This window comes from Engraulis encrasicolus, chromosome 24, assembly GCF_034702125.1.
Source record: "Engraulis encrasicolus isolate BLACKSEA-1 chromosome 24, IST_EnEncr_1.0, whole genome shotgun sequence".
Taxonomy (NCBI): Eukaryota; Metazoa; Chordata; class Actinopteri; order Clupeiformes; family Engraulidae; genus Engraulis; species Engraulis encrasicolus.
The window spans coordinates 11613461-11685549 of NC_085880.1; the positions used below are offsets into that span (position 1 = coordinate 11613461).

Below are 72089 nucleotides of genomic sequence, written 5' to 3' on the forward strand. Positions count from 1 at the left end.
GATTAACTCTTGTTGCAAACTATTGTGCTGACTTCTGGGCTAAAAGATAATGAAATCACTTCCACGCAGTAATTCAATACACAATGCAACACTTATCATCCATTCAGGATCCAGGCTCGCCTTAATTACTTTGATGTTTACTGCGTACCTACTGAGTTCCAAATTGGTATTTTACAGAGTTGGTCTTTTTAGGGGTGTGTGGGATATGGCTTTTCCAATCAGTTTAATTCATACCCCCCCCCTCCGTCTATAGCAGAGTAGAGTGCTGAGTAAGCATCTTGAGTGAGCAGAGAGAAGGCCAGTCAACACAGCCGCTACTGTACAGCACTGCTGCTGCTGCTGCTGTTGCTGCTTGGTGCCAACAGCCAATGGAGGAGCCATTAGGAAGATGAAACTGAGTGCACATCAATCACGGATGCAGCTCTCCGTTGAGTTGGTCTGGATAGGAAGAACTTGTTACGAGCCCTTCTGTCCAGACCAACTCAATGGAGAGCTGCATGCATGATTGATCTGCTCTCAATTTATACACAGAGAGCAGATCAATCATGAATGCAGCTCCCCATTGAGTAGGTCTGGATATGAAGAACTTGTACAAATTGAGAGCACATCAATCAGGCACATCAACCAGCTCTCCATTGAATTGGTCTGGATGGAATTGGTGGAGGGCAAGTGGGCTTCAATCTGAAACGCCCACACTTCCTCACAACATAGTGTTAATGTCAAGGGGAACAAAGCGATACACAGAGCACTATGTACTGAACAAATCAATGCATACTGTATGACCATGCAGTGAATAAGTGAACAACACGTCACATGTTCCTGGACTGTTTTGATAACGTTCCGATTATGAACTATTTTCCTTTGGTAGCAGAAGCAACGTCACCGACAAATTACTGGACTTCAGCTCTTATCTACAGATAATTTGCTGGAATGTCGCCTCAGCCTCCTCTGAAATAACCACTCCCAAAACCAACCCCTGACTTGACCATACATTCAATCAGCAAATGTCAGTAGATAGCACTGTCTAATACAGACAAATTGTCCCTTTTGAAGGCAGAGAGTATGCATTTTTTTAATCTTGTTGTTGTTTTGGTTCTTTTGAAGAGATAGGAGGCCTCCTGAGCGTTCTCAAGTGATAAACAAATAGCGCTTGGGGTGCATACACTGTATGTGTCACCATGACTACTGCTTGTGGGGACAATCCCCCACACTCAAAATTGTATTGAACAGTACACGCACAAACTAAAATGTAACATATTATTGGTAAAACTATTGAACTATTGTACTATATATGTACTATTGAAATCATGGAAGAGATTCCAGTACTGTAAGAAGTTATTGGTGTAGCCTCCTTGTTTACAGTACTGTAAGAAGTTATTGGTGTACTGTACGATACGATACGATACGATACGATTATACTTTATTGTCAGTGTTCACCGAAATTCTTTTTGCGTCCCTGAGCAACACTCACTTAAGACAGGACATACACATAACATCACATCACAAGACTATTGCACAACTGACAAAAAACAAAAACAAGACAAAAAAAAAACAGAGGACACAGGCCTATACAGACATACAGCCTCCTTATTTTCAGTACTGTAAGAGGTTATTGGTGTAGTTGCGTTGTTTAGCGTACCGATGAAGGCGGTGACCTTGGGGTTGATGATTCCGCTGGGCAGGAGGTGGAAGTCGTACTCCACTGAGTCCACCACGACTGTGTGGCCGGCGTTGTTCCCGCCCTGTGTGGAGCCAAAAGGAGAAAAAAACAACATGAAAGAGAAGCTGACATCAGAGTGCAGGTGGGAAGGACAAACATGAGGTTAATGTGCATAGGATAGTCGTGGGCAGTCGTGGCCTAGTGTGGGCAGTCGTGGCCTAGTGGTGGAGATTAACCTAGATCAAAGGGTTGCAGGTTCGAATCCCTCCCTTACACGGACTCCTTCCGTGGCTGAAGTGCCCTTGAGCGAGGCATCAAACCCCTGCTGCTCCAGGGACTGTAACCAATACCCTGTACTGCTAATAACTGTAGGTCGCTTTGGATAAAAAAAAAGCGTCAGCTAAGTGTAGTGAAATGTAATGTAAGGATACAGGTACACATGTGCATGGAAGCGCACACACGCACGCAAAGCTCACTGATCCAATGCCCCCCATTCACACACACTTTGCCCCTGCCTCTGTGCCCCCTCCAGGTTGGCTTCCTATGGGGCTTTATCTGTACATTCATGGCCTGCAGAAAGGTCAACTGCGGTGTTCGGACTACCGAGCCTAGGCCACATGACAGCAGGAAGGCCTGCTTTTACGAGCCTGCCTGCGTCCCTCTAAATATAACTTCCAGCCAGCAAGGGACAGGAGTGTGGTTGGTTGGTAACACCTTTTCAGCACCTGTGCAGTGCGGGACAGACGAACTGACGGTCGTCCCAACACGGCTGCATGGGGGCCAGAGGAGGCAATTGGGGGGAAACAGAAAATCTACAGTCAATCCGGAAAGTATTCACAGCGCTTCACTTTTTTTACATTTTATTGCAACTTTGTTGATCTTGGTCTCATCAGACCACACAACATGGTTCCAGTGATCCATATCCTTGGTCTGTTCATCTCTCTTGAGACCAAGATAAACAAATTTGCTTTAGATGGCGTCAAGCATGTGTGGTGGTAAACAAGTGAGTTTTACACAAAAAGTGCATCATCTGGCTAGTCAAGCATGGTAGTGGGACTGACATGGTTTGGCGATGTATGGATGCCTTCAACATTGGAAATCTGAATTAAACCTAAAGAAGCATGCATGTCAACATGCACTGTAACTGGGTGGTTGACGTTTAAGGGCGTAACGCAAAAAAAAAAAAAAGTTTTTCAAATTCCTGAAAAAAATGATGGATAAAAATTGGAAAAAAATAGAAAAAAATAAAGCACTTAGTGGTCTGTGGAATTTCACCTTATTTTTGCCATTTTTGGGAAAATGTGTCCTGCATCAACACATAGCATAGGCATGTCACACCGCAGGAAAATGGAGTCACACCACAGGGAATTCACTGCATTATGGCCATTTTAATCATTTTGTATACATGACTGACATCTGAGCTCATGCTAACTTGATAATGATATTGTGTTTAATCTTAATATGTGTTTTCATTAATAAAAACACTTTTTTTTCCTCCTATAAGAGCAGTCACACCACAGGACACCATAAAATGAACCTAAGCATTGCGTGACAGAAAGATTGCAATATGAAGACATATTAAGAGGTTAAGAGTCACCTTAAACTTCCACAGCACTCTCCAATAACTGAGGTACTGACTGGTTAGGAGCCAGTCTTTAAGACCCTTGTAGTTGGCCTTGCAGCTGCCCATTCACAAACATTGACATACACGTCACCCCACAGGACGCAATTTGTGTTACGAAATTGAACTTGTAGTTAATATTACTGTCTTGAGTTTTTTCCACGTTCACATATCTTAATCTAAAGTTAAGATTTATGCAATCATGCCAAATGCTTCATACATTATTCAAAATGTTGTTGGTTAATTTATATATATATTATTATATATTGTTTCATTAATGTTACAGTCACACCGCAGGAAATTTGACATATAAACCTTTACATAAATCTTAACAAAAATGTTTCTTCTCATCTAAGACTAATATGAAACATAATGTACCACATCTTCTTTCATTAACATTTGTTTTTTAAAGGAAAATAACAGTTTTGTAGGTTTTTAACCAATGTTACGAAAAAACAAGGCGTCACGTCTCCCACCCAACTACAGAAGCAGACCATGATACTCTCCATAGGATTTCATTCAAAACTCACACCCATCTATTTTAGCCAGTTGCAGACTCAAAATGTACAATTTCAATGTACTGAAAGGCTGAAACACACACCGATGACCTCCCTTTTAATCCCTTTTCATTTCGAAATGAAAAAATGAATGTAGTTGCTGCCAAAAGTGGTTCTACAAAGTATTAAGCAAAGGTTGTGAATACTTTTGTAAAAGTGATTTCTTTGTTTTTTATTTTTATAAATTTTCAAAACTGTTAAGACAACTTGTTTTTCACATGGTCATAATGGAATAATTTGTGTAGGATTTTGACAACAGAGATTAATTTGTAGCATTTGGAATAAGGCTGTAAGATAATAAAATGTGAAAAATGTGAAACGCTGTGAATACTTTCCGGATTGACTGTACACACAGCTTACTGCAACATGAACTGGCCACTTGGAGTACCACAGATTTGGCTGAAATTCGTTGATGGTGTTCAGTGTCCACAGACATGCTTTCTGTGATGGGCACACATTCTCTATGCTCCCAAATTCTATGTTCCCACAGACTACAACCGTGTGTTCAGGAGTTCTTTAATTTCAAAGTTTCTTTTCTCAAAAAGCATATTCTTCACTGACAGCCTAAGGTTAGGGGTTGTTTTGGTCTGGGCAGGGCACAGCTTATACTGCTATAGGGTCAAAGACGAAACAGGGTTTTCAGGACTCCAAAAAATAAAACTGTTCCCCGACACCGTTCTTCAACTTTTTTGGGTACATTGGAGTGTAGAGTGATTGAGTTTATTATTTTCTGTTCAGAAAATAGTAAGGAACATGCATTTTTACCCCATTTTTACCCATAAAATGTCATTCAGTGTAATGCGGTGTTAAACAGTTGATGATGCAAAAAACATATAGATGACGTTAAAAAACTGAAATAAGCTACATAACATAGTAAAGGGCTATATTTAAGGTCTTCATCAAACCTAAAAATTTCTAGTAAAAGGCATTTGCAAATAGTTTTTGCAGTGTTTGTAGTCTTTCACCGAGTGCATTTCACCCATTTGGCTTTAAGAAGTTTTTCTACGGAAGAGAAAATCAGTTTAAAATACACAATTATTCATTTTTTTGTATGCCCCCGCATGTGTTGTGCTAAACAAAAAAGATTCGTAAGAATTTGACTTTATTTTCACATAAAAATGTGCATTTCACTGAATGACCACAACTATTACACTGAATGATGCCTTGGCAAAAAAGCCTATATAAACAGCTACTTTTCATTGCTATCATATTGTTACCATCATACTACAGTACTCAACGTCCTGAATGAGTGACAACAGAAATAGATGTTGTCAAATAATTTGTATTTTACTTAATATTGGGGCATTAAAACGTGTTTTGAAGAACTTCAAAGATCACAAGCTTAGAGGTAGGCTACAACTTAGGCCTAAAACAATAAAAAAGAAAATGTTGTCTGTTAACCTGCATATTTCGCGGATCTCGACTAGGGTGTTCTGATAATTCATGTACAACTTCCAAAATCCCAGAATCTACCCAGTAATATGGTTGCTATATGGTAATAACAAGGTTGTAATGGAAATAACAATAAAAGTCATAATTTCAAGTAGTATCATCATATTATTGTATCTTATAGTAATATTGCAACTTATATTGCCGTTTTGATTCTTAATATACAACTATGAACTGATTACACTGAATGAAATGGCCCTTACACTGCATGTCACTGAATGACATCTCTTACACTGAAGGACGACCAAATACTTTTCACCTTATTTTTACCTTTTTACAAACACACAGTTAGTCACCTACATGAAACAATGACTTTGACCCACAATGTGTACTATGTCTATTTAGAAAATATGCTTGTTTGGATGAATATCTGAGTATAAAAGTATTTTTGACATTTCACTGAATGACATCTGTTTTTGTGGACGCTGCTACCACAAGATAAAAATACAGAAGTTTCGACTATTGAAGAACAAGACTCTCCCTTTTCATCATCACTTAAGGGGTCCCTAGGGGTCCTTTTGATGATGTCACAAATTGTTGTGTGACTATCACTTTTTATTTTGATTTAAAAGCACCATGTTGATCTTATTACACTGAATGATATCTTAGGAATTGAAAATCCGGACAAAAGTCCCCAGATGATTTGAATATCAAAACAAAATGGTAATGAAACGTGCTTTTAATACAATAACAAGAACACTTCTAGAATTATGCCCAGAGAGTGAAAAAATAATTTTGTTCGTCATTTTGCACAATTATTCAAGGATGTATTCATGATTTTTAAGTTCGGACCATTACACTGAATGACATTTTTGCACTTTATGAGATTATTTCACGCATACATTGACAATTATTTTTCTTTAAATGTTACTGGAATGAGAAACCAGACTATGCTGTTTATCAGCATAACATTCAAAATTCATTAATTTACTTTTTTGATAGTTAAATGAGTGCGGAACAAAAAAAATGCACGTCTCGTCTTTGACCCCATAGCATTGTTTCGTTTAGTGGCAGCCCAAAAAAATATGCCCTTAGGAGCAAGCACTGCTGCTACCCAGCTCCACAGAACAGATGGATAGGGACACAAAAGCAAGCGTTTTTCAACATTTGCGAAACGCCAGAGGATACAATTGGTTTACAAGAAAAAACAACCACACATCAATTATGAACGTGTATCCAAGTTAAGTCTAAGTCAGTGTGTGTGTGTGTGTGTCTGTGTGTGCGCGCGCACATGCTCATTTATCCCCCTGGAAACACAGGACAATAACTCACATCTGAAAAGACCAACTGTTCTGCTTTTGTATTCTCAAGTGTTCATCCAGGTTAAACCTTAACACCTCATTGTTTAAAAAGAGGCATTGGTTAGCCTGACCGAAACTGAAAACACAGGCCTGCATTACCAAGGCTACCGTTGCTTAGACATTCGGTCATGGTACTCTGCACACTAAATAAACTGAGGAAACGCAATCCCGGAGGGCGTTTCTCAACAGTGTCGTTGCTAACTAATTTAGCAACTTACTCCGGTTACAATGCCATTTGTCACTGGCAGCCTACTTAAGTTACTAACTGGATAGTCATGATGCTTTCGAGAAACGGGGTGCTGATTTCCTTCATTGAAAGAATAGGCAAGCAAGTGCTTTTCATTTATAACATCTGTAAACACATGTTATCAGTCACTGTACTGAACTGACAATCCATGGCCTTACATTTGAAAAATTCAAAATGGTTGTTTTTGTTCTGGCCTTGGCCTGTGTTGTGAAAGTGGAAGTTATTCCAAGAAGGGAGTTTAGTACCAAGCCCAAATAAGTAATCTCCCAGAAAGAGATATCATTGAAAGAACACCTCTTTTGGCTGAAGGCCTTTGCAACTTTTGTGAACATGTTTTGCTATACAGGGAAATACAGGGCACAATGACAAAACGTCTAAGTTTCTTGAAAGTCTCATATGAAAAGCTGTGCTTCTGCAGAAATGTGTTAGTGAAGGTGGTGGGAGAGTCAATTATCATTAGAAAAGCTACATTTTTCCAATGAAATATTATGTGACCACTTTAAAAGATAAACAGCTTACACATTTTTTGTAAAGCAACCTCAGAAATTACGTTCACAGTGCAAAATCTTAATCTTTTCAGGGGACCTCGCCAAGGTGGTAGGTCTTTTCAAGGAAGCTGTCTTAACTGTTAAGTGCTAGGGGACATCTAGAAAAAAAAGACATAGAGCGCTTGGGCCTATATCAGTAGTTCTACCACTCTGTGCCTACTGATATGAAAAAAAAAAACATCTTCTGGAAAATCAGTCTTGAGAAAACAAACATGATGACATAATGCACACATGAACTGTATCCAGCGGATATGTGCTGAGAGCTGGTACATAGCCTGGAGTTCAGTTAGCTGCGTGACCACTTCACAGATACTGCATTCAGCATATAAACTATTTTAAAGCAAGAACCTACAAACACTCTAAACAACCATGAACATCATATAAAGGGGGGTTGGGGGTCCACTGGAGCTGGTTGTAAATAGGGTCCAGATTTTAGTGTTAAAGGCTCACTGTGTAGGATGGTGACCAGAGTAGGTATTGCAACTAGCAACTATGGTTCTCATGAACTGTGCTGCCTACTGCCAAATTGAATCTTTCTTTAAGAGGGATAGAGAAGATCCCTCTTCTCGTGTGTGAAAAGTGCAATTTTCCCAGTCATAATGAATACTTAAAATTTGATGGTGGTAGCAAGTATTCATGGAAAAGGTAACATTTCTGAATGAGGAATTTAATTCCAGAAATTCTGGAAATACAGTACTAAAAATATTACACGGTGCACCTTTAAAGGGGTATGCCACTAAAAGTTAAAAGAGGGAATATGTCGCTAAGCTAGTGAAAGTCAATGTATCCGTGTAGCATTGTAGCATGCTACACGGATACATTGACTTTCACTAGCTTAGCGACATATTCCCTCTTTTAACTTGTCTTAAAGCAAGACAACGCTTAACATGAAAAATAAGACACTTTACCACCTTTATAAACCCCAGCCAACGATTTTAACTGTATTAAGCCCCAAAATAGTGGCATACCCCTTTAAGTCCCTGCCAACAGGCTCTGACGTTAGGCATCCACACTCCCCTGGGTTCCCACACCTCCCCAGTTCAGTGGTCAGTGGTCATGGCGCTATTCTATTCATGGCCTGGACAGAAGGCTGGGACATCCTAGGGGTGATTGCCCATCTATGGATCGATGCCTTACCCCTTCGGTTTGTGTGTATGACGTCCGGATAGTCAAAAGGCCTCATGGCCTGTTTCCACTCACGCAAAAACACAGTCCAGTTTAGTCAAAGAAGGTGGATCTAACAAGAAGCTTAATTTTATTTCTTTTCCGGTATCCACTTTATGTCGGGTGAACGCCCCTTTAGGAGACCTTCGGTTAGGAGACCTTCGGAGTCCTGAGGTTGAGAATAAACCAAGTCCCCTTAGCGCTATAGATGGCGGTAGCGCACATCTTGAGCAAACACCTCAAAAAGAGAAGAAGAAGGAGGGGACAACGCCCCCTTAGGAGACCCAACTTGAGCATACGCTTTTGCATTGAGTGGGCGTGTTCTGCGTTATCTTTCTCTTATCCAGTATTTTTGGTTTAGTTATGGCAATGTGTGAAGTTATTTGTACAGCGAGTGATGGTGTGGCCAAGTGAGATGTGAGTGAGAAGCCGAATATGATTGTGCTGCTGACCTTGAGTGACTTTCAATTCAGTTAGAAGAAAAAATAGCATCACACTTCGAAAAGAGGAACTTAACCGGGGTTAAGCTTAAGTCAACGCCCATCCCACGTTCAAGTACCTCAGGCTAGACCAAATTATGCTGGTCTGGTCTAACCTGGTTCTCACGCAGATGGTTGGCGAAAATGCACGAGGGTCTGCGTGAGAACCAGGTTAGGTCAGGTCATTCAGGAGTTAGACAAAAAAAATATTAGCCCAAATTTCTAAATTATTATTTCCACATTTCCAATATCCATTTCATAAGAGAAGTCAAAACGAAAGAGAACTTTTGTGTTCTTCCTAATGTGCACGGCACTCAAGCTGGGGCTTTCAGGATATTTAAGTCCTCCAACAGGAGGAGTACCGGTATATTCTACTCATTTGTCATCCTTAATAAAACATGTCATGGTTCTCCACTTACCATTTTATAGAAAAAAAGAAATCACTTAACCTCTGAGACACTTAGCCTACAACCTGTCCGGTGAGAAACCAATCCCTGTTCCCCTGAGGGTAGGTGTGGCGGGTCATGCCTTTCTACATACCTTTTTAAATGGCTTCATCAGTCGGTTAACCGATCACTTTAAAGGCTATATCATTGATCTTCTGATAAAAGTATTGTAGTGAATGGTAATACACAGTTGTTTGTCAATGGCTGCATGCCTAGCCACATAGGCCAACTTCTTTATGATGACACACTGCAACACGTGGTTAGGAGGGCACACTAAAACCACCAATTTCCCCCTCACATGCTAACACATAAAACCGAAGAGGAAGCTAAGCTATGTTTAATGCACTGTGACACATTCACAGCCATCGGCTAAGGGTCTGTTCTAGGCTTCCCTGCCAGCAATAACCCGGAACATTTTTCACATCTGATTCAAGTTCTGCTCGGACCGCCATGTGGCTGGGTATCAAGAATGACAGACATTCTTGGACGCCCTCCCAAGTTCCAGGCCCCCCCGTCGTCAACTAAAAGCTACCCGGAGGATGTAGTGGCTGCTGAGGGCACTAGGCTACAACCACTCCAGGGGATGTGGGACAGTCTAGTAGGAAAACTGGGAGGTGGGGGGTGGAATTATTCCCTGTGACGTGTGGTGTCACGATTCCACTTGTAAACAAGAAGGCCAGTGAGTGTCATGCTTGCCAATGCTGTGATGTGATCCACTTCTGTTTAACAGGGGAAATAACAAACATAAAATCGAGCAAAGAGGACAGGACGAGTAAATCTCCCTGAGCAGTCATGGGTACGACAGAGTCCCAAATGAGAAGGGAGCTTTAGCTAGCCTGTTGCAGCCTCACTCTACCTTAGCAGCAATCATAGTTGTGGATGCCCTATCTAGACAGCGACGTACTACAGTATAGCCGATACCAGCAACCAAAACAACAAAGTTCATATTTTCATAACATTTTTCCCACAAAAATGGTGACAATGACAACTTACAAGGCAGCTGTGCAGTCCACCCAAGATAGAATCAGCCAGCCTGCTGCAGCTACCACATAATCCAACCTGGCCTATTTGAAGATTTCAAGAAGTAAATGCTGATATTAGTTGCGATAGTGGCATTAGCTTCAAAAAGTGTGGAACAGCTATTGTAAGTCTGATATTCAAAATACTGCAATTCAGTTCATCTTTTGGTGTGGTTATGCACCACAGGACTCTTTCCCCTAGTCACTGATGATGCAGCTTGATAGCACTCTGAGTTACCAACACAACCCATGACTTTTAAGTCTTTCAGGGGGCAAATAACCATTGCTGACATAGACTATAAGCTATGGTGAACGTATGTTACATGATTGTCTCAGCATTTGTTTTGGTTGTTGTTTCAGCACAAGTTGAGACCTAGCCACTGGTACATTTCGCCTACAAAGTGTCTCCAAGTCTATACACACACCTGACAAATCTGTGAGTGACTTTCTACATACCATGCTTTGCATTTGGACTGAAGTATATATACCATTAACATTGTAAAGACCCTTCACCTATTACCGGTATTACAGGGAGAATACATGGCACACTCTTAAGGAGGAGAGACCGCAACAAATTTGTTACATAATTTCAGTCTTTGCCTAAGGAGTGTTGTGGTGGGTGGGTGTTGTCAAACCAGACGCAAGAAGAGCTTGCCAAACCTGTCTTGAAAAGAGCCCAAAAATGAATTGACTGGGGCTTATATGGCGTCTAGGCCATAGGCTAAAACGAAACAGCTGACGCCTCGAGGAAGGCACACAAACAAGGCATGCTGGGAGTTCAACAGTGATGGTGAGGACACTATGTGCACTGCATCCAGAAATCCTTTTAAATGCATATCAAAATCCATGATTTGATAAGCTTCTGAGGGATTCATCACTATGCTGAAGTAACCAGAGGTTCTACTTCTAGCCTACACACAGTAGTAGTAGGCCATTTACCAGGTGCAAAGCCACAGTGCGGAGAGCTTCAGTAACATGTCCCTCCTCTCATACGTAGTAAGTGTCGTGACAAGTTAGGAAATGCGATGGAGACGCACCACTTGCTGTAGCAGCCGTTTTTATAAAAAGACGACACTATCTCCTTTCACTCCCTTCACTTCTTCTTCTTCTCCTCTCTCTCTCTCTCTCTCTCTCTCTCTCTCTCTCTCTCTCTCTCTCTCTCTCTCACACATACACACGGAGAGTACCCCAGGCCAGTAAGTGGATTTATTTTTACATGGCTATGGCTCGTGTTCAGTGTCCAACAGCAGGAGAATGTATGTTATGCGAACCCTCTATCAATATGGTGTATACATATAGTAACACAGGAGTGGGGTGGGGGTGTGACGGCATGTGGATGGGCCCCACTAACCTCACATATCCCCAACCCCTGGGCCTGGCAGCTGAGCACAGTAAGTCTCAGCAGAGCCGTCTGTGCACCTGTTTCACTGTGGTGCCTAATGTCCGGCCACTTCCTAACAGTGGCCGGTGAAACATTTAAAGGGATGTGTGTGTGTGTGTGTGTGTGTGTGTGTGTGTGTGTGTGTGTGTGAGTGTGAGTGTGAGTGTGAGTGTGAGTGTGAGTGTGAGTGAGAGTGTGTGTGTGTGTGTGTGTGTGTGTGTGTGTGTGTGTGTGTGTGTGTGTGTGTGTGTGTGTGTGTGTGTGTGTGTGCGTGCGACAGAGTGAGATAGTGAGTATGCAAAATAGAATGCAATATTGGCAAGAAAATGGCAGCAGTATTTAAGACCGAATAGTTCTACAGTGCATCAGTCTTGATTCCTCCGACTTTGGCTGCTCAAGTGAGCTTCCCATTCGTGCCACCAGGGAGGTAGGAATTCTAGAGTTTGGTCTTATGATGAACATGTGTTTCTATCCTGTACACCAACAATAGTACGATGGCATTAATTAACAAAAGACCTGACAACTGGCTGTCAACCACTCGTTCAAGAATACCGACACAGTATGAAACCTATTCCATCCCTTGCTTGATAAGTTACTACTTTTGGTCTACAGGGGTCTCCTTACTGACATTAGCTCCGATTAGCTCACATCCACTAAACACAGTCAACATGACGGTTGTTACTTACAGATTTTACCGACGTTATCTCCCACCAAACAAATGCAGCCTAGACTGCTGAATGTATGGATATTATGCAACATAGATGTCAACAACAATATCATCTGCGTAAATTCAAGGTGACATTAGCTAGGAGGCGCGCTAGCAAATGGAAATTGATTGTCGCGCCTCGTTCGGTCCTCACGTTCAGTTCATGGTGGCGAAGCGGAAGGCTTTACTCAGCAGCAACAACAAATGCTGCATCCTAAACGTGCTTACTTATCCGGTGAATATGGCATCGTGAGTGACACTAAACACTGTGTACAGTATACGCTCAATGCAATTAGCCGAAGTCGATAACCGCTAACGCATGCAGATGAGGACAATCCAACTTGGAAAGCCTTTAATGCGGGGAAACGTAGAGCCAAGGAAGAGGCCTTGTGCCGTGAACTTTGTAGTAGCTCTACCTGTTCAGCAAGCTGTTTAAAACATAATTTTCAAGCAATCGGTGGCGCAGTCGTCATGTATAGTCAGTGTCTTCTACAGTTGGCCATTGCAACCTACACTGTTTTACCAACCTTACTATCCACAAATACTATCAGGGCACTGCGTAAAGGGATTTGCACTATCCCAATAACCTGTCAAAGGATGGGTCAGAAGGCAAGACAATGCTGTTTGTTTTTTAACAGTAAGCGTTACAAGCTATAAACGCTTGCCAGTCCAATAACTCAACCCACAGATACAGTAGAGTTCGCTGGATTTGTTGGCAGTCTATTTACCTGACATCTGCAGACTATGTCCGCGTCCTGTGCGAGTAAATCCACCACCTTTCCTTTTCCCTCGTCGCCCCACTGAGCTCCAAGCACGACAGTGACTCTGTTGCCAATACTGGGCGCAGCGACCCGTGAATCCGCGTTTCCACTACCGTCACCGTGGGCACCTCCATTCTGCGCCGCGACCTGTTCACCCTCACTTGCTGACATGACTGTCTCCACCTGCTCCAGCTTTGCGCGAGGGAAGACACAGCGTAGGGAAGCTTGGTAGTCGAGGTAGTGCCCGCTCCGAACATGCGTCGTGTGACCGTCGAACACGCCCCCCGTGAATGTGTGTAGCCACCACTGAAAACGACTCCATGGGGTGTAGAACTAGGTTCAAATCAGGGCTTCTCTTCGCTATGGCCTTCATGACTCTTAGCAGACAAGTGTATACCAAATAAACAACTGAAAAAAAGGAAAATCATTTGATCTAGCTATGACAAGAGTGGGCAGTAAAATGGTAGAACAAATAAGCTACTCCAGTTCCAGGAATGTTGCACTTGGCCCTTGTGCAGTCAAAGCATGCATAATTCATAGCCCTATATAGGCCTACCAATTGTGAAGTTATATGATCTATCTTTCTGAAATTACAAACACATTGATACAATATCAATCATGAAATATCTATTCACAGCTTATTTCTTTTTGAGAAATTTGTGTTTTGATCTATGGGTGGATAGTTAGGGTGTCCCGTGCATAGCGCGCGCACACACACACACACACACACACACACACACACACACACACACACACACACACATACTTTTTAAAATTATGATATTTACATATGGGCTATATGTACGTATATAGGGTGGGGAACCTGTCTCGAGGGCTGTTTACCTTGAGGCCGTCTTATCTGCCCCCCGACATAATTATAATGTTAAGAAGTTTGGCGTAGTATGGCGTATTTTGTAAAGAAATGTTAGAAAGTGCAGGGGCAAGTGGTTTGTGTCCATAGTACAGCCCTTGGAGGACTTTATAAAATCTGAAGTGGCCCCTTGTGAAAACTCACCCCTGATATATTAGAACTCAGTGTTGCTTTGCTGCCCCCTGGTGATCACTCTATAATGGCACTTGAGACAGACTTGATCCCATCCCTGCCTAAGATGGGCAAAATGTATTCATTAGTTACTAATTAGTATTAATTAATTAGTTACTAGTAGCCTATTAATAGTGCCACATATCCCAAATAACTTGATTTTACCTGTGCAATTCCACCAGGTGATTGGCTGGTTGAATGACCACCTGGTTGGTAAAACAAGGTCATTTGGAGTATGTGCTGGACTAGCCTAACTAATGAGTGCATCTTGCCCATCACTGCTAATAACCACTTCTCATGTAAACAAAGATATCCTACTTAGATGTATGGCACCAGCCAAGACTCAGGCAGTGATTTCAGATGAGCGAATTGAGGTCATGAATGTGTCCGATGTATTTGTTGCTTGCAGAGCTTCAAAAGTTGCATTCCAACATCTGTTGCATTAGACCTGCAATCTTGGTTTTAAAAAATGCCATTAATCAATGGAGGTTCTAGACTAGTGTTCCTCAACAGGGGCGGTACAGCCTCCCAGGGGGCGTTGGGGTGCCCTAGGGGGGCGTTGAGAATGATACAGTTGAGAGTGGGCGGTGCTTAGCTGTCATTGGTCCATTGATTTTTTTCTAATAAGGGGGGCGTTGGCAGGCTTGTGATGAGGTCAAGGGGGCATTGGGAGGCTTAGGATGAGGTCCAGGGGGCGTGGGGAGGCTTAGGATGAGGTCCAGGGGGCGTGGGGAGGCTTAGGATGAGGTCCAGGGGGGCTTTGTTCAAAAAGGGTTGAGAACCACTGTTCTAGACCAAAATGACCGGGGGGTGGGGGGGGGGCAGTAGGGCCAGTGATTGTTCAGGGGTGCACATAAATTGGCAAAAGAGATCAATTCTTTAATGTTGAATATATAATTTACATGTCATGCGTTTTAGAACTTCATATTTTAAGTCATTGGCTGTTCAGCACAGGGGCCACAACAAGGGCCAGAAGGAAATCTACAGGAGCACTGGCTCACTCTGCCCCCTGTCTAGAGCCGCCCATGCTATTCATTTATCTTCCGGCCTTGATTTTTTCACCCTCACATAATGCTTTCATTTGCTTCGAAAAAATCAGTAGAAAAGAATTCACAGAGTTTATTCGCCAAAATAGGGTCTACCTATTCCTTAATTAACTGACAGAATGGTTAAAACGTTCAGTTAGGCCTAAATAAAAAGTAATTTTAGAGATAGTTAGGAACACGTTGTGTAAAGTAGAGGTACAAGCAGGACTGCTGACAGTTTTGACTGGGCCCAGGACAGACTAATCTGAAAGGGCCCCCCAACCAATACATTCAATGTAATGAGGATCCAATTATGGGCTCCCCATCTCCCTGGGCCCGGGCATCTCCCTGGGCCCGGGACTAGGCCTGTGTATTGATTGACAATTTTCGGTTCCGGTTCCATTTTCGGTTCCTTCGTTTCGGTTCCGGTACCAGAACGGTTCCATTTTCGGTTCCTAGAAACCCTGAATTACGTGCAGTTACCCAAAGTGGCCAGTAGATGGCGTAACGGGTCTGCAAATCATGAGTTTCCCTGCCTGCAACAAGGCGGCGCTCATCGTGACTTAAAGGGTGTGCCACTATTTTGGGGCTTAATACAGTTAAAGTCGTTGACTGGGATTTATAAAGGTGGTAAAGTGTCTTATTTTTCATGTAAGCCGGTGTCTTGCTTTAAGACAAGTTAAAAGAGGGAATGTGTCGCTAAGCTAGTGAAAGTCAATGTATCCATGTAGCATGCTACAATGCTACACGGATACATTGACTTTCACTAGCTTAGCGACATATTCCCTCTTTTAACTTGACTTAAAGCAAGACAACGCTTAACATGAAAAATAAGACACTTTACCACCTTTATAAACCCCAGCCAACGATTGTAACTGCATTAAGCCCCAAAATAGTGGCATACCCCTTTAAGCAATGGCGGGTTAAAGGCATTTAATTCTATACAGCATTCATGATGATGCATGCTGCAAGTTGTCCTCTCGGCCTGGCTTGGCAAGTATAATACACGGTTTTGATACTGATAAATGTACTCATGTCTGATTAAAATTGTTCTGCTGTACGGTGCAACTTCACTTCTGGTACCAATCCTATGTCAAGCGTGCCTGATGTAGCAGAGTGGAGTTTCCTAAGATTTCTGACCTTTACTTAATTAGGTTTTAAAAGGTGACTACGCCAGTCTCGTTAAGGGGTGAGACAACCCAGGTGTTAATACACAATTTCCCCCCCGACAGGTTCTGGATGAGGAACGAGGACACAGCTGTTAATACATATGATTCTCTTTATTTTCTCCTTGCACATCAAGTCTTTCTCTAAAAAGGGTGCAGGTAGGCAGGTAGGAGGACAAGTACAGTTCACTAGATATTCACACACAAGCTTCCACAAGGTAGTAGACGATGGTTATGTGTAAACCAGAAGGCAGAGGCCTGATGCCACCGAGTAGGCCTAGCCTAATATATATATATATATTTAAATGAACAATCGCAACACTGTGAACTACAAAAACAACCACAGCAAATCAAACACAAAGGAAAATATAGAGGCCTAAATAAAACGCCAAAATGAGAAATAAATCCAAAGTAAATAACTCAAAAAGAGAAAGAAAATCACAGCACACAAGATATTTCACAGTGAAGCAATATTCAGGAATCAAACCACTCCGATGAGAGATTATGCACTAATTCAGGTGGGTCAACCCCGCCACAATAAGTCTACACAATGAAACCGAGCCAACCAACTGGTCTCCGGTGATTCACTCCTGGCCCCAGGAGTGGATGACCGGAGCCAGTCGGGCCAGACAGCACAAAGTGAGAAAACGTACACACCTGCGTAGGCCTAAAACAAGCCACTCACTACCTCCTGCTTACTAAAAGAGCTCGTAGTAAAACAAAACAAAACAAACCAGGGAAAAGACGGCGGTGTCCCCCCGCCCCCAACAGTAACATGCGTCTCTAACCCTAGAAGTCATAAGGGCAGAATTAGTATCAGGGACACATCATACTCCTCACACAATTATCACATCACACATCACATTAAGGCCATCTCCAGTGATGTCTTACCTCAGTGGGTATACGGCAGAGTGGGCTAGGAGTTGAAAGGTCCTTCATCTCCACTGGACCCCACAAGTAGAGCTAAGGCCAAACAGCATCCCATTAGTAATCGTTAACCAAGCTACTAGTATGCACTTTCATCACAAACTATAACCAGTGAAGAGCCTACCTTGCCCAGTGGCTTTAAGTTGACACACACAACCAAATCTCCAACCCCACTGCCACGATAACCAGCAGCGCACAAACGGCAAGCAATTGCCAGGTAGCTCAAACGAGCTCAGGTGCCAAACCTAGCGTCTAATTGTCTAGCTACCTGGGTCAACCCGGAAGTGCAATTTATGCTGCTGAGAGGGATGCATCATTGGCCACTTTTCCCCTGGGTCCTAGCACCCCACCCTGCCAACCCACAGGTAAGACCTGTAAAAAACAAAAAAACAGAAAAGCCAGAAGGCCAATCTCCCAATGTTGTGCACATACTCCTCTGACTACACATCCCACATGCTACACTGACATGATTTTTTAATGTAGCCTACCCTACCCAGTCTGTCGACAGCTGGGGCTTTTCTACTAGGTTCTGCAGAACTGTTCTAACACAACTCGGCTTCATAAATATTCATGGAACTTGATGGGGCTCGGTGCTGTCTCGCACGCATTTCCATACAGGGACTAGAACTGGGCCGTATGATCAGCTGCTGCAAGTAGTCGCGACAACACTGTGCTTTCACGCCATGGTGAATCTAAGCTAAAGAGTCCTAATCTAAACGATAGAAAGGCCTAAATATATATAGGCTATAACAGACATGTGTTAGGGCTTGTTCGAAAGCTGCGAATCTTAGCTTTTTACGGCACGTTTTTATGTTCTTTCATTCAAAAGTTATTGAACTGTAAGCGGCTGCTGTTGCAAGTGAAAAAATAGCGCTTTCCAACCATTTTTTTATCTCGTCATTTTTTTTCCCTAACAGCCAGCGATCTCCTTAACCTAGACCTACAGACATGTGTTAGGGCTTGTTCGAAAGCTGGGATTCTTAGCTTTTTACAGTTTTTTACGGAACGTTTTTATGTTCTTTCATTCATAAGTTATTGAACTGTAAGCGGCCGCTGTTGCAAGTGAAAAAATAGCGCTTTCCAACCATTTTTTTTTATCTCGTCATTTTTTTCCTAACAGCCAGCGATCTCCTTAACCTAGACCTACATACATGTGTTAGGGCTTGTTCGAAAGCTGAGATTCTTAGCTTTTTACAGTTTTTTACGGAACGTTTTTATGTTCTTTCAATCCACAGTTATTTAACCTTAAGCGGCCGCTACTTCAAATAAACAATGGCGTTATTCTCCAGCCGGATAGAGAGGAAATCTTTTTTGTCGCTGTGTTCTTTGTTCCCTCAAATTAAACCGACGGTCTAAATAGGCTACATTTGTACGTCCCCAAAACAAGACCAGTTCTTTCTAAGTTAGCTCTTTTCATGGAAAAACATGTTTCCAAGGAGTCAGAGACATCTTCCTGAAGAGTCGAGGTCATGGTTGAGGTTGACCGTATTGCAGCAGGCATAGTTAAAGTTGACGGTGCCTTTGTAAAGATGCTGCAACTCTCTGCACGCAAGTTAATCGAATAGCCTATTAGTTTATCGCAGATAGGCTATTGCAGCGCGCTCCTTCCTTATCTACTTTCCTGAAATATAGCCACGCTTTCGACGGCATGTTTTTGTTTCTCAATAGTACAATCAGCTGGTTGAAAATCAGCTATTGTTTAAATGAGGTGCGAAACGGGAAGAGGAGGAGCGTGGTCAGTTTGTGACACTTGTGATTGGCTGAAATGGCCGCGTGCTTAAACACATAGCCTATTTGATGGCTCTGACAGTCAGACTTCAGGAACCGAAACGTGGAACAGACAGGCACGTTTCGATGCCAAGTAGAACCTTAGCTTTTAATTCGGTTCCATCAAAGAATTGAATTTCGGTACCCAGTCCTACCCGGGACAGCTGACCCCTTTGTCCCCCCTTGTCGGCTTCCCTGGGTAGAAGTACTCTATTATTGTGATATTATATAGCTGAAACTATGTAGGCCTAATATGATAGGCCTACCTCTGGTGTTGTAATGACATAGGCCTATATAAGAGAACTTCTCTACTTTAAACAACTCTGGTAGGACACTTATTGATGGGACAGACAATCATGGTTATATTGCTGGGTATAGCTTGTATTATAGGCTATTAAGTAGAAGCACTATACATTTGGTCGTCTGACATCCTCTATAAAGCTTTAAAACATTTAAAAAATAATAATAATAATCCCATCTCCCCAGTACATTGCTTCGCCTTGATTCCAAAGGTGACTTTAATGTTATACCACTGAACACCACAAGATGGCACTACCTGTTCTCCTTTCACAGTAGGCTCTGTTCTCCAGTCTGCTGAAAATGCCAATACCAGTTGAATTTTACATGCATGGCTATTGAACATGTTTTTTCCCCTTATCGACAGATTGCATATTTACTTCTGCCCTCTCAAAGCCCAGTACAACAGGCAGCGTACATACGCACAAGTAGGCCAAAGGCCTACCGCCATCTCTTTCTTTCTTAAATGGAATTACTATGATAGTTTGTTGTTGGATACTGCCTATGACTCTTTGCACAAACCTATTGACAGAGTATCTTTGTAATCTCGCAATACAACACAGCCAAAAAAAATGGTTCAGGTTATCGAACACTTACATTGACACTCGATCTGAATAAAACATCTGGAAAGGAGGTCGTGTGGAAAAACCGCTAAACCTTTGATACAGACATTGTCGTATCTCTGATAATTAAATTAGACTTCATCAAACGATCCTTCAGAACTATCTGTGGCTCCTTTGTTGTTCATGTGACGTGTACGCAACCCCGAGGATCTTCTTCGACAACATCATCATCACCAGCAGCAGCAGGAGCGCTTCAGGATGCCGTTCACCCAAGAAACGGACCCTGCACCGTTATGACAAATTACAGAAAGGAATGTTACTCTCGACAGCGGTTTCACTAGTATCCAGTTGCGACATTCGCGGTACTTGTATTGTGTTTCTACTATCGAATGAGTGAAAGAAACTTGAAGAAAACTCGACGACAATTTAGCTTTTTTCGATCAGATATTCGCTACGAGTGGCTAACGCTAGCTGGTATTGTTGAGGTCCATTGAAGTACAGTGTTAGCTAGCTGCTGATTAGTACAGTGGACCCAGTTGACAGCTAGCCAGCTACGAGAAGGCTTGCCAAGTTAGATCGCAGCCTTCTGTCACTGTACTGTACATTCATTCTCACTTTCAGAGCAGGGACTCATTCATGTTTGGTTTGAACGAAAAACGGGAATCGAGTGAACTCAGTAGACCAGTCGGTTTGGAAGAGATGACTAGGTGGTTGTCTTGTAGGTGTTCATAGTATTAGATGTTTTTGATAGAAGAACAGAGAGAACGTTAGCTAGCTAATGTTAGCTGGTTGGTTAGCCATCTTAGCTAGTGAAAGGAAGCGCGGCTAGGTCGCTAGCCCGAGGAAAAGCCGTTCCTGCTGGGCAAGAGTGGAAGGAGCAGCGAGATAATCGACTTGGGACGGAGAAATTGCTGTGTGATGGCAAACGAGACAGTAATTCTCAACGTGTACGACATGGTAAGTTGGTTCTCAAGTTTCAGCGAAGTTGCTCGTGTATTTTTGCAGTGTTGCTGTTGCCTAATAATTCTGGGGTGTTTGGTCGATTAAATGATTGCTGATGCATATTAACAATACATACTTCGTAACGGTAAGGTTATAATCTATAAAACTACTCTTGTGTATGTATGTATGTGCTGCACTTTTTACCATACCATTTGGCAATACGTGATATCCTCAGTCAAAATTGGACGAAGACCGCTCTGTTGTAAGACCTTTCTGTGAATGACAGTCAGCTGTAGCACCAGCTGACTGACCCTCTTCTTTGAAGGAGCGAAGTTGAGTTGGGGTCCTTCTCTTTTCTATTCCTTATCTAACGTCTATTATCGTTTGACGTCACACTTTAATCCTAGCATTTAATTTTCTGCTCAAATCACGATGTGATCAATTGCAAAAATATTTAATCTAGTAACAAGTCACATTATCCTATCCAATGTTACTTCGTGACCAGTGCCCTTTACAATGCAAACAAGTGCCCCATCTCCATAGTGATCTGTCTGTTATGGTAAAATCAGAGATAGAATACCTTATGTCACCCTCTAGACCTTCAAGACTTCTGTCGTGTGTGTGTGTGTGTGTGTATGTGTGTGTGTGTGTGTGTGTGTGACCTTTGCACTTTGAAGTATTGTCCTTCTCTGAGGAGCTGTCATGCTTGACTAGGCGCGAGATGAGCCCCATTTGTTAAGACCGCTGTAGATCTCAACAACACAGAAATTTATACTGCTTTAATTATAGTTACCACCCACCTCCGCCAAATTGGTACTGGGGGATGTGGTGGTATGGTCTCTTGCCGATGAAGAAGGCTTCAGCTGTAAGGCCTGCCTGCATACTGTGATTCCCTGTCTCTTGCCCAGTGATGGGCACCATGATTGATTGCGGTCTGATATGATGCCATGTCACCATGGGCTTTCATCTCTTGTTGTGTTGTGGCTGATAGGTTTGTCCCTTGATGGGCACTTTTGCTCTTCTATTGTGTTTCACTTTGTTGAGAATAGTTATGCTTGCCTGTTCGAGCTAATCATCTAGAAAGAAGTCCTATTAGTGCCTGGTTTTGTTCAGGCGTTTCATCGCTTAAATCAACAACTCCCCCTAACAAGTTCAAAACCTGAACCACCTGCAGTAGTAGTAGTAGTAGAGTAGAATAGAGTACTTTTAGTAATCCCGAGGGAAATTAAGGTGTATGACAGCTTACAAAGATACATACAGTAGATACAAGACATACTCTAGATACAAGACATACACAAAGCCCTAATACACATAATTGCACATTGCAGTAAACTTATAGTAAAAATCGGAGTATACAGTAACTTAGTAGGTAGAGTCTTGCAGTTGTCAGTTGAAACCTACAGATAACATGAACAAGGCACAGGTGATATACTCAGGTACTTTTAACTTTCTGTAGCTTTCTGTATCCTCACTTTCAATCACTACTAGACTACAATATAATTTGCCCTTTACTCAGCCATCAGCGCTGTTTTCTCTTTGTTTAGGCCACCCTTTGTGGTAGTCCCTCTCCAGCTGTTGGGTTGCCCCGGAGCGCAAGGGGGCTCGCGGCTGTCTTTAATCCCGGTTAGGCTCATTACTCCTGCCTCTTGAAGCGCCACTGAGCGCGCGACACCCGAGCGCATTAGCCAGGCAGGAATAATTGGCAATCTGGTGCCACAGATACTTACACTGTTGTGTTGTACCATGTGACGTAATCTCTGTCTGTGCACTGCTGACCAAAGACCACAGACTGCTTGCGTGCACAAGCACACACACACACACACACACACACACACACACACACACACACACACACACACACACACACACACACACACACACACACACACACACACACACACACCAACAACCAGGTCCCTGCGAAGTCCAAAGACCTCCCCACTGATCAACTCTGCATACTGTGTGTGTGTGTGTGTGTGTGTGTGTGTGTGTGTGTGTGTGTGTGTGTGTGTGTGTGTGTGTGTGTGTGTGTGTGTGTGTGTGTGTGTGTGTGTGTGTGTGTGTGTGTGTGTCCTTTCTTCTAATGCATTCAAGTAGGCCCATTGATCTGTGCTGTGTATTCCACTCTGGATTTTTTTTTTCTGATTGCTCAGCTGTTGATGTGGAGCATGGGAGAGGAGAGGAGACGAGTTTCCCCATCATATCCTTGCTGGCTCATCTGTAAACTGATGACTTGCTGTTGTGTGTCCATTCATTTCTGTTGTTCACTTGTAGAAATGTGTTGCCATCGTGTTTTTTTCCCCTTTTCTTTTTGTTGTCAGTGGTCGTTTAGATTGGAGGTTGTTGGAACTGTCCTCCTGACTGATCATCCTTTGGGGGAAAAAAAGACGTTCAATTTCACAATTGAAACAATATGTTACTGTGCAACGTTTGCCGGGCTTTCTTAACGAATGTTGCCTTGCTATTGCTTCCAATCAACTGACAAGAGTGGTCCCAACAGACCATTGAGGTGTCCAAGACGGAATTCATTTGCACTGTACGCTTAATGACTTATTGGATAACTTCAGAGAGATGATTCATTAACCAGGCTCAGAATTGTTGTTTTGTTTGACTTTTTTTATCACACTTTATCTCACACAAACATATCAACAAGGCCAACAGACCCAAGTTGAGGAGAAACAAGCAAACCGGTTTCAGATCAACCAACTGAGTGACATGGTGGCATCTAGGTCTGGGTGTGCAGTCTCTTGACTGCACCTAAAAGCAGTGTTTGTTGTTTTCCTACTGTTCTCCCCCCAGGCCGTCATCCTTTCTCCCCCCCACAGCTACCGTATGCTGGACTCCTTGGATTTCCACAGCAGGCTCTTACTGATTTATTGACCCAGTTGATCATGTGACACACTGCCATGATGACCGACGGGTGGCACATCGTAACACGGCCTTTGTGTTTATGTTTGCTACTCCCCATTGTGTGTGTGCATGTGCGTGTGCGCCTGTGCTTGTGCATGGCGGTGGCGGATTGTGCTGTAAATCTCTCTCGATCACATGTGCTGCATCTTGAGGTGCATCTCTCTACCCCTGTCCTGTCCCTCCTCTCTTGTGACAGCTCGTTTGTCCCCAGAGCCACAGAGCTGTGACAGGCTGCCAGTCATGTGAGGGATGGCCACACAGACAGCCGTGCCCCGTCCCTTTCTCTCCCTGTCTGTTAGCTGATGCTGATTATGTTGTTGCTGACCTTTGGGTTGTCCCCCTCCGTGAATTACATTGCCACAATGTGTCAATAGATATTATTTACAGGAATGGAATGGCATGGCTTTTAAAGGGATTTGACTGTTGTGCTATATTGCTGTATGTTTGACTGGCTAGCTACTACTTTAAGTGCAATGTTAATGGTCCCATTTTGGAAACCATGGATCGTTTGCATATCACATTATGTTGTGGACATTTGCTAGACAATCTTCTTGAGTTAGACTTATGTACGCCCAGTTATTTTACAGGATCAGTATTGCATGAAAATAGGATCTAACTGAAATGTGATCATAATTCAGACATTGTGCAGCGTGATTCCCGGGCACAGTAGCGTCTTTGTAGTGAGCTTGTAGTGTAATCAAACTGCTTGAGGTTAAGTGTGAATGTAGCCAGTGTTTTGAAAGCATTGGATTTGGGCCCAGAGCGTTCAGGCAAGGCAAGGGAGGTAGCCTACAGGTTTTTCTAGCACAGATTCTGATACCTGTGTGTGTGTGTGTGTGTGTGAGTGTGTCTGTGTGCACAATTTTCTCTCGCCTCCAGCTACAATTACATGAGCGGCCGCTGAGTCATGTAATGGAACCTTTAAAGTTGTGTCTATGGCATCAGAACTCTCAGCTCATCACTCTGGAACTGTCAGGGTTGCCAGATGCTAAGGTGATTTCCAGTCCAATAAATGCTCAAAAACTGCCTGGAAGCCCAAAATCATTTCCTATTTGTACTCCATTTTATTGATTTCCAGGGCCACAAAAACGTGCTGAAAACCCCACTCAGTGTGTTCTTTACCTGCACATGGTGATCCTAAAGTGCTCAATGGGACATGAAACAGCCTCATCTGGCAACCCTGGGTACTGTACATCACCTACAGGACGTGATGAGTTACTGTGCCAGACTATCGGTGTTCTAGTATTAATTTGTGTCTTTTCTTCAATATTAGTCACTAGTAGTCCTCTGTTTTTGTTCTCTCCAGTATATGGGCGATGAGGTTTTTCTTCTTCTTGTTACTGTAATTAACCACCCCCTGATCACCCTTTTTGTTCTATATTTAGGTATTACTACTACTGCTACTACTACCACTACTAACTGTCAATAACGTTGACCTCATGCAACCTATCAGTACAGTTCAGGGGTGAATTTCTCAAAACCAAAGTTGCTTACTACATTAGCTACTTAGTTGTTTTCAATGCATTTTCCCATTGGCAACTACCGAAGTTGCTAACAGGCTAACAACTTCTCTTTTGAGAAACTCACCCCAGGTAAGGTGGGAGTAATGGATTGTTGGAGGATCTTGGGTATGGCTCTTGGCTATAATGTATTGATGACTTAGCTATAAAGTATTGGTATGGTGGTCTTGGCTAGGACTCACCGGGGAAACATGAGTCATGCTATTGTCCCTTGAAGGGCCTTTGCGATGAGTACACCTCCCTCCAGGAAGTGAGATCATAGCTTTACTGCCCCTCTGTACCAGCTGTCATTGTACCCTCACTCTCTTAGGGTTCTTTCCATTATCCTAACTCCTGTCCTCCTTTGTGCTTGTGGTCTTGTGATGATGTCATTGACGATAGAAGGCATATTAGTAACACTTGCATATTAGTTTTCAGGATGGAATTGTTACTTTTTTACTTGTTACTTTTTACTTATTAATTGGTTTCCTGTTCTTCTGACTTCCTTTTCTGACTAAATAGTCAGCTTGGGCCTACCTCAAGTTGAAACCCATGCATGTGGTTTTGGTATTGGATCGGAGTAGTATCGGTATCGGCAGATATCCAAATTTAGATATCGGGATCGGATCGGAAGTGAAAAAAATTGTATCGGTGCATCCCTAGTATTAGACACGCTTTCTGTCTCCAGCACCACAGACTCACCAGAAACTGGGAGAACATTAGTGAGATGGGAAAAAGAACAGAGTAATATATTTAACCACACTATTAAAACCAGACGTTCAATAAAGTGTTCTTGTAATTGGAGATGTTTCAAAGTAAGTAAATGAACAGACACCAAATGGCCCTAATGACATTTAAAAAGACATTCATTAAGTTAGTTCCATTGATCATTGTGACTGCACAGGACTTCACAGAACAGAGTGCTGAATGAAATTCAACCAGTCTGTCTTTAATCTGCCGCATCTCTGAGAGCAGAGCTGATGACTAAGATGAACGATGTCACAATAGAAGAAAATTGCCATTGAAGTTCAGTAGATTTTTCGTCTGGCCAAATAGCATAGAAATGAAATGGCCCTATGAATGACGAGATGAAGTGATCAGTAGTAATTCTTGCCTCCCAAGCACACAGAATGAAAAGTGAAGTCAGTAATGTGTGACTAATTTTGGAGTTTTTCCAGTATGCATTGTGTTGAAAGTTACATGTAAGAAGAAGGTAGTCTTATGCTACACCTATAGTATGCTATCCTATCCTATCCTACGCACCTATGACCTGTACCAGTGTTGAAGACATAACCTAATGCATTGCTGGAACGAATCACAATGCAATGTCCACTGTATTGTAGTATGTGACTATGACTTTATAATGGGTGTGGAAATTGCCACCTGCAGTGCACATACTGAATCATAGCCTAGTAATTGTTTATTGTGAGTGGGGGTTAGTGAAGCCTCTGCCTCTGCCTTGGCTCCTCTGAGGTTGGTTTGGGGTCAGAGGCAGAGCTTTCAGCTGGTTCATTGCCAGATGGTCATTTCCGCTGACTTGATCCCTTTTCGTCTGCCGTTGCCAGTGACGCTAAACTGCTTAGTCCGCACAAAGGTGGGACCCAGAGACGTAATTAGAGAACAAGAAACACTAGCCTACCGTTGACAAGCCCTAAGCTCGTTACATCAACAGGTAGAGAAACAACAACAACAAAACTGGAAACTTCACGTTGGGCTTAATAACTTAACCCAAAGCAACCTCAAGCTCTGAGCTTGGAACGCATCATGTAGGCTACTCTTTCATAGGACCCCATAGGAGTTTTAAGTGGTGCCCCTACTCTGTGCCCTTGCTACTACTGTACCAGTAAGCTGAATCTTCCCATCAGCTCTGTTCCTCTCAGGTGCGGCTCTGTAGTCTCAGTGCAGCTACAGTAGGCCACTCTCGAAGCCGCAGAGCACGGCAGCTTTAATGAGATTTCAAGTCAATGGGGCCAAAGAGATAAGAATCTTACTCCTCTACCACGCAGATGGTAGAGGGAGAGAGCGGGAGAGACAGAGGCCGAGAGAGGAGGGAGAAAAGAGAGATGACTTGAGTGATGAATAGTATATTCATCATCGTGGCGTACAAGAGTGTCTTTGTGATTCCCCAGGTCCCCTGTTGTCTGTAATAATAGTGGCAATTTCAGCCTTTCAAGGGGACACGTGAGTGTAAGTGTAAGTCTAATGAGTCGGTAGGGTGAAGCCAGAGATTCTGAGAGTATGTCTTATCCAGTCTCTCTGGTGAAGCTGGACAGGGTGACTTAGCACGATAAGGACTTGTGAAGAGACTGAGCAGTGACCTGACCCAAACTCAGCATTTCATTAAGATTCATGAGGACATTTGATCGGCAGACAGCATGGTCTTGGTCTCCCATATCGAGGTCGGAGGCCACAAGGGCCTACTCTACACTACTCCACACTACTCTACACTATTACTCTACTCTATTTCCTCCAGCACTTTACAGTGAAGGAGGCCACCTTGAACACAAACACCTACCACCTTGATTAGGTCCCCTGAAGAGAATGATTTTGTGTTGCAAGTTTGTAAGTTGGTGTACGAAGTTGGTGTACAGCCATTTGTTTTTTGGGGGATTCGCATCCTATTTCATATACTCCGTACAGTGTGCTACGTAACTGTAAAACATAACCTTTCCAATGATGATTATACTGATGATTATGCTAACCTGACTAACACACTTTCTGGGGGAAACACTGACAAAGTTACTTGACTTTACTTGGTTCTGCTTTACTCTACACCAGTGTTTCCTCTGGTATGTCGGGACCCAGAAGTGGATCGCAGAGGGGTCCTTGGTGGGTCGTGGAGCTGTGGTGTAAAAAAAGTTAATTCCCCCTTTTATTGCCAGTCACACAATTTGGGCAAGATGCAGTAATAAATGAATGGCTGTCATGTCAAGGAGAGCTGGAAACATTGTTATTCCTCCTCCAATAGTCGATAGACATGCTATATGTCAGCATAAAATGCACATGCTGAAACAAAAGTATACTGTATGTGGGTGGTTGACGTTAAAGGGCGTAACGCAAAAAAAAAAAATCCTGAAAAAAATGATGGATAAAAATTGAAAAAAAAGAAAAAAATAAAGCACTTAGTGGTCTGTGGAATTTCACCTTATTTTTGCCATTTTTGAGAAAATGTGTCCTGCATCAACACATAGCATAGGCATGTCACACCGCAGGAAAATGGAGTCACACCACAGGGAATTCACTGCATTATGGCCATTTTAATCCTTTTGTATACATGACTGACATCTGAGCTCATGCTAACTTGATAATGATATTGTGTTTAATCTTAATATGTATTTTCATTTATAAAAAACTTTTTTTCCTCCTATAAGAGCAGTCACACCACAGGACACCATAAAATGAACCTAAGCATTGCGTGACAGAAAGATTGCAATATGAAGACATATTAAGAGGTTAAGAGTCACCTTAAACTTCCACAGCACTCTCCAATAACTGAGGTACTGACTGGTTAGGAGCCAGTCTTTAAAACCCTTGTAGTTGGCCTTGCAGCTGCCCATTCACAAACATTGACATACATGTCACCCCACAGGACGCAATTTGTGTTACGAAATTGAACTTGATTTTTTTCACATTCACATATCTTAATATAAAGTTAATATTTATGCAATCATGCCAAATGCTTCATACATACACAAAATGTTGTTGGTAAATTTATTCATACATTATATTCCAGGTTTCATTAATGTTACAGTCACACCGCAGGATATTTGACATATAAACCTTTACATAAATCTTAACAAAAATGTTTCTTCTCATCTAACACTAATATGAAACATAATGTACCACATCTTCTTTCATTGTCATGTTTTGTAGGTTTTTAACCAATGTTACGAAAAAACAAGGCGTCACGTCTCCCACCCATGTATGCTGTGCAATTCATGGTTATATTTTTGATAATTAGAATAAATTGACCGGTTTCCGACGCCGTTGCAAAATATTGGGTCATTACGTACGTCAGGGCTATTCAAATGGAAGCCCTGGGGCCAGATGCTGCCCTTGCCCGCCATAAGGTCAGAACAAAATGAAAACAAATATGTGTGCTATCTGTGGCCGTGCATAAGTTGCGATAACAAACACTTCAGGTTGGGGATGTCTACTATGCATTCACGTGAGAGTGAAATCTTATCTAAAACAGTGTCATAGTAAATAGACCATTCGAGGAAACTAAGAAACTACTACTAAGAAATAGAAAAGCGAATATCTGTTCTGTTTGGAAAGCTCAGACACCGTGCTGCTCGCAGTGATACAGATTCTCGGCCCTCTGTGACTTTTAATTGAATACCCCTGACGTACATAATGTCAGTTGAAAATAGTGGATCCCAAGATTATTCCAGTTAAGAACCAAGTCTGTTCTACATTATTATACACGACTGTACTTTGTAAGCCTCGTCATTGGCCCATTGGCCGGATGCTTCTGAGCTGTTGCTTCACCAGGAACAAATTCAATACCTTGCTGCTAATCATGCAGGAAGGCTTAAACACACTCATGTTTGTTCACGTCTGACCACAAGTCCATTCAATTTTTAAAGCAGAGTGTGCGTGCGTGCGGGTGTGTGGTGGGAAGGTCTACTGTAGATTACTACACTGTAGCAGACTCGTGTCACACAGCCAAAGAAGGTGCTGTATTTTATGTGTTCTTATTTTGGAAATAAGCTGAAGTGAACAAATGGCACTGTCAGAGGGTTTTAAAGCATTGCGGTGTCTGCTGAACCTGTGAAGCCTGCTCACCTTCTGCACGGCACAGAGACATGGACCACTAGATGTTGACCTTGCGCGGCACAGGGACGCTGTATGCAAGCTGTTACCAATAGATGTTGACCTCGTGCCAGCTAGCCCCACTGGTGAAGAGGCACTTTGCAATGTAGATGCATTTTAGAGTGGCCTGCCTGCTGGGCATTTGCATGAGAAAAGGCAGAGGATGGCACAGGAGTGTGCCACATGTGCCTGCTGACGCACACGAGTGGGCACACACTTGGACTGCACGATACTAGAAAAATATAAGTTACAATACTGACGATAACATGACTGTATACCACGATATCGATATTACTTGCGATATTTAATATATATTTTTTCCCCTCGCAACTTGCTATTCTGCACTTTATCATGTATAAAACAACTGAGAGCAATGTTTTATTTCCAACATTATTTAATTATTAGCAAAATACATGGCTAATATACAGCATTAACTTAAAATGTCAAACTTTTTAATACCTTTTTTAAACCTTTTCCCCAAATTTGCTGTTATTAAAATGTAAAAACTATGCATCGTAATTTAACCAGTTTTTGCGACGCAAGCCTTGATATCGTGATAACGATAGATTTTCTATGTATTGTGCAGCCCACACACACACACACACACACACACACACACACACACACACACACAGACACACACTATCCAGGCAGGGTATCTTTTGTTGTAGCTGTCCCACACTTGTCAGTCTTTTGTTGACGTTGAGATTCAGATTAACATGTGTTTTCCCGTCTTTGAACATTGATTCTGTTTTTTTCTTTCAAGTCTGTTGACAAGGCCTTTATGTAGAAGTGAACCACTCTATCTGTCATGTTGACAAGTTAGTAGAAATCTACAAGATTTCATTCAACAAGACACAAGTCTCACCATCTACTCAAAGTTCCATGTTTACTGTTGCAAAATACATAGCCTGGACAGCAACAAGGTAGACATACCGTACAAATTGTTTCATTTTGGAGGCCAAGAAAGATTAAGATGAGGTATAACGGACAAGTTTTAAGTCTAATTTTTGTGACCAATCACAAAACGACTGGAGATGGTCTTGGTGAGATGGAGATGGTTACAGTAGTTGCTCGTGCTGGGATTGGTGGGCTGTTGGCCAGCCACTGCTGCTCACCCACTACTTGTTTCACCTCTCCCTCCCTCCCTGCCCCCCTGCCTTACTCCCACGATATAATGGACTGCCCAAATGCCAATGCGAAACAGGTCAACCGTCTTTGGCTGTTCTTTCTGAGTGGTTGACCAATGAGGTCAGCAATGCTCTCTCTCTCTCTCTCTCTCTCTCTCTCTCTCTCTCTCTCTCTCTCTCCGTCTGTGCCCATTGCAGGCATCGCTTGCCAAGGCAGGCACTGACTGTGGTGGCAGTATGAAGCAGCGGTGTACAGTGGAAAGTGACTGCCATTGGTCACTCTGTGATCACACAGTACAGTGAGTGATCGCAGTGAAATTCGACCCCTGCATTTCACTCACCATACAGTGGTCTTATGAAACAAAGTCGACAGGCCTACGCTGCATCACTTGCAAACCCTCAAAAAACAAACAAACAAACAAACTGTTTTTTGAGGGAAGCACTGATTGACCGATTGACCGGACAAAGGGCTGATCGGCATGGTGGTGTGTGGAATCACAGCATGTGACTAAAAACCTATTTGCAAATGATGTACAGGGGGTATAGTAAGAATATGGTTAATTGATAAACCAAGCTTAGTTAACCTACAGGAAGTGGGAAACCTGCTAATAGATGGAATGGAGGACTCTGGGCTCTTCTATTAGATGATTTACCACTGCCACAAGATTAACTTAACCTGGTGTACTACTGGAGAACTGCTTAGTAAACCCCCGTACACTTTGGGCAGACATGAAAAGGAAATCAGTGAGCATGTTGTAAGAGGCTGGTTTCTGGTTTCATGGAGGAAGGTCTCCCATGTCAGCAGGGCATGTCAATAACAGGAATGAAGGGATAGGCAGGCCAATAGACGATTGATGGATTGATCTGTTAATTGATTGATCCCAATCTGCCAAAGTGAAGGAGCAGTGAGTGGGGATGGTACCATTCTCAAGATTGACTAGCTCTTTGGTTACAGGTTAAGTGTTCAGGGTGTTTTATGGCAGCCAGATTAATTAATTGTAAACTCGCCTACTCTCTCTCTCTCTCTCCCCCTCTCTCTCTCTCGTTCAAAATAAACAAAATGTTCTTGACCTGACCACAAAGTATGATTTGATTCTGGATATTTGCATCCTATCTTGCCTGATGCTGGCTATATCGGGAAATCGTGGCCTGAGTTTGTCTGACTCGTCCACTGCCTATCAGTCATACTCAGTAATCCCTGTTTATCAGCCTAACTTACTACTCATTATCCTGTTTCATGTGTTGGCATGTCAGGTCTCAATGTATAGTTCAGATAGTGAATCACTGTGAGTGCAAGAATAACCAGGCCATCCCTACCCTTGCGGTGCAACCGTGAAGTCATCCATCTTCAGTATCTGTCCATTCATACATTTATTTGGCACGGTAGCGTTTTCGGTTTGAGCTCTGATTTGGTGCCCAATTCTGACCTGTCTCGACTTGTGAAGAGGAAGCTGAGGTGTGCTAAATCATTCACATCACTAGGCCTGCGTAACATGCATGCAAGATCTGAAGCATCCCAGTGACAATGGCTTGTACAAGCCCATAGTATCCTCTCAGTTCAGCAGCAGGCCACAGAGAGGAGCCTACAGTAGTTCTGCCATGTCATTCACTGCACATTGCGGAAACCTCCCACTGGTTTCCAGTTGAGCCTTAATGGATGCTCTCTTTTAAAGTGTTTGACTCAGCTAATGGCTCACAATGCCTGATGATGAGCTTACTGCAGTATGAAGATGGAAACCAAAGAAGAGACTGGCGCATACGCTTAGATGTGAGAGAGGCAAAGGCAAAGCGCATTGCGTTTTGATCTCCTCTCTTTCATGTTATAGTCGTTTTTCTTCTGTGGATGAGTGGGTAGATAATCCCCATCTCGTAATGCAGCGTAGAATGAATTTTACTGCACTGATCATACCACAGCCGTGTGGCCATGGAGGAGATGAAGGAGAACACTGGCAGGGTTTTCTCAGTCGAGATGGCTGGGGGGTTTAGCCGATATCAGAAATCATGACTGGAAAGGCTACGTTGTGCAGTTTCATATGGCTTGACGTGAAGCAAACCCCCTCCTCGCCAATAAATAAACAACAAAGGCGTTGCACAATTTTTGTAGTGCAACTGTAGAAATCACACTGGCAATAGAAAATGTTAATCTTTGTAGGGGACCTAGTGAAGGTGACTGCCTTTACTATGAGTTGCAGGAGGAAACACTGGCTGGTTATTCATTCCCTATGCACATCTTCTTTAATTGCTATGGTAATCAACTCAGTTACCCTCTGCTTCCAATGCTGACCTCCTCCTTAACCATTAACCCACAGCTCCCCAGCTTCCTGGAACAAAAGAGAGTTCCACTGCACTTTTGGGAACATGGAAAAGGAACTGTCCATGTTCTAAGCGTAGAAATCCACCCTCGCAAACTCATTATGTATGCAATCACCATGTCCACATTGACCAAACGTGTTTTGGTCATCATTAGTGTGTCTTTTTCATTCACTGTGCAGGTTAAAAATGTAATTGTGTCTTAGTCAAGCTATAAAGAGCATCCTTTTGAGAGATGTGTGAGGTCCTCTGCCAATCTTTACCCTCACTGACTCTGTTGCCATTTCCTGTCACACTCTCTCACTGTCCTGTCCTAAATAGAGGCATAAAAACCCAAAAGTTACAGTGATACAGTTAAAAAAAAGAGCACAGTTGTAAGCTTAATATTTGCATGCAATATGCTCCTCTCCAAAAAGCACTACTGTAAAGATTCTGTGGTGTCTGCTGTGTTTTAAACCTCAGTGATGGTGAGAAAATAGCTTTGTAGTGTTCTGTAGTGTAGTGTGCCATCTCTGGCGCTCACTTACTGCTCTGTGTTCTGGCATGCGTGTAGTGTAGGCTACTGTGCTTTCGCAGACATTTAGAAACCTTGGAGCCAGCCAGCCAGCCAGCCAGCGGTGACGAGCCAAGTTTTCCTTTACCGCTCTGCCAAAGCATGACTCTCTCTCTCACACACACACACACACACACACACACACACACACAGACAGACACACACACACACACAGACACACACACACACACACACACACACACACACACACACACACACACACACACACACACACACACACACACACACACACACACACACACACACACACACACACACACACACACACACACACACACACAGTGGAAAGTCATATCATAAGATTTCATTTTAGTCATCTTCAACGCCATTTTAAGTGATTGTCCCTTACATGGCTGATTGGTTTCATGGGAGCTCTGAGAAGTTGCTGGTTGTGCTTGCTTGCACGTGAGCGTGTGCACAAATGCATTTGCCAGGTTAATCTTTTCTCGCTTTCTTATGTTGTGCCCCAGGTCAGTATATTGGATACTTTTCAACCACTTGTAATGAACCCAGTAAGACTGTGTTACACTTTCACCAGATAGCATTTAGGTCTTACCTCATCTAAGTAATGGTCTTTTTCTTTTTTTTGTCCACTCTGCACTCTCCAGAGTGGTTCTTAATCATTTTAAATAGAGATTGCACCAATAAATTAGTCCTTAGGTTCAATTCATAGTTTTCTAAACTATATCATGTTGTTATTATTATATTAAGTTTATTAGTTTCGCTAGGGTATTTCAAGTCTGTGGTTTTATTTTGTTTCAAACATAGAAGCGTTTTGTTCTTCATCTCCCATGTTTCGATGGTGTAACTCCTGACTTCATCAGAGGCTGATGTTGTTATTACTAAGTTAACTAAGTAGTTGAAAAAAACTATTTTAATAGCTAAGTAGTTGACTAAAACAGAAATTTGAAGAGAAAGAAAGAAAAAAACCTGACAAATGATCATCAAGTCATCGAAATGGTGCAGTTGGATTTCAGCTGCAGTCAGTAGTGTTTTAGCAAGCGACTGCGAGAGATATTATCGGCCATACTGGTGCTCTGCAGTCTATGACAAGAAAGATGCCTTGACATGTCTTGCTACTAAAGCCTGTTTCGACACTCTTAAATTGGCAATTAGGTTGTGAATGAAGGACCCCCTTCACACTTGTACGAGCACGCATGTAGTGTCTGACACACACACACACACACACACACACACACACACACACACACACACACACACACACACCCTTGAGTACTGTCATACACTGATGTTGCTCTCACACACACACACACACACACACACACACACACACACACACACACACACACACACACACACACACACACACACACACACACACACACACGAGTCAGAGAGGGAGGGTGAGAAGGGGCTGCCTGAAGAGTGAGTGAAGTAGAGACGGCGTGTCTGACATTTCTGCGTGATGTGATGTGTGCTGTCATGTGGGAGAGTGAGTCTGCCGCAGTGATACTGTAAGATGGATGACATTGGAAGGTCAAACATGGGCCATCATGCACATACAGATGAAGAGGCTGCGCACTCTTTTCCGATACCAGGTTGACAAAGACTTGAGAGAGGCCAGGTCACACCTAGGCCAAATCATTGTTTGTTAAATAGTGCACACAGTCTCTTCATCAGAATGCATCCCACGACCTGTACCTGGCGAAGAAGCTCTAGTTTCCAGTACGGAAAAACACAGCTGACGCACACACCCATGTTTGGGTTTCCCAATAACGTTCCGTGGTGTATGGGGGTACGTTCCGTGGTGAGTGTAGGCTGTGTTTTTCTGCACCGGAAAACAGTTCCCAAACTGAAATGACCAAGTCAAACCTGTGTTGATTCGCACAGTCATTTGCTGTCGATGTGAATGTACAGTACACTACTACTAAAATAATTGGTGAAAAAAAAACGGTGAATTCATTCACAAATTCATGAATTCACTGGTGACGACAGACTGCAGCTACTTTGTGAAACCAAGGTCAGTGCTGATAGATTCGAACAATGGCTGGTTCGCAAGGAAACCGCGTCCGCCCACTTATTTAAGTCCCTGGACTGTGGGGAGACCCTCGATTTTACCAGGGGGTGGCATATCCCTTTAATTCTGAGAAAATGGCGTTGTAGTATAGTGTGCCATCTCTGATCCTCAGTTACCAAACGCTAGGCCTTTTCTGACTATAAAGCTAGTCGTGATTTGCATAAAAGATGAGTGTGCCGTTTTAGATATTCTGTGTATGGGGTTATGGTGTAGATGCACATGCTTGGTGGGACATCTGTCTCTCGCTGTCTTATTGCAGCATGGGGTTGATTGGATAATTGGTTCTAGGAGTTTATTGCATTTTTGCTTAATCCATCCATGGATGTCGTTAAAGTATAATTTTATCTCTCCCCCTCTCTTTCTCTCTTTGTCTCTCTCTCCCTCTGCTTTCCTCTGTAGTATTGGATCAACGGATACACATCCGCTCTGGGAGTCGGCGTCTTTCACTCAGGGATCGAGGTCTACGGCAGAGGTGAGGCAGGACTGTTTTGATACTGATGCCCAGCCGTGGCTCAAACGGCTGGGCACTGGACCCGGGGTTCGAATCCGGCCTGGGTCATTTGCTGATTCCTCCCCGACTCTCTCTTTCCCCACTCGTTTTCTGTCTGTCTGCACTGTCCTGTCTTAAAAAAAAAAAATAAAGACAGAAATATTAAAACACACTAAATGAGGAACACAAATATTGCATTTCGGCAAGAAATGGCACTAAATGAAATAGGACATCGGTATTTTTGGATTTGTCTTCTTTCTTCATTCCGGATGACTTGCTGTACTTTATGGTAATCATTAACCCCACAGTTGATTTCACTTAGCGGTAGGTAAGATGAGAAACGAGGGAAACATAATGGAACCGTTACTTTGGGAAAGTTGAACTTGACGTAGATGGAAGAGGGACTATTGAAATGCACAAAATACGGCTTTTTCAAAACGAATGGTGTGGTAAAGTCATGCAGTAGAGAGAGAGAGAGCAGTCAAAGTCATCCCTGTCACGTACTGCATCTCTGCTGTTCCTAATGTAATCAAACGGCCATTGGAGATGGTTTAGGAGACGAGGATGAAAGCAGGCCTCACAGCACCACAGCTCCCCTCCCCCAAACACTACATGACGGCTTCTCCATCGCACTTTTCTGGACAGTACGTGTCAGGGCTGTTTTTGTTTCATCACCATTTCACCAATTCACCCCCACATGTACTTGATGTATTTTTCTATAAGTCTGTCTCCCTAGTGTTAAATTTCCCCAGTGTTACATTTTCCCTGACAATATTTTAAACTCAATTCCGTGCTCAAGGTAATATGTTAAAGTGTGCACTGTGCAGGTTCTGTTGAGATAATTCCTCTCAGCTGATACTTGTTCATGGGATGTTGCATGTCTTGGTATGTACTACGTGAATTACATTCCAATGTGTTTCAAATTAGGACCACTTACCGTTTATGACTGGTTCCCATGTTTTAAACTGGGAATTCAGGCAGGTATTCAGAACTATCCTAATGATGAGCCAACTGACTTAAAATTGTATTCAGACCGAGCGTGATAACAGCCAAAGAGGCCTGGAGTACTTCACTAGCCATGCAGTACAGCGTTGAAAAAGGGCAAAGTACAGGAAAAGAAGACTGAAATTATACCATTTTGTTTTTCATGCATTTGCTGATAGTACAGTGTTAAAGAATGACAGGAATGTAGTAGGACAGATGTAGAAAGATCGGGTAAAGACTTCGGGTCGAACTCGAACCAGGGTCGCTGGGCTTAAGGAATTGGTGCCTTATACCCTGGCCTATACCTTAGCCCACACTAAGTCTCATAATATCAAAGTAATTTTCTCAAAAGTTTTATCTGATCCCTTGTCTTTGAATATGACTATTGTAATTGTGTGTCTCAACACCATGGTTGCTAGCCAATTAGCAGCTTAGTTGATTTGGCAATGGCCAATTGCATTGCTCTCAGAATTGAGCAGGACCAATTAGAGAGGAGAAGGAAGGCATGCTGTGATCTGCATGGCTGAGACGTTTACCGACGGCCCCGGGAGACAGACACCTACCCCGCCTGTTCTCTTTTTCTCAATCCAAGAGGGCCTCCTTCACCAGGGGGAATGGGGAACTTTTTTGTTGCGCAAAGCACCTTCTTAAAAGCCCAGGAAACCACAAGATTGACTTAAGTTGCAGAAGAAGAGTCGTAATGTCTATGAAGCCAAGGCTCTCATTCTTCAAGCTCATGCTAGTCAAATGACCTAAGTTGTGAGCTACCACACTTGTTTATACTTGTTTACTTTACTTTGTATAAGTTACTAATTATATATTTTTTTATTTTTGTATATCGATTTCTCTATATAGAGATGCTTCTATAGATGCATTTTTTTATTCAGATAGGAGGACAGTGAGAAAGACAGGAAATGAGTGTTGACAGAGATGGGGAAGGATCAGGAAATGACCTTGGGCCAGAATGGAACCCGGGTCGCCGACACGATGGCACAGCGTACTAGCCCACTGAGCCATGCCACCCCCAAGTTACTACTCACTTATTTTTTTAACCCTTCCAAAAAGAAAGAAAAAAAGAACTCCTAAAGATTGTACTTTATAGTGCGCCTGACACCCACATGAGCTTGCACCACACCGTTCCTGCTCAGGTAGCACCTACTTACTGTAAGTGGGATGCCTTGACATGCCGTTACTGCTGCTCATTTTCACATCAGGATTATGCTTCCAGACTAATCTTTTGAGCTTTAACTTAGCGTTGCTGTTGGGGGTGACTATTACGTGGTGCCAGTTGGTCCTCTTCAGTCATAGAGTGGCATTAGATTGGATTATATTACATTGCTAGTAGAAATCTACTGTGTAGTAGAAATCTCTTGTTCTTGTTGAGTGAGTTACAGCCAGCCTTTGTGGATCAGAGCACCAAAACATGCCAAATCTTTCTTAAAGTAAATTGTAGTTAAAAATGTTCAACTGAAGTTAACGTTCATCTCTTGACAGTAGTGCTTGATGCTACAGTACATTCAATTGAAGGTGAAGATTGTGCAAAAGTTCTGACGGTAGGTTTAGAGTGAGAAGTCTGCACATTTCAAATCCTTTTTCCCCTTTGTTTTTATATTCCATGGCAGGATAGGATAACATTTCGAGCATTGTCTTCCATCAGATTCTCTTCATCAGATTCTCTACTTGAGGCACCTGCAGAATGTGAAACATTTGTGTGCATGTGCGTGTGCGTGTCTGCGTGTGTGCATGTGTGTGTGTGGGCTGGTTTCACAGCGCTGTGTGAAGAGTGAAAGTGAAAGAGCTTTAAAAAGGCCCAGAGGCCAGCCCTCATCAGGTTTAGTCTTGACTGCACTTTTGAAAAGAACAGTGTGAATGTTTGACAGAATAACTTATGCCCAGTTTAAGAATAAAATGATAAAAGTACTGGCTTTAGTTGCAGCATGTGTGCTCCCTGAGGGCTGTTAAAGAAAGGAAGCTGATGACTGTTGTTTTCATGTGAATCATAGAATTGTGTGTGTGTGTGTGTGTGTGTGTGTGTGTGTGTGTGTGTGTGTGTGTGTGTGTGTGTGTGTGTGTGTGTGTGTGTGTGTGTGTGTGTGTGTGTGTGTGTGTGTGTGTGTGTGTGTGTGTGTGTGTGTGTGTGTGTGTGTGTGTGTGTGTGTGTGAGAGAGAGAGAGAGAGGATCTGTGTAAATACAGTATGGGTAAGAAGCAGATAGGGAGTGGGGATTTGAGAGAGAGACAGACAATATAGTGTGTGCGTGTGTGCACGCGCACGTTTGACAGTAAGTCTGAATACAGTATGGGTGAGCAGCAGAGAGGGCTGTGTGTGTGCGTGCGTGCGTGCGCGGGTGCGTGCGCGCCCACACTTAATCTCGTATCCCCTTTGAAAGGGCGAGTTGGAAATAGTGTGGCGTCAGAGAAGGAGAGGCTTGGTGTGAAGGTTTGCTGCAAGAGCTGTGGGCTGGCTGTCTGACTGCCCTGAACACTCATTGTGTCGTCAGCACAGTGCTTCACACATGCAAGCACACACTTACACAGGTACACTGCTGCGCGCACACACACACACTCATGGTGCTAGGGTGCGTGTATGAGTCACAATGACTACCGATTGTGGTAACACTCCCCAATACAAAATTGCATTGAACCTTGTGTGCACACACACACACACACACACACACACACACACACACACACACACACACACACACACACACACACACACACACACACACACACACACACACACACACACACACACACACACACACACACGTATGCTGCTCCCTTTCTCAAACACACACTAGTTCTGCACCTGTACTACCGCATAGAGCTGTGTGATCTGAATGGGATGCCTCTCTGTTGCTCTGTGCAGATGTACCTCCGCGTGGCAGCAGGAGTAGAAGGAGGAAGTGTGTCATCAACATGGCAATGGATTTCATGATAAGCACATCTATAGGATGAAAGAAATACTCCGCCTTACCCTGGCGAGTAGGGGTGTAAATAATAATCGATATGTATCGATTAGGGCTGTAACAATATTGTATCGAACCGAGAAATCGCGATACACAGTGTCATGATACTGTATCGTGATACAAAGAGGCAATATCGTGATACACCCTTTCAAAGTTTTGTTACCCATCAGTCCAGAAAACAACCACATGATATGATGTGATAATGCTTCCAAGCTTCAAATCATCATCATTATTATATTTAAACTTCTTAAAATTATTAGTAGCCTCTTGTAACCTGTTCTACTTATAAAGTATTATAGTTTTTATTCATCATTTTATTTCATAACGTTGGCAATTCTGAAATCGCGGGGTGTATCGAACCGTAGGTCAAAAATCATGATACGAACGGAATTGTGAGTTGAGTGTATCGTTACAGCCCTAGTATCGATGCATCGATCCTACGTCCGATGATCTCATAATATAATATCGTATCGTATCGTATCGCATCGTGGGGTATTAAGTATAGATAAAAATTGCATCACTGGCCCCTGCCCATTGTCCTAGCTGTTAGTTGTGCAACATAATAGAAGTTGAAAAGCAAGTGGGAAAAACCCCTGAATCGAATCGAATCGTATCGTGGGCCGTTCTTAAGTATCGAAAATAATCGAATCGCTGCCTTAAGAAATCGATATAGAATCGTATCATCATGGAGGTTGTGACTTACACCCCTACTGGCGAGACAGACTAAATGGGAAAACTTTAGTCTTAAAAAATGTTTCAATTCAGTTTTGTCAGAGCTTCAATTCATTTCAATTCAAGCATGATACCATGTCCCTCTTTTATGTAACAAGCACTGAGCTGAAGAAAAAGAAATAGTTGCCAGATGCTATTTGTATGTTGTGGGTGGTCAACCGATAAAGAATTGCCATTGCATTATAATCGATTCATGGTCTACCACTGAAATCACTATTAATTGTTCATCATTATTAATTGTCTGTGTCTGCTTCACCATGCACGGAGTAGTAGATGATTACATTTCAGCACCATCCTCCAGACCCGTTTCCGCAAAAGCATCAAGGCGATAAGGGAACAGAAATCAGTTAGTTTCATGGTTGCCTTTTTTGGTCACTGTGGGGCCAGAAAGCTGACCACAGATGAGAGATTCTCAGTCCCTCAGACAGATGGTGCGGAGTAACCAGATTTTTTATTACATTTGTCATTAATTAGCCCACCACAGACACACTGGCATCTACTTAGAAATGGGGGATGGAGAGGGAGAGAAGGGGAAAGACTGAGAGAGGAAGAATTGGATTGAGAGAGGTTTGTGATAGCATTCATGAATGCAGAAGATGGCCAGGAGCTAATTGTGTGTGTGCGTGTGTGTGTGTGTGTGTGTGTGTGTGTGTGTGTGTGTGTGTGTGTGTGAAAAAGTGAAGTGAAAAGAGAAAGACCCAAAGCCTGTCTGGATTTTTTTTTTAGATCTTAACAAGCCAACTGTACAGAAATTAAACCTCTATTTGTATCATGGTGGTCAGTGGCTTCCTGTTACTGAAACACCTACAGTGAGTGAGTGAGTGAGTGAGTGAGTGAGTGAGTGAGTGAGTGAGTGAGTGAGTGAGTGAGTGAGTGAGTGAGTGAGTGAGTGAGTGAGTGAGTGAGTGAGTGAGTGAGTGAGTGAGTGAGTGAGTGAGTGAGTGAGTGAGTGAGTGAGTGAGTGAGTGAGCGAGCGACTGAGAAAACATGTAGTGTGCGTGTGAATATGTTTATGAGGGAGAGGGAGAGAGTGTGTGTTTGGATGTTGTGCACATGACAGGCTACACTCTTCCAATCACATTTCCACTTCCTTAGCGACCGTGTGGGCTGGCTGATGGCTGTCAATCAAAGCTTTTTCCCGCCGCTGGCCCCTTGTCCTCCTCATGAACCCAGCCCATGGAGTGGATGTGGACACCACACACACACACACACACACACACACACACACACACACACACACACACACACACACACACACACACACACACACACACACACACACACACACAGATGTCCTATGCCATTCATCATCCATCAATCTATGTGTGTGTGCGTCTGTGTGTACGTGTGCGTGCGCGTGCATGTGTGTGTGCGCGTGTGTTTGTGCGTGTGTAGATGAAAGGATTGTTTTCTTTTATGATGGCGTTGAAAAATCTTTACTTGACCTTGCTCCCCTCCAAGCATCATCTCAATCAATGACCTTCTCCTCTCTCTTCTCACCAAGGTGACCCTAAACCATGTGTCTGAAATACACTGGCAGCTGGTGCAGGTTGCAGGCAGTCTGATATGGTTTATGATGCTATTAATGACTGTATTTTTTAGACTTATCATATCCATGTTACTAGCCATCACATTGTAAGGCTTAATTAAGCTCTTTATCACCAAAGTAGTTTATTATTAAACTTTTGAGAGCACGTCAAGTTGGATTCAGATCCTAGACAGTTCCACATATTTGTCTACTGTGTTTTATTATCAAATTAAATACAGACCAGTGACAAAGTAAGAGATGATGTGACACCTGTGATTTTGTGCGTGCCACTTTGTGTGTGAAGTCCGTCTTTTGTGTGCTCGAAGGCAGGGTCTGTCGTCCAGCATCACCAAAACCTTGATCCAGGATCAAGTCGGCCATGTCTGCTTTTCCTTACTGTATAATCATACCTGCAAACTCATCACCTTTTGGTGACAGTCACCTTTTTCCCGGCCAATTAGGTCATTCACGTGAATCATGTAGAACCAGAGAGGTTTTTCTTTGGGCGGGGGGGATGTCACCATAAAGAACACTAGAAGATTGGAAAAATGTTGCTTGCTCTGATGAGTCTTGATATCTACTGCAACAACCAGGTGGAATGGTCAGAATTTGGCGTCAGCAACATGAAAACATGGGTCAACCCTGCCTTATATCAATGTTTCAGACTGGAGAAATGGGGGGGGGGTCAGCTGGAGACTGTCACCTTTTTTTCTTTGACGAGTTTGCAGGTCTGTATAATCCACGTCCTAGCTTGACTCCTCCAATGTCAGTTACAGATTGGCAATGTTGAATTGTTTTTCTCTCTGTCTTGTCTTCTCATTGCAGAGTTTGCCTATGGAGGCCACCCGTACCCATTCTCAGGGATCTTTGAGATCACCCCCGGCGATGCCACAGAGCTGGGAGACACCTTTAAGTTCAAGTGAGTAGCATCAAGTATATCAATTTTTTACAAGTTTTTACACCTTTATCATTTTTTTCAGTTGGCGTGGAAGGACCCAATACCAATCTCTTGGGGCAGTTGTGTCGGCTTCCATAACTTTTTAGTCATTTCATTCCCGAAAATTGTACTGAAATGTTGACCTAGTATATGCAGTACTGTAGCCTACTGTATAACCTACGACCCCCCTAGCTTGAGTAGTATTCATTTAGCCTGAGCATCACTTTGTATTTAAAGGGACACTGTGTGATATTTTAAGTTGTTTATTTCCAGAATTCATGCTGCCCATTCACTAATGTTACCTTTTTCATGAATACTTACCACCACCATCAAATTCTAAGTATTCATTATGACTGGAAAATGTGCACTTTTCATACATGAAAAGAGGGATCTTCTCCATGGTCCGCCATTTAGAATTTCCAAAAATAGCCATTTTTAGCTGCAAAAATGACTCTACTTGAACCATACTAGAAAATATTTGTTTATTACTCGGTAAACTTTAATGTAAAGATCAAATTTGGCAATAGGTAGCCCAGTTTCAATGAGCAGCATAGTTGCAATACCTTTTTTGACCATTTCCTGCACAGTGTCCCTTTAAAAGTTGTCTGTCTTGTAAAGGCTCTGCGGGCCACATGAAATGGCGCTGTGGGCCGTATGTGGCCCCCGAGCCTGAGCTTGCCCACCATGTGATCGTCCCATCAGCACTTACTCTCCTCCCATTGTCTCTATCTCTATCCGTCTCTCATCTTCCTTTGTCTTTCTTTCTTTCTTTCTTTCTTTCTTTCTTTCTTTCTTTCTTTCTTTCTTTCTTTCTTTCTTTCTTTCTTTCTTTCTTTCTTTCTCTCTCTCTCTCCCTCTCTCTCGTCTCCCATACACACCTTCACATCTCACACACCCACACAGACAAAATACTCCTTGTCATTATGTTTTGAGATGAGTGTCAGGACAGGAGTGGGATCCTCTCCATGAGTCTGGCAGTGGCTGGCTAATCCCCAGGCTTTAGAGAGCCTCAGCAGCCAGCAGCAAACGTGCAAGCAATCAGGCGTGATGATCCAAGCAGTCTGCAGCTTACATCATTACAGCTGGAGCAGAGCAGAGCGGAGCGGAGCGGAGGAGGAGACATGGCAGACACACACACACACACACACACACACACACACACACACACACAGACACACACATAGACAGACACACAGACACACACACAGACACACACACACACACACACACTCACTCTCTCTCTCTCTCTCCCCCTCCTCCCTCTCTCTCTCTCTCTCTCTCTCTCTCTCTCTCTCTCTCTCTCTCTCACACACACACACAGACCCACAGACGCTGTCTTATGCAGAAAATACACACACACACACAGCAGACACTAAAATACGCACACTGATGCAGGCGCACACACACATGCACACGAACACACACAGCAGACACTAACACACACAAACATACACACACACAGAGACACACACACACAGGCTGTCTTGTGAAGCTGTTTTGAGCTGTGTCAGGCAGGCGTATCATTAAAGGCAGCACAAACAACCCCGCGTGTGGGGTGGATGTGGTCATGGGTTTGCCATTTTCAGAGATGAGTTCTAATCCGTCGCCAGCTGTGCGTACCGATCTGCCTGTCTCTCTATACACACTTACTTACTTGTCACTCTCACACACCACACAACATTGGAGAAAGAGATCTTCAAATTGAGGCAGTGTTGTGTAGTCACAATGTAGCCTGAATATCATCGACTCTCAAATCTTCTCGAGACTTGGTCTGACCAAGAGCACAACATTTGACATATTGCATGGTTGACCCGTCTCCCTTGGTTTGCTACTGGTTGTTTGCTTCCTGACAAAGTGGGAGGAGTTCCCGATTTTTCATGAGCTCAGAAATGATATTTGTATTGCTCCGAAGGTGTTGCGTCACTAGGACTTGTGCACACCACTTGAGGTGTGCTGGTGCGTGCGTGTGTGAGTGAATGTGTGTGTGAGTAGTACAAACCCCTGCATACAGTGCCGCTGACAGCTTTGGCAGGGCCCAGGATAAGCTCATCTGAATGGACCCTACCACTTGATGCATACAATGCAAAGAGTAACCAATTTTGGGCCCCCTCTCTCCCTCGGTCAGGGACAACTGACCCATTTGCCCACCCGCCCCTTGTCGGCTTCCTGGCCCAATGTGTGTGAGCTGTGGTGCCCTTTGTGGTTGTGCCACAGGCACTTGGCTATGTAAATGTGCTACAGCTGTGAGGGCCAGCTCGTGTTCGAAGTGGCCCAGGTCAGTGTGCCACTCTCCCTGCTCTCCTCTCCTCTCCTCTCCTCTCTTCTCTTCTCTTCTCTTCTCTTCTCTTCTCTTCTCCTCTCTTCTCCTCTCCTCTCCTCTCCTCTCCTCTCCTCTCCTCTCCTCTCCTCTCCTCTCTTCTCTTCTCTTCTCTTCTCTTCTCTTCTCTTCTCTTCTCTTCTCTTCTCTTCTCTTCTCTTCTCTTCTCTTCTCCTCTCCTCTCCTCTCCTCTCCTCTCCTCTCCTCTCCGGTCCTTTGTCTCTGGGCACAGCCAGGCCAGGTTTCCTGGATAGGCAAATCAGGTGAAACTACAGACGGTGGGGCGCTGTGGAACATTGGTATCAGATAAAGAGAGCGTGTGTGTTTGCGTGTGTGTGCGTGTGTTAAAGATGAAACTGAATTTCTAGATTCTCCCAAAGCTGTTGCTGCATTTTTCACTCACCGGTTTATGACACCATCTCTGTCTCTCTGTCTCTGTCTCTGTCTCTTTCTCTGTCTCTCTCTCTATCTCTCTCTCTCTCTCTCTCTCTCTCTCTCTCTCTCTCTCTCTCTCTCTCTCTCTCTCTCTCTCTCTCTCTCTCTCTCTCCCCTTCTCCTCTTCTCTCTCTCTCTCTCTCTCTTTCTCTCTCACTCTCTCTGTATCCTTCTCTCTTGCTCTCTCTCTTTCTCTCTCTCTCCCTCCCTCTCTCACTCTCTCTCTCTCTCTCTCTCTCCCCTCTTCTTCTCCTCTTTGCAGAGAGGCCATTATTCTGGGCTCCACTGACTTCACGGAGGAGGACGTGGAGCGGATAGTGGACGAGCTGGGCAAGGAGTACAGGGGCAACGCCTACCACCTCATGCACAAGAACTGCAACCACTTCTCCTCAGCGCTCTCCGAGGTAAGACACACACACACACACACACACACACACACACACACACACACACACACACACACACACACACACACCAGAGGAACATGGCCCAGGGAGCTACACTTCATATTACATTACCGTACATCACATTTAGATGATGCTTTTATCTAAAGTGACTTACAAGGAGGACACTCATAGCAAGTGTAGAGTGTGAGGTGAATATAGAGTACAGTGAGATACAGATAAAGAAGTGCAAAACAAAGTGCAACAATAAACTAACTAAACACCAAGACCCGGTTTACTGTATATGGATGTTTTTGAGTTGTAGCTCCTTCAAAATGGATATTATTTCTGGAGGACTGTGTGGAAATTTCTGAATTAAACCTGTCACAATGGTATTTATTTTACCCACATGCCATGTATCTAGATATTTAATGATAAACCAAACCAAAAAAGAAAACAGGTTTTTTTTAATATCTGCGTCATTCTAACCAAGGCCTAAGCTATCTTGGATGAGCATTGCTCAGGGGTATCAATCCCTGTGTTTGAAGAAGACTGGAGTCAAACAAGTCCTCTGCATCTCCTGGCACGCCTCTTGAATCAAGCAGTCAGGAAAGGGTTGCTAAGACACCTGTCCAGCCATGCGTGAGGTAATCTATAGCCCCTCCCACTGGCCACAGGTGGTACAGCAGGTACTGCCTATCAGATCCCAGGGTGCATTCCAATATGCGACCTTGGGTCCTCCACTTGTGCTTGTGGTCTCGCCCCGCCTCCTGGCCCCTCCTCCGTGGAGAAAACAATTAAGTTTCCCAGTTGTCAGCCGAGCCAAAACAATTTTTGGGGGACTATTCTTCATTCACCATCCCAATTGCAAATGAGAAAATGACATTACAATTGAGCTTTTGCGAGATATTGAAATATAATGCTGTTGTCAGTGATGTCATCATGACATTACTTCCTGGTACAAGGCCACAAGCACAAGTGGAGGACGCAAGGTCGCATATTGGAATGCACCCCCAGACAGCTCCATCAATGGGAACCAGAGGCGTAGCAGCAAATTGTGGGCCCGATGTATAATCGACTCCAATGGACCCCCCCCCATCCGCAGCGCTATGACATAAATCAGACAGTGTGTGGGGCCTCTATATCCATGGGGCCCTGGTAATTTAATCACACTTTACCCTCCTGTACAACGCCCCTGATGGGAACACACCCTGCATGGTGCATCAGGTGTTCATTCACATTCAGGTTGTTCAGACAAGCACTTGCAGGAATTAGTCCTCGTCTTGAGAATGACATTTGCACGACTTTGTGTAACAAAAACATGAAGGCTGTTGAAGTGTTCAAGTGTTCCAAGATGCAAACCTTTCTCCCCACATTTAGTAGTAACTTCAGCCAAATACTTACATGCATGCATACTTGTACACACTCTTTACAGGTGCAATTCTCAAGTGTAGATGTAGCGATATCGTGTCCCTCCTCTCCTATTGTCATGCCAACTGTCACACGGATGCTCACAGTGTGGGTTTGTAGATGGCCTAGATCTTAAACCTCCTGAGAAAGCAGGATTTTTGCACAGCTGGATCATTGCAGGTTGCTCTAGTAATCTGTCATCAACAGATGTTTGAAATAGTTACTTTAGTATGTCTACATGTGAATGCAGTGCAAATGCCGTGTTTGGAAGGTGCTGTTGTGCTGTCCCAAAGGCATCTGCTCTGTGTCACTCCTTTAGGGAGCACTGCACATTGTACTGAGGAAATCAGCCTGACGTTCGTGTGTGTGTGTGTGTGTGTGTGTGTGTGTGTGTGTGTGTGTGTGTGTGTGTGTGTGTGTGTGTGTGTGTGTGCGTGCGTGCGTGTGTGCGTGCGTGTGTGCGTGCGTGCGTGCGTGCGTGCGTGCGTGCGTTTCTGTTTGAGAGAGATATGAAGGAAAAAGCGATGGTGTTATTGCACATGCCCACCAGCCATCCATCCACTTACGCCTCCCACATACACACACTCTCCCTGTCTCTGTTGTGAAAGGATTAGCGGAACCCCAAAAAACTATATCCAGTACATGTCTTGGAGCACAGTACTGCTGTGCCTATCCTACAGCTCTGACAGTGGCAGGGCAGTCCTACAATGATTTGTGCCCTGCTCAACATCTCCCACTGCGGCCCTGACCCCAACAAAAACAAAACACCAACATAACAGAAAAACACTTGAAAATGCTGATAAAAGATGCTAATACCATGTTATTGGTGCAGTATTGTAGTACTTGTGTGAAAATAATGTGTTAAAAATGTGTTAATTTGCTATTTTCGCTATGCTGTCATTGGCAGAGTTTCAGAGTTCCCTTGAGGGGGCCACCCTGGTCAATTACCCGGTTGGTCCGCCCCTGATACCCCCACACATCCATAGCACTGCTGGTGGAGCGGCGTTGTTGCACCGCAGACTTCCCGGCATGATGCTCCAGGGCCAGGGGGTGAAAGGATTAGCACAACCCAAAAAAAACCCACAGTGTATGTTACCAGTGATGTTTATATTCAAATCACATCTCTCTGGACAGCTGGAATTATATTGTTTCTTTTTTTATATAGATATATTTTTTAAGGCGTTTGCCTCTATCTTTGACAGGACAGTTAAAGAGAGACAGGAGATGAGGGTAGAGAGAGATCGGCAAATGACCTGGGCTAGAATCGAACCCAGGTCGACGGGGTAGTCAGGGCAGGGCCCTGGAATGATAGTTTCTTAACTGAGTCAGGTCACAAGATGATACTAAAGGAAAGAGGGAAACGAACACTGATGACAAAACTGTAGGCACCGGGTTAAAAAACCAAAACCAAATGTGTCTGCCATTTAGCCTGGGTGGCATCCAGCTCTTCAGTTCTGCCATGCCGTCTTGCTGATACTTGTTTCGGACACAGCAGGAGGACTAATGAAAACCTGTGGTAATAGCAGAAGCAAGAATCGTGTGTGTGTGTGTGTGTGTGTGCGTGTGTGTGTGCGTGTGCGTGTGTGTCTGCGGTGTGTTTGTTTGTGTGTACGTGCCCGTGCGTGCGAGCGCGAGTGAATGTGTGTGCATGCGAGTGAGTTGTGTGTGCATGCACACGATTGTGTGTGCGTGTGTGTGCGCGCATATGTGTATTTTTGAAAAGCACACTAGCCCTGTCCTCATCTACTCTCCTCTTGCGTCATCCTGTTACTCATCCCTGCTATGCCGTGAGTGGGCCTCATTGGGGAACCTGATGAGTAACGTAGTAGCATAATGATTTTTTTTTAAAACACCTGGATGGATTTAGTCATAGTTGTGTTATTCTATTGGATAAGTTCCTCACTGAATGTTGCCCATTGTATGTCAATGCGATGGTGAAATATTGACACATTGGGGTGTGCTGTGGCGCAATGCACTAATGACCTGGGTCACATCTCAACTCGTATACTGTATGTCATTATGAAGGCTCAAAACCAGATGATGTACAGTATAGTATAAAGCAAAACAGAAAGAAATATTGACCCATCTTGCCATGGTTAAGTTTCGACCATTGCCTGTCCGATGCTGCATGTGACAATATCCCATGATGGTGATGCAAGTAAGGAGGTTTGGAAGATTTTGCATCAAAGATCAGATCAGACCTAATCAACACTCGAATTCATGTCACAACATGCCCTGCACAGATGCTGGCGGAACCATTATGGATGTGCTGAATGTGGTATGACAAGTGTTTAAGAAGCTGGTTACACGTATGCAGATATTTTTAAATGCAGGTGTTTTTTTTTATCCAGGGTGGCCGCGGGTCCTTAAAAAGTCTTAAAAAGTCTTAAATTTCATTTTTGCCAAATAAGGCCTTGAAAAGTCTTATTTTGTCTTAAATTTTCAACCCAAATGTCTTAAATTTGTGGAGCTTAATTTAGGGAGGAATAATTATGTCAGCCATGTGATGAACTTCGCGACGGAAATCGGGAGTTGTAGCCATGTAGTGTAATTTAGAACACATTATTGAATTTTATTTAGTGTAAAGTTTAATTGTGTATAGTTTTGTGTTTTCAATCGGCTACATTAATGTAAATAACCAATTGGTTTTTGTGCTTCATTTGAACCTGTGTATGATCTTGCGAGTTGGTCCTAATTTCATTTGGAAAATGGTATTGAAAAGTCTTAAAATGTCTTAATTTTGACTTGCTAAAACTTGTAAACGCCGCGAGTTGGTCTTAATTTTATTTGGAAAATGGTATTGAAAAGTCTTAAAATGTCTTAATTTTGACTTGGTCAAACCTGTAGACACCCTGTTATCCCTTTAATGTTTAAACGATATGTGAATAAAAATAAAATCTCCATTGTGACATGTGTTTTAGCCCCCTATATGGAATGTTTTTAAAACAGAAGTTCTGAAATGCACATTCTAAAACTCTGTTTACTTGTAAATGAGAAGCCAAAATCAATGTGTTTTCAAAAATATACGTATACACGCAAACAGCTTATAAGCAAAAATACTGAATCAGAGCAAGATATCGCAAAACACGCCCACTCAATGCAAAAGCGTGTGCTCAAGTTGGGTCTCCTAAGGGGGCGTTGTCCCCTACTTCTTCTTCTCTTTTTGAGCTGTTTGCGCAAGACGTGCGCTACCGCCATCTACAGCGCCAAGGGGACTTCATTGATTCTCAACCTCAGGACTCCGAAGGTCTCCTAACCGAAGGTCTCCTAAAGGGGCGTTTACCCGACATAAAGTGGATAGCGGAAAAGAAACAAAATGACGCGTCTTGTTAGATCCACCTTCTTTGTTATAAGGCTTCTAAGGAGACCAGCTAAATTGTGAAAATGGGGGGAACAGACTGTGTAGTATGCAGTTATGTTATAAGCGTTTATAACATACCACACCGTCTGCTCCCCCCGTTTTTCACAATTTAGCAGGTCTCCTAACAGGAGTTGCCAAAGATAGCCGAGCTCACTACCCTGCTGTGTTTGTAATACAGTGTGAATCAGAGGTGTTTGCTTTTTCCTCCTCTCTTCTCTCCTCCGTCCTCTGTAGCAAGTTAATGTGCCCAGTCAGCATTGAGGCAGGAGTAGCCATTGAGTGGTAATATAACTCCTGCGCTGTGGCCTATAGCCCACTGAATGCTTCTGCAGGACTCAGCTTTCCATTAGCCCCTACTGGATTTCTCTGATGGTTCGCTCGTGCACACTCTTCTCCTCCCATAACCTGTCTGCTACACTGACTTGTGTGTGTGTGTGTGTGTGCGTGTGCGTGTGCGTGTGCGTGCGTGTGCGCACGTTTTTGTATGTTTGCATGTGTGCGTTTCTTTCAAGCTTCTCAGTCAAAAATCTCAAGTCTCTCTATCTATCTATCTATCTATCTATCTATCTATCTATCTATCTATCTATCTATCTATCTGTGTGTGTGTCAAACTGCTATCGTGTCTGATTTACGCGGCATGTTATTCCTCCTTTCCTCGCAGCTCTTGTTTCTTTGGCCCGTTTCCCATCTTTCCATTTTTGTTCTCTCTTATTTTTACTCACTCACTCTATCCATCTTGTGTATTCTTCTCTTCCCCCTCCAGCTCTCTCTATTCACTCACAACATCTCTCCCCAGTGTGTATCATTCTTTAATGCTTTGCTTTTTTTCGGTTTGAGTGCAGTAGTTTGTCTGATTTTATTGTCCTGGATTTTTACTTGTCTTTTGTTTTCACTCACTCTCCCTATATCATCCTTTCTCTCTTTCCCGCTAACTCACTGATTCTCTTCTCAGCTCCCATGTCCCTCTCATTTTCTTTACAATGTCTCTTGCTCTCTTCTTTCCCCGTTACTCTTCGTCTTATTCTTCTGTCATCTTTACCCTTTGGCAAAGAGGCAGCGCTCCCGCCTCAGCTGAGCAGAGCATGTCTCCACTCCTCCCTCTCTCTCGCTCTCTCTCTCTCTTGCTCTCTCTCTCTCTCTCTCTTTCTCTGTGTGTGTGTGTGTGTAATTGGTCCTCTCTTCAACGCTCACCGCACTAATCCTGTTTGCAGTCATGTGGAGCACATTGCGGCCGGAGGCAGGTGATGGAGAGAGAGAGAGAGAGAGAGAGAGAGAGAGAGAGAGGTGGGTGTGGAGGAGAAAGAGAGCAAGCAAGCGTCGATCGTGTTCTCATCATGCCCTCTGCTGGCCACATTGTGTCAGTGCATTGCCTCAGCACAGCTGTATCAGGCTGCCACTAACAGTCCTTCCCATGCTCCTCCAGTCTAGCTGAATCAATTGACTTGTGGACTATGCTGAACTGCATTTGGGCTACATTAGTTCTACTCCCAACGTTTTATTTGCACCAAATATGCTACAACTCAAGCCCCCTTCACACTCACACTCACACACACACACACGCGCACACACACGCGCACGCACACACACACACACACACACACACACACACACACACACACACACACACACACACACACACACACACACACACACACACAGAGAGACTCTTCTTCGTGTTGTGTGTTCGTTGTTCGTTGTGTTCCTGTTGCTCATGACGACATTGTCATAACCACTTCCCATTTCCACTTTATCTTTTAAGAACAGCATGACACACTCGGTTGCAGGCCTCTGCAGGTTGGTTACCATAGCAGTAGTCAAAGTGGACTGTCCCTTGTGTGCTGTGGTAGACCGTATTAGATGAAGTAGACGTGGTGACCTTCATAATAACTATGTTGAACTTTGAATGTAAATGACAGAGTGAGTGACGTGGCTATTTTGTGAGTGTATAGTCAAACTACTGTACATAATCTACAGTATGATGCATACTGCTGTCCACGGCTCTGAGCTGCTTTGTTGAGGGCTATGGACATTTCTGAGAAGTACAAAGAACCTTAGGTCACACTGGGGTGGATTTCAAAGTAGTCCTTTCCTGTTACTTGCTGCTTCTTGCCTCAATGTTGTTCTCTGTGACGAAAACAAATAATTTCCCTCACTGTCAACTTAAGCAGAGCAACTTTTCGGAGGGTATTTCTATTTTCCCCATTCAATATCCCGATTGCACATAAGATAATGACATTTGAATTGGGCCTTTTACGAGATACTGAATATAACTTTGATCATCAGTGGTGTCGAGTCTCACATCACAAGGTCACAACCCTCAGGAAAGGCTGTGAGGATCTATAATGACTTGTACCCATTGTTAGGCTCTCATGACTCCTGGTACTTTCATACTGATGGGATCCTTTTCACTATTTGCTGAAAAGTCTACATCATAACACCAATCCTATGGCATTGCCAAGAGCCTGAGGTAATAGATTAAGACATGCTCATCACCATTTTGGTGACAGTAAGGTTATAACAGAGGCTCTGTAAACAAGAATTAAAGGAGCACTTCTGCCAATTTCAATATGCTGTTGTATCGCTCACGCCACCCTTGACTTGTCAGCACCCGGTGAAGCTGCATTTTTTGGCTCTGCCCTTTCCGAGATCTGATCAAGATGTTTGTCAAGATTTTTTTTTTAAATGTAAACAAACTCTGCCCCCATTACTTTTGCTTTTGTATCAAAATGTGCTATACAAATAAATTTGCCTTGCCTTGCCATTACAATGACCAGGATCTCGGAAAAGGCTGAAGAAAAAAAAAAAGAAGAAATATTCTCGGGTACTGAGAAGTCCAGGGTAGTGTGAGCATTACAACTGCTTGTTGAACTTGGCAGAAGTTATCCTTTAACTCCTCCGGCTTGAAAGTGGTCTGGTAATGCATCTGTTGACATGCGGCCCTTGTCACTTGGGCTGTGGAAACTGTGGGGACAGCCGAGGTGGACATGCCGGTTGGAGAAATGAAAAGTGCTGCTGACACATATTTGTTCTAGCCGGTTAACTAGCTAGTCCTGATTATGACTACACCTTCTCAGCCAGGTAAGAAGAGATAAATAAATTAACTCACAAATGTAAATGGGCAGACCTTGCAGGACAACTACTTTTTGAAGTAGTTGTCTTCAGTCTTATTACAGGATAGGTGCTGAGTTGTCCTTTTTTTCGAAATACAGAAAGACAGTCTTCCCCAAACTTGCCTAGTATGGTTACACATGTTATGATTGGTAAAAGTTTGAAAACAACGTTGCATACGCCTAATTGGTAATAAGGCTTATTATAAGCAATTTTCATATTAGGTACTTATTACATTATTGGGTTCTGCAGGTGTAGTGTACAGGTATTCTCTATATGTTTTGTTTTCACTGTAGATCAATAGTTAAGCGTACTTAATCATTTGAGTCTGTGATTGTTGTAGCGATACAACCCCCCACCCCTCAAGGAAGGATATTTATTCTGATTTTCAAATCTTTCAAATCTTTGTTAAAGTTTTTTCTTTATGACCATTGATAACTTTTAATAACTTTGTGTCATTATTTCTCACTCTCCTCTTCTCTCACTTTCTTTTCCCCTTTTTCTCTCTCTCTAATCCTCCATCCCCTTCCTCCTCCTCCTCCTCCTCCTCCTACCTCTTCCCCCCTCTCCTCTCCTCATCCCCCCCTCTCCTCTCCTCATCCCCCCCTCTCCTCTCCTCCATCCCCCCTCCTCCTCCTCCTCTTCCAACCTCTCCCTCCTCTCCTCTCCTCTCCTCTCCTCTCCTCTGCTCTGTTCTCCTCTGCTCCACTCCATCCTCCTCCATTGCCGACCCCTAGATCCTGTGTGGGCGCGAGATCCCGCGCTGGGTGAACCGGCTGGCCTACTTCAGCTCCTGCGTGCCCTTCCTGCAGAGCTGCCTGCCCAAGGAGTGGCTGACGCCGGCGGCGCTGCAGTCCAGCGTGAGCCAGGAGCTGCACCACGGCGAGCTGGAGGAGGCCGAGGACGCCGCCGCCACCGCCTCCACGCCCAACTCCCCCACCCCCAACCCCCTCTCCGCTGCCGCTGCCTCCCACTCGGCTGCCGCCGTCGCCCCCTTCCCCCGGCCCCTCTCCAGCCGGCACCACCACCACCACAATCACCACAACCACCATCACCACCACCACAAACCCCACCAGCCCCGGCGGTAGACCACAACCCCACACTCATATCCACTGACAGACCAAACAGACCAACCCTGACCCCCAGGTAATGACTCAATATCCAACCTATGTCCACTTACCCAACCCCAGCCCTAGGTAGTCCCAGCCCATATCCCCCTCTCATCAGCCCACATGACCCATCAGTCCTGTGGGGAGCTGCCACTGCACTCTTGCTGGCTAAGTCCCGCTGCCCTGCTCTGCCTTGCTCTGACAGACGGGGCTGTCTTCCAGTCCAGTGAGTGCTGCCCTGTATCCTGGGGAAACACTAGGAGTTGGATGGAGCGACAGGCAGGCGCCTCTCAGATACACCACAGCGACCTCTGGTGGCTATTAAATGCAACAGCAGGCGCAGCCTCTGGAGAACCTCTAGTTACGTGGAGGAGCTTGCTGGAAGTGACTATGGACCTGATTTTCTGTGTTTATGTTTCAATCTTTTTTCGTTTGCTGATCTGTCAGAGAAGATGAAATCCAAGCTGATGTCAAAGTTTCGTTTATTGCCTTCCTTTTTATTTTTTTCTTAGACACTCAGGACTCTCATGGTGTCACCGAAGAGAAAGACAGACGGTTCTGTTCTGAGATTTCCAAAACACATGCTTTTGTTTTATTTGTTCTTCTGTTGTGTTTACCTTTTTTTGTTGTTTCCAGAGATTTTGCTTTGAGATTGTGGTTTTCATGTAGATTTCATGGATCGGTATGTTGGACATTTTCTGGAACTGTGTTTTTGTTTACACACTTTAAGTATGTGTGAGTGTGTGCATGAGTGTATGTCTGTAAGTATGTATGTATTATGTATGTGTATGTACAAAGTGTCTGTTACGCTGACATTAAGCCATCTGAAGCGAACCCTGAACCACCTTTTTCGTTATTATTTACTATTTGTTTTCATGTTTTTTTTTCTTGTGAAAAAAGAAAACTACACACAACAAGCAGCTGATGTCTCCCCACTTTGGTGGTTGTGCCTCAAAATATTTTTACCGTCGGCCGGTCGAGCTGGAGCTGTGGTTTTCTCACTCTAGTCTTTATATTGTATTCTATTATTATTATCTTTCTGTATTGCTGCAGCTCCAGCTGACTGGATCCGTGTTAACCCTGCAGTTACTGTACATCAGGTGTTTTACACTGCTGGCTTTCTAGTCTTCTATCTCTCAGACAATATTTGTATTCTGTTTAACAATAAAAACAAAGATTATTAATTAAAAAGAAGATATTGGACTTATATATACACCCTGGTCTGTTGTCTTACATTCTTTTTTGATATTTCCACAATAAGTATGTGCGAATGTTTTTTTCTGACATTCTTGATTTAATCATTAGTCCTGACCTTTTTTTTGTATTTTAAATTCAGTTTCACTAATTTGCTCTCTGAGTGCTTAGATGAAATGAATGTGAAAAAAGAATGATTGTACCGATATGTCCTAACCAAATTATGTTGGTATGGATCTCCTTTAGAATTAACATGTCAACTGACAAATATCAGACCAGTCTTGCCCTTGCATACATCCATAGTACTATAATATATGTTCAAACCCTTTTATGTCTATGGTTCTAAACATTTTCTGATGGTGAGCAGTGGGAATTTCAACACAAATCATCCTTTCACGACATGGACACTTCAAAATGGCACAAATATCCCAACGTTTTGCTTTTAATTCACCAGTTTAGAGGATAATATCACAATCTACTCCGTCTAAATCACAAATGGCCAGCATGAGTGGTTAAAAGGAGAGATATTCTCATAGCAAGGAGTTTAGCTGTAAGCAACTTAATGACTTTTGTGCTTGAAAAAAGTCTGTTTATTTAGAGGCAAGCTGGTAGTTCAATAGTTCTTTATAGTCCTGCTTTGGCTGCATTTTGCCACTAAGCAGGTCGTCTATGCCCTTGTCCAATAGCTTTTCAATGCTTTTAATCCATCAAGCCAATAGTCCAGTTGCCCAAAGCTTAACTTGTTGGAGTGGCCAAGTGACATGGACATGACAAATGCATGCAGAATGCAGTCCACAGATATCAGTCCCAGATATCTGGCCCTACCTTTACCTTGTCACCAGTCACAGCCTTGTGCTGACTTCAGTCTCTGTGGAGGTTGTATCTGGGTCCTCAGATATGCGTCCCAGCGCCATTGGATTCCCAAAAATCATTGCATCCTGCCCATGACTTGTTGCTGTGCCCACATTTGGCACTGCACCCAATCCTCCAGAAACAGGGGGAGCCTGAGGGAACATTGAAGACATGCCACCAGGATTCGACGCGTTGCAGTTCCCAAAGATAGCTGAGATGCCATTAGAAACTGCTGTGCCCATGCCTTCAACTGAGAACACAGAGGTGTTCCCAGATGTGTTCCCACAGTTCCCTGTGTTTGACAAGGGGAGAGTAATCCCAATGTCTGGGTCCTTAGGTATACTGGGTAGTGTCATTGGATTCCCAGACGCCATCGCACTCTGGCCATGAGTTTCTGCGCCCGCATTTGGTACTGCATCCACCAATCCTCCAGAACCTGAAGGAACCTGAGGAAACGGTGAAGACATACCTCCAGGACTTGTCAAGTTCCCAAAGATGGTTGAGATGCCATTCGGAGATGTCCCCATGCCTTGTGCTGAGAACATAGAGGGGCCAGCGGCGGATATAAGGGGGTTCCCACCACCACAGTTCCCCGTGTTTGAGAAGGGGAGGGCGACCCCAAAGTTCTCAAACACAACAGGGGAGGAGGAGGTGGTGGTGGTCTCCATGGTGGCGTCAAAGGTTCCCCCTCTCCTCCTGCAGCAGGGAAACGTGTCCAGGAGCTCCCGCAGGCTCCTGGTGAGCAGCAAGGAGAGGAAAGGGTTAACGACGGGGCTCAGGTACAACAGCATGTTGGCCACCAGGCCGAAGTAGACGAAGCCGGCCACCGGCACCTCCAGCACCGCCAGCAGCGTGGTCAGCGCAAACGGCAGGAAGAGCAGCGTGTAGTTCCCGAAGAGGGCCACGAGCATGGCCAGGACACGCCGCCTCTCCGCTCGCGACGGCGCCACCAAGCTGCCGGAGGAAGATAGATTAGATTCTTTATAGTCCCATAAGGATAATCACATCAGACAGTCAGCTCCATCAGATTCGGCATCAGTTAGATCTTTGTGGTACACATGTAGACACCATTTACACACATAAACATCGTCGTCCATATACAATACAATACACACATCTGTCCATATACACTCCAATAAATATACACTTCATTACATACATTACACACCTCTCCTCCACATACATACAACCCATACTTTTTACCCCCCCTCATTTACCCAGCAGAGGGGGAGGAGCAGCACAGCACAGCCCTGCAGGCGTCCAGGAGGAAGAGGAGCAGGAGAGGGAAGGGCAGCAGCAGGCAGAGCAGGAACGCCGCGCGGTAGCCGAAGTAGAGCAGCAGCACCATGCCCAGCGGCGCCGCCCAGATGGCCAGGGAGATGGCCGACGACTGCTTGGCCCGCCGGCAGCAGCCGTGGCAGCGCTGGCTGACCACCCGCAGGTGGCGCTCCTGAGCCACGCCCACCATGAACACCACGTTGCTGGCCACGCCGAAGTAGAAGATGAGCGAGGGGATGTCGGTGTCCAGCGACAGGGTTATCACGCCGCTGTCCTCACTCAGGGTGGTGCTGGTGCTGGTGGTGTGTGGCCTCGTGATGAGGTTGAAGATGTCCGAGACGAGCAGGTTGATGGCCTGCGCCGGGGTGCCGTTGCCGGCCCGGACCAGCTGGCTCAGCATGTAGATGGAGAGCAGGATGGGGGGCAGGCCCACGGCGAAGGTCACCCAGCCCAGGATCTGCTGCACCCGGGCCAGGTCGGCCGCAGTACTGCTGTTGCTCAAGCTGATGTTATGCTGCTCCATTTTGTTTATTGTAATATACGATAATATAATCAGGGCAGCCAACAGGGGGGACAAACGAGTATGTTGTCCCGGGCTTAAGGAGAGAGGGGGCCCAGAATTGGGTATGTATTGTTTTGCATGTATTGTGTGGTGGGCCCTTTCAGATGACTTTGTCCCGGGCCCGACCAATGCTGTCAGCGGCCCTGAATACAATACAATATAATATAATATAATATAATATAATATAATATAATATAATATAATATTGTCACATCACAGAGATATCTAAATGCAATAATACATTTACAGTACTAACAGTGGGCTAAACAGCTACATAGGTCAGAGGAAAGCTGGCTTACTCATAGGTGAGTCTTGCTCACGTTCAGCAAAACTAATTATGTAGTGTTTTCAACCTTCAAATCATGTTTAAGAATTGTGAAGAAGAGCACATTATAAAATAAGTCCACAGTAAGAAACATATTAGAAGAAGCATAGAAGCAAAATTATTCTTGTAATAATGGGCATGTTTCGTCTGTGAGTTTCAGTCTGCATTTCTAGTATGCCATACAAACCAACTTAGCTGTTATTCCCAAGATGACTTCTACACACCAACCATGAGGCTGGTACATGGTAACTGATATTTCCAAGCTCGGATCCCATGCTCCCTGACTCCTGAACAGCCAGGAACCAAATCATCAAGGTTTTTCTCACGGTGGAGACATCTGAACTTTAACCCCCCCAATTTTTCTCTCTGTGTTTTTCTGTCTCCGTCTCTGTCCCAGCTTTAGCAACCAAGAGCCTGAATTTTGTTTATGTCCAGAGAGAGCGAGCAGCTTATCTGCGTATCCTCAGTGAGGCCCAGGCCATGTCAGCGATGTGTATGCCACTTGAAGAAGCCTCCATTCCTGAAGGAAGTGTACAAAAGAAGCCCCCTATTCCAAAGACCAGTCCAGACCAAACCAGGGACGCTTAGTGTATGATGTCAATTAAAAAATGGCCACCTACCTACAGCATGCGTCCTCCCAGTTTAAAGACACACTGTTGTCCTAGCACCAGGCTCCGGCTCTGCTATCTTTATTGGGCTGTTTATCAAGAGCAGCCGGACAGCAGTCAATTCATCCTATTCATTGCGCAAACACCAATGCAAATACTGTGGTTGAATTATCTGGTATTATTGCGCTTAAGGTATATTTGTCTACATGCGGGTGTCCCATGCTGTTTGCATTGCAGTAAACGCATCACCGACCGCTATGTGGATTGTAGCATACTTTGTAATACTACAAAACATTGGGAATAAATAATTACAATTCAACAGAATTATGGATTGCGGCTTGAGTAGCCTATGATGAGGTCTAGGTGGGATTTTATGTGCGTGTTTTCCTCTTGTTCAAACAATCAAAAGATATTCCCATCCGTCCTTTGAGTGCCTGTTCTGTCATTTGGGTTGTGCCATTCACTCACACACACACACACACACACACACACACACACACACACACACACACACACACACACACACACACACACACACACACACACACACACACACACACAACTCTGTCTCTCGGATTCTTTCTCTCTCTCAATCACTCCTTTTCTCTCTCAGACACATACACAAACACATGATGGGCAGGTTTAAAGGACATGTTCCTCACAATCAACTGTATGTAGAAGGTTTTTGTTACTTAAGGTCAGGTGAACTTACTCAATGAATACATCCTAATGTATTTACATCATAACATCATAATTCTAATGTGTAAAAGCAAAATCCATGTTCTACCCTTTTGGTAGAACCCTCTACCCTCTAGAAGCATTTGATTTTAATCGTCATATTAAATATTTATACTGAGTTTAATATCTAATGTTGAGTTATAGAAACTGTAAATAATATTGGTGTCACATGTTTCTATGCTGTAGTTGCATTGTTGGCTAATGATGACACCAGATTTATGAATCTAATTTCCAAGTTTTTTAACGACTCAACAATCTGTCTTGATTCCCAATGCTGCAGCGCAAACAAGATTATGAGGCTTTCAATGAAACCCGAGGATAATAAATGAGCGTTTGGTTTGTTCAGCAAACAAAGCGTTACAACCCCCTTTGAAAGCATGAGAGCATCTTTCCCTTGCGTTGGTACGGTCTCATTTCCATTCACCCTCTCAAGCAATTGGTGAGTTCTTTCCTCCTCTTTTCTTGATTTTACTCGATCAGAACTCATTTTGGGGTTGGCAGATTTGATTTGAAGTACTACATTAATGCAATATTGAAGACAGCGTGTCCAATTTAGCCAGCAAATGCATGAGACGACTGAGCATGAGTGGATATAAAAAAGCGCTGACAATATTATCTTAACGTGCCGTAAAATAAGAGACAAGGTAAAGAATTACTGCTAATATTGCTCAGAGTATGAGGCAGAGAGTTCCCACTGTCAGGATTGAGTGTAGGCCTACATCAGGAAATGTGCAATTTTGTGTGTAAACAGAAAGGTGCGCGCGAACTGCGAACGCGCACACACACACACACACACACACACACACACACACACACACACATACAAACACACACACACACACACACACACACACACACCTTTGTAGTACCCAATACTAACAGTCAGTGCATTTGAGCTTGCGTTGGCTTCTTTCCAGTGATGTACTGACCCAATCTCCCCTCTCTCCTCATCCTCCCTCCAGTTGCCTCAGGGTTGGACTGCCGAAGGGAAGACCGAAAAGAAACTAATGGAGAGATTTCACGACAGTGCTTTGAGATTCTTCAACGTGACAGTGACAGATATGAAAGACTTGCACTTCTTCATGTCAATTCAGACCTGGGTGATCATGCCCATCGCTCTACCTGTGGTTTGCTTGGCCATTCGGGGGCTTCTGTCCCTGATCAAGAGCGACCATGTGGTGCCGGTGTACGTCATCAACCTGCTGATCTCTGATGTGCTTCAGATGTTTGGCAGACCAATCTACCTCAGCATGACGCCTTCGGGTGTTGTTTATGAACTGATATCTTTCTTCTACTGCTCTGGGATGTTTGCAAGCATCTTGTTCATGTTGTGCATTGCTGGGGAGAGATACGCCATGATCGTCCATCCCCTGTGGTACAGGATTCACCGGACTATCAAAAAGTCACTCCTCTGCTCTTTGATTGTCTGGGCAGCCAGTTTTGTCTCTGTAGGTGCGGTTATGTTAACATCCTACGTAGATGTGATTGGGGTGGACAAAGTATTCATGTTCTGGTCTGTTTTTTGCCTTCTTCCCTATCCGTTCGTCATATTCTTCATTGTGGAGACCTGGAGGGCTCTCTCCAAGTCCATCTCGATCTCTCCACGTGAGCAGAGGAGGATCATGGGAATGCTGGCTCTCGTCCTGGTCATCTACACTGCTTTCTTCTTGCCATACATCATCGCAGTGCTGCTAATGTCCTCATGTCCTTGGGTGTTCACAGACTATTTCTTTCAAGGCCTGGCGGTGACGTCCATGGCGCTTCTGTCCATTAACTTGCTGCTTGATCCCATGCTTTACGTGTTCATGGGGAAAAGGAGTTGCCCCTGCTTGCCATGTTTTCGATGTAGCAGACACAGTCACCAGGAAGAGCAGGAAAGCACTGTGATTAATCCTCCACTGATGAACACCACGACCAGCACCAGCGATGTGAGACACTGAAGCTCGTAACACTTAAAGGTGTACTGTGTAATATAGTAGATATTTAGTAGATAATTCGTAGTTTATTTAGTAGTATGCCCAAAGTACAGTATGTTTTGCTGTTAAAAATGTCTATTTGTGGAAATTCAAAATAGTGGACATGGAGAAGATTCACCTTTTCATGTATGAAAACTGCAATTTTCCGTCATAATGAATACTAGAATTTGGTGGTGGTGGTAAGTTTTTGTGAAAAAAGGTAACATTTGTGAATGGGTAGCATGAATTCTGGAAGGAAATGGCTAAAAAAACAAAACAAAACTATAACACAGTACACATTTAAAGAATTTGTTTATAGTTACTTTTGGATAATTTTCCATTTATAACAAGATACTCCAAATATCCTCCCAAACTGTGTTGTAGCCTAAGGTTTCTATTGATGTTGATGTTACATGCAGCTTTTGGGATTATCTAAAGATGTTTTTTTTTTTTTTTTAAATGTGAAGCCCTATAATGCAATGTTGCGCTGTAGCCTAATAGTCATTGAAAAAAATTAACTACCATATCTAAACCAATGAGAAATTACGCCTGGCCATTAGTAATAAATGACAACTTGGTTATTGCCATTTTGGTCTCAGTAAGTTTATAACAGGAGTTATGTCTTAATGTTAATGGCCAGGATCTCGGAAAGGACTGAACAAAACAAAAAAAAGCAGTTTTGTCAGGTACAGACAAGTGAAGGGTAGTGTTACGATCTGAGCTAAATGACAACATCAGCATCTCAAGGTGTCCTGTTTGAGGCGAGTTAGGGCATATGTGAATATGGTGTCGAGACAAGAGCAAGAACAGAGCCAAAAGCAAAATGAAACATCACTTCCTGGTTGATGCTGACCTGTTGAGCAGTCCAACTCTATGTACCAAAATACTCACATTTCTTTCTACAACTGTGTAAAATGCACAAGCCACATTATCATTTTTGTAATCATATGATTTTGATTATTCATAAATAAACTACAACAGAATTGTGGAATGCTTGAGATCTGTGTTTTATATAGTGTGGAGTGCTACTAGGACCTTCACACACTTTTCATTCATTGTGTGCTGTGCATCTTTTCCTCCACTTAACTGTGTTAAAATGTCAGAGAATGACTTTTCTCTCTCTCTCTCTCTCTCTCTCTCTCTCTCTCTCTCTCTCTCTCTCTCTGGCACATACCAGATGAGCTCTTCTAAAGGAAATGTTCATAAGCAAGTGGATGTTTTAATCAGCTTCTATGATACTTAAACACTGAGAAATGTTTTAAATTAGGCTACCTTAACTGCCCGAGTTATTGAAACTGTACCCCAAGCAATTGGTGGCACACATTTTTAATTGTAGTGTTAATGAAGTGGTCTTTCCCAAAATGTTAAACTGCTTTATTACAGTTTTCTATTTTTATGTGACTTAATGGTAACATTTTGGGAAATGGGACTGGATTAATATTATTTATTTCATGTGTGCTTGACAAATTCAACAACAAAAATGTGATAGGCTGCTGTTATTAACTGAGAAGCATAATTAAATTAATTGATTAATTTTGGATTTGCTCCTCAATTATTGTCTAAAGGTAATACTGCACTAGTTTAAATATTTTTTTGTTTTAATGAATTGAATTAACAATCTGTTTCAACTTCCAGTGCTGCTGTGCTAATAAGGTTATGAGGCTTTCAACCGAGTCAGACTATAATAAATTGGTGTTTGGCTTGTTCAGCAAACAAAGGGTTTCAGCCCCTTCTAGAGAACATCTTCCACTCCGGCTGGTACGGTCTCACTTCCCTCCAGTCTTCCAAACAGTTGGTGAGTTCGCTATATTCCTCTTTTCTTGGTTTTGCTTGATCAGAACTTGTGTTGTATCTGTCCATTTTGATAGTATACGCATTATTCGCTGACACTGTGTCAAATTTAGCCAGCAAATTCATGAGAAACTGAGATTGAGAGGATATAAGAAATTACTGACAAACGTGACAAACGTACTGACAAACGTACGTGCTTCTTCATGTGGAGTAAACGACAAAATTGCAGAATTATGTACTAATATATCTAAGAACAGTATTATAAAGTTCTCGCGCACACACACACACACACACACACACACACACACACACACACACACACACACACACACACACATCAGATAAAAAAACTTCAGCTCATATGGTTGAGTCGGTATTGGTCCCTTTTGTGTGATTCTTTTTTAACTGACCCCATCTCCCCTTTCCCCCCACTCTCTCTTCTCACTGCGCTATAGTGCTGGACTGATGCTGCAAAAGACACTCTGATGGAAAAACCAATGGAAGGATTTCACATCAAGACTTTGGAGTTCTTCAACGTGACAGATATCAATGACATGAACTTCTTCATGTCAATTCACAGCTGGGTGATCTTGCCCATCGCTCTACCTGTGGTGTGCTTGGCCATTCGGGGACTCCTGCCTGTGATCAAGAGTGACCATGTGGTGCCGGTGTACGTTATAAACCTGCTCATCTCTGATGTGCTTCAGATGTTTGGCAGACCAATCTACCTCAGCATGAGGCCTTCGGGTGTTGTTTATGAACTGATTGCTTTCCTGTATTGCTCTGGGATGAATGCGAGCATCTTCTTCATGTTGTGCATTGCTGGGGAGAGATACGCCATGATCGTCCATCCCCTGTGGTACAGGTTTCACCGGACTATCAAAAAGTCAATTGTCTTCTCTATTACTGTGTGGATGTTCACTTTTATTTCGCTCGGTGTGGTTGTGTTAGCAGCTGTGAAAGACCTCATTGGGGTGGACACAGTGTTTGCGCTCTGGTGCGTTCTGAGTCTTCTTCCCTATCCATTTGCGTTATTCTTCATTGTTGAGACCTGGAGGGCTCTCTCCAAGTCCATCTCCATCTCTCCACGTGAACAGAGGAGGATCATGGGAATGCTGGCCCTCGTCCTGGTCATCTACACTGCTTTCTTCTTGCCACACATAATAGTGATGTTGTTAATATCCTCATGTCCCTGGATGTTCACATACTACACATTTCAAAGCCTGCCTGTGGTGACCACTGCACTTCTCTCCCTTAACCTTGTAGCAGATCCTGTGCTTTATGTATTCATGGGGAAAAGGTGTTCACCCTGCCTGCCATGTTGTCGATGTAGCAGACGCAGTCAGCAGGAAGAGCAGGAGAGTACTGTCATAAGTCCTCCACACTGATGAACAACACTATTAGTCAAGTGCATTTATGAAAGTAATACACCAAACCCTAAAAAAAAATCTAACTAACAAAAGGTTTCTAAGTGGTTTACAGTAGTATCAGATGCGCTTAATAACATACTAAAAGTCTACCAAAATCCGACTTCAGGAAAGGCCTGATTTTCAAGATGGCCGCCACTGGGCCCTTACAGTAAAATGACTCTGAGTGTGTCTTAATATGCGACCTTGCCTCCTCCACTTGCGCTTGTCTCCTCGTCCCGCCTCCTGGCCCCTCCTCCGTGGAGAAAACGATAAAGTTTCCCAGCTGTCAGCCTAGCCACAACTTTTGAGGGACTGTTTTTCATTCACCATCCCTATAGAGCTCTTCAGCGTTGACGTCAACTTGTATGCGGCGTTTGGACTTCCGGTTCCATGGCGATTTTTTACATTGCAAAACGCCATAGAGATTCAGGTTTGGCAAAAATATAAGTTGCACGGCAACAACGAACATTAGCGTGTCCCCGCATCCCTTTCTCATTAGTGGAACGGATCGTATCATCATGTTGGTGTATTCATATGTTAAATCATGACGATTTTAATTCAATATTGCTAACCCCTTTCTGATCATTAAAACTTCCGAACTACATACTTTCCTTTGGTTGCCATGGGTACAACCCTCCGCACGTACATGCCGGCGCCGCTTCTGTAGTCGCCAAAAGTTTCCGGGTTTAGCATATGGACGCAACATCGTATTTATGTCGAAGTTTGACACAAAATGATCAACCATGTCATACCTACAGCCTATTTTTAACGCCCTCGACAGTTTGCGGGAGTTCGCTAAGCGCGTGCTTGCACTCGGAGCTTATTTGAAACTGGCCCCTATTCATTCCCAATGGAGGCCGGAAGCCGATACGAACCAGGAAGTCCTTAAATGCTAACATGAAAGACTACAATCTACTACATGCTTCCGCGTTACTGAAGAACTCTATTGCAAACGAGAAAAAGACTCTACAATTGAGCTTTTGCAAGATATTGAAATATAATGCTGTTGTCAGTGATGTCATCATGACGAGAAGCAAGTGGAGGAGGCAAGTGGAGGAAGCAAGGTTGCATATTAAGACGCACTCTCTGCCCGTAAAATGACACTGAAATGACCAGGAATAGAGGTGTTTGATGTTTGTTTTGACCATTTAACACCGAAAGGGCGTCAAACTAGTGGGTCGCTAGGCAGCAGTCGGGCAATTCAAATGAATAGGCAGCGGAAGCGTTGCCCAACCACGAAAAACGGGCAATAACGTGAATGCACCACGTTTACCAAGTTTAAAGTTAATTTCCCCATTTTTTTCCAGTGAAAACTTCACGAAATGACCAAGATACGGTTGAGTGGAGTGGCCTTGCAAGATGTCCAGCCAATTTGTGACATCATGGATGGTGTCCTCCCACCAGGTCCATGCTCCTTGCTTGTCCTGGGATACAGCTTTGACAAAGTAGTCCTCCTGCTCTGCCCAAGCCACTTCTTCCACAATCATGCTCAGCCTTCCAATACCCTACTTATAATGACTGCACAACAACCTACCACTCCAATCATCTTGTTAAGTTCAGAGATAATCAAGAGGAACGAGACTCACTAGAGGAAAGAGGTAGACCTTTTGGGCAGCACAATGATGAGAGATGTGAGTTTGTACATCAATAAGGACTTTTAGTAGAGAGTGAAGAAAGCAAATGGTTAATAGCATTTTGAAAATGACCATGAACAACAAAACAGAAAAACATAGCCTACAAAGAAGAGGATAGCAGGAGGCCTACCTAGTCTACACATGGTAGCCCAAATTTGACTAATATTACAGTACAGTTGTAATGGATTGTTTAAACATAAAACCTCATTTCTGTCAGAACCATTTCAGTCAAGAAACACAAGAGAAGAATATAAATGACATTTCTTTTATTGAAATTATGAATTACATTTGGCGGTATAGCTCTGTTCGGAGGAACCCCCCTATTTCCATGAGCAGCATGGAAAAGCATTTAGTCAGGGGGCAGCAGCAGTTTAGGGAATTCTCACCCCAGCAGGACAGGGCGAGAGATAACCCCCCATGAACAGAGCCAAGCGACGTGACAAGAGAACATGTCACATCATACACGACAAGGTGGAGCAGGGGCGGTGGTGGGTAGCAAAAACCGAGCAGCATGCAGTTGAGAGGAAGTGGATAGAATTTAAAAGGCGTGCCGAAGCCGTGTGGCCAATCGCTAGGGAAGAAAGATTATCAGCTGAGGGAATGCACCTGGATCAATTAGGAATTAATTAGATGAAGGGGAGGGCGGCAAGCTTCTTGACTACCATGGCCTGTCCAGAACTGACGTTAGTACTTTAATTTATAACCATTCAATATCAAGAAATTATTCTAATTACAACATTATATGGTCAAAACATACATCATAAATAACTATTCCTAGTCATTTCAATGCAAGTTTAAGGTAATAGTGAATTTAAGGCCCCAGTGGCGGCCATCTTGAAAATGAGGCCTTTCCTGAGGTCACATTTTGGTACACTTTTATTATGTTGTTAACTACATCTGATACTACTGTAAACCACTGAGAAACCTTTTGTTAGATTTTTTTGGGGTTAAGTCATAAATGCACTTGACTATATCAGGATTGGAGTAAACTGATCGCACAGAATTTTGTGACATGAACACATCCTTTCGGGACACATTTGTGGCAGTTGCCAAGATTCCATGATGGGGTCTATGTTCACTGTAGCATGTTAAGTCTATCATCAAAAAAGTACCTCAAGGTGGTGGAAGGTCTTCCCCTAAACCCAAACTGTCAGCCAATAAATCTTTTAGGTAAGAAAAATGTTCGAAATGAGAAAAATCTTGTCAGTACATAAGTTAGAACAAGATTGCGGGAAAATCTTCTGTGGGCCCATCACAGAACTTCCATGATTCCCATCTCAGAGTTTTGTCTCAGAAACTGTCACAGATTTTAGATGTATGACGTTCATTATGTCTAACTGTTAAATCAATTCTTAAAGTTTTATCTTCTACCTGACATGTTTCGATGGTGAAACTTCTGTCTTCATCACCCTCTAATGAAGACAGATGTTTCACTATCGAAACATGTCAGGTAAAAAATAAAAAACGTTTACATGTCTGAAGCAAAAGAAAGTTTAAGAATTGCCACAGATTTTGTGTTCCAAAGGGCAGTGTTCATTTCACGGAATTCTGTGAGTTCATGTTGACTGCAGAGACACTTGTGATACTGACACACTAAAGGTCAGATTAGACTTCTGCAACTGCGCTCGTCAAAACTTGCGTGGGAGTGGCCACGAACCAACATTGTATTCATGCATCTGCGAGTTCTGCGAGGTCCGAGGTCTCGTCGCGAGACACATTTGAAATTGCGCGATTAGGCTACTTTCACTACGTTGTAAGCACTGCGGTCATTATTAAGCAATGTTGCTTTCTATCCAGGTTAGCTAGGTATTTTCACACAAATTGCAAAGGCAATGCACTGGTATCATTATTTGACATACCCAGTCTGTTTTCACGAGCAGAAAATGCAAGCATGTAAAGACAGTTGATTCTGCCGATGTGTGTTTACATTCGGTGGAGGAACGGTAGTAAAACCGCAGGCATTGTGCCACGAGTGTTCAACTGATGCATTGTTTGTTACTTAGCTTGTAGCTTCGTGTATTTACACACATTTACACACAAGGCATTAATAAAGTTTTAAACAGAATACAGCTCTGCTCTCGCAAACTACTGGCATTGCGCTGCCTGCCACAAGAACAGAACAAGGAAGTAGCGAGACGACCAATCATAGCGCCTTTTTGTCTGCGTACTCCGCGTCCGTCCGACGGATAGTTAGAATTTTTTCGAGGCACTCGACGACGGGCGCAGAGCCTCTGAGAGGGGGGCGTGGACTCGCATAGACAGAAAACGGACGGACGCAGAGGTTATGCGTCCGAAGCATAAATCTAGCTTAAAGGAGGCTCTGCGCCCGTCGTCGAGCGCATCGGAAAAATCCTGACTATCCGTCAGACAGACGCGGAGGACACAGACAAAAAGGCGCTACTATTGGTCGTCTCGCTACTTCCTTGTTCTTGTGGCAGCACAATGCCGGTAGTTTGCGAGAGCAAAGCTGTATTCTGTTAAAAACTATAGCCTATTAATGCTTTGTGTGTAAATGTGTGTAAATACACAAAGCTACAAGGTAAGTAACAAACAATGCATCAGTTGAACACTCCTGGCACAATGCTTGCAGTTTTATTACCGTAGCCTGTTCCTCCACCGAATGTAAACACACATCGGCAGAGTCAACTGTTTACATGCTTGCATATTCGGCACGTGAAAACAGACTGGGTCGAATAATGATACCAGTACATTGCCTTTGCAGTTTGTGTGAAAATACTTAGCTAACTGGGCTAGAAAGCAACATTGCTTAATAATGACCGCAGTGCTTGCAACTTAGTGAAGGTAATCACGCTATTTCAAATGTGGCTCGCGACGAGACCTCGGGCGCAGATGCATGAAGGCAAAGTTGATTCGTGGCCACTCCCAAGCAACTTTTAACGCGCACAGTTGCTGAAGTCTAATCTGACCTTAAGGCTCTTAACAGTTGGCCTAATGCCGTGTCCACACCAAGAGCGAACTACGCTGCCTGGTAGCGTGGGTAGCAGAAGAAGTTTCGCCTTGAATTCGCTCCAAACGCAGCATTGACATGTTTAATTTAGCTAATAACGTAACAGCTCTAGCTTGACAGCCTGGGACATTCAGAGATATGAACGTTCCATCGTTAAAATTCGCTTTGGTTCGTTTCGCTCATGGCAAATTCGCTTTGGTAGCGCTGGTCGCGTGGCCTCCATAGTGAAATAAGGACTTCCGACGCTTCGTTCACACGGCAAAATCCATTTTAGCCCGATGCTGTGTGTGATGCCATGGGGAATATATTTTGATGATGAATTTTATTTCGACATAGTAATTTCTCAGATTGGGGTATGATGTCACTTCCTGTTCCTGTAAGTAGTCAATTTTCAGTTATTCAAGGTGAAGGACACGTCAGCTCAGCTTTTCTGAACTTTATCTCTCCATTTTGGTGTGGCATAGTCAGTAAGTACATTTATGCTGGTTTACCTGTAGAAAGAAGAAGTTTATGAGTAAATTAATAGTTTAGTCAACCTTTTCATGAGAAAATAAGTTTATTCATGTGGTAACAGTAATGCAGTTATTGTACTGGAAATGATGTGTACTCAGCAAATGTTAGCAATTCCTTTGTGTCAGGTGCCTAATTATCATCGAAGCTAAGCTA

The 72089-nt window shown here is 43.5% G+C and overlaps 2 protein-coding genes across 2 annotated transcripts in view; one reads left to right on the forward strand and one right to left on the reverse strand.

The window, feature by feature from the left end:
- adss2 (adenylosuccinate synthase 2) overlaps window positions 1-13634 on the reverse strand; it is a 43178-nt gene extending 29544 nt beyond the window's left edge. Inside the window, exons 1-2 of the mRNA XM_063191482.1 lie at window positions 13307-13634; window positions 1640-1742 (exon numbers count right to left, since the gene is read on the reverse strand). Coding sequence (XP_063047552.1) covers window positions 1640-1742; window positions 13307-13510 — 307 coding nt within the window. The 5' untranslated portion in view covers window positions 13511-13634. The remainder of the gene's footprint in view (window positions 1-1639; window positions 1743-13306) is intronic.
- Window positions 13635-20208: 6574 nt separating this feature from the next.
- On the forward strand, window positions 20209-57322 carry desi2 (desumoylating isopeptidase 2). Its single transcript, XM_063191793.1, has 5 exons — window positions 20209-21083; window positions 36744-36816; window positions 43875-43968; window positions 47001-47142; window positions 55738-57322. The coding sequence occupies exons 1-5, from the start codon at window positions 21045-21047 to the stop codon at window positions 56086-56088; spliced, it is 699 nt and encodes a 232-aa protein (XP_063047863.1). The 5' UTR covers window positions 20209-21044; the 3' UTR covers window positions 56089-57322.
- Window positions 57323-72089: the final 14767 nt, after the last annotated feature.

Excerpts from the sequence above, each read along its gene's own strand:
- desi2 (XM_063191793.1), top strand. The coding sequence starts at position 21,045 with ATGGCAAACGAGACAGTAATTCTCAACGTGTACGACATG. Across the intron at positions 21,084-36,743 it reads TTCTCAACGTGTACGACATG|TATTGGATCAACGGATACAC; the intron begins GTAAGTTGGTTC and ends TTTCCTCTGTAG. Across the intron at positions 47,143-55,737 it reads TCTCCTCAGCGCTCTCCGAG|ATCCTGTGTGGGCGCGAGAT; the intron begins GTAAGACACACA and ends GCCGACCCCTAG.